General features: G+C 49.9%; 2 protein-coding genes across 3 annotated transcripts; one reads left to right on the top strand and one right to left on the bottom strand.

The window, feature by feature from the left end:
- Nucleotides 1–5,233: 5,233 nt before the first annotated feature.
- On the bottom strand, nt 5,234–11,897 carry MSRB1 (methionine sulfoxide reductase B1). Its single transcript, XM_084640840.1, has 4 exons — nt 11,823–11,897; nt 9,975–10,117; nt 9,712–9,826; nt 5,234–7,647 (listed from the first exon to the last, which is right to left on the bottom strand). Exons 1-4 carry the CDS (start codon nt 11,875–11,877, stop codon nt 7,619–7,621), a joined length of 342 nt encoding a protein of 113 aa, XP_084496966.1. The 5' UTR covers nt 11,878–11,897; the 3' UTR covers nt 5,234–7,618.
- A 17,117-nt stretch (nt 11,898–29,014) lies between these two features.
- Nucleotides 29,015–68,576, top strand: LOC311527622 (testis-expressed protein 2-like). 2 transcript variants are annotated; one of them, XM_084641793.1, is made up of 12 exons: nt 29,015–29,094; nt 45,329–46,716; nt 47,646–47,846; nt 48,246–48,573; nt 49,884–50,125; nt 52,039–52,185; nt 53,688–53,787; nt 56,348–56,480; nt 61,608–61,745; nt 62,418–62,630; nt 63,074–63,194; nt 64,354–68,576. In XM_084641793.1, exons 2-12 carry the CDS (start codon nt 45,355–45,357, stop codon nt 64,477–64,479), a joined length of 3,111 nt encoding a protein of 1,036 aa, XP_084497919.1. In that variant the 5' UTR covers nt 29,015–29,094; nt 45,329–45,354; the 3' UTR covers nt 64,480–68,576. The 2 variants fall into 2 exon arrangements, with proteins under 2 accessions (XP_084497919.1, XP_084497920.1); XM_084641794.1 differs by lacking the exon at nt 29,015–29,094 and adding an exon at nt 31,558–31,691.
- The last annotated feature ends 2,375 nt before the right edge of the window (nt 68,577–70,951 follow it).

The following is a 70,951-nucleotide window of genomic DNA, read 5'->3' as shown; positions in this document are numbered from 1 at the left end:
GTGTTCTCATTGAAACAGTCTTTAGTTAACATCAAAATCCTTAGCGCATTCCATATGTGACAAAGCCGGGAAAGGAGGCATAATCCAGACCTTTCACTCCAAATAAGTCATGAGTATTATAGGAGATTTTATTATATGCTACCCAAGCTGTTGGCTGATCCAAGCAGAGAGAGAGAGAAGCCTAGCAGGAGCCTTCAGAGAAGCTAGTGCTCACTGGGCAGCCTACACATTGCAAAACTGGAATAGCAGGACGCTGGGGAAACATAATTCTCAGCTGCAACACCTGGGCTGGATTCAGGCCAGAGTTACACTGAGTTCTGCTGGCATAAAGCAGGGCACAAAGCCCCGGCAATAGAAAGGGAATGGGGTCACCATTGTGCAAGGTGCCATCAACTCATAAAACTTAGATCCTCGCTGCCCTGTTATTTTTGCTCTCATTCCAATGCTGCCGTCCAAGCCAATGCCAGCCCTTGCAGCACCTTCCGTGGTTTCTGGATCAGGCCCAGATAGCAGATGGGCGTTTCAATAGCACTGCCTGGGGCATGCTCCCACACAGCACAAAGGACAGAGGGTAGCAACACCAAAGAAGGGGGGTGCAAACCTGATCCCGCACTAACGAGATCACTGCTTGCATCCTGGGAGCTAGGCTCTTTGTTAGAAGTTCATGCTGAAGTCCGACTGTTCAGCCATGCCCCATTCTCTGCCCCCTTCTCACTAGCCATTACTGAATGGGCCAGCAGGGGGCCTGGGACTCCCCCCTGCCCAGGGCAGAGGGCTCAGCCCAGCTGCACCCCCCTGGAGCATCTGCTCACAGTCGCACAGAATCACAACAACTGCACACCTGGTAGAAGTGCTCACAGGGTCAAGACCAGAGGGCAGGGATTGTCCTTCTGACCGGGTGCAAGGGCATCTCCCCACGCGAGGTGACACGGGGCTCACTCCAGATGGTCCCACCACATGCACAAGTGCTCAAGGGATGGACTCTAAATTGGCAGCTTCCGGAAAGAGATGGGGTAGGGGGCCCTCAGGAAGGGCCGGCTCCAGCCCCAGGGGTCATGGGGAGTCCAGGCCATGGATGTCCACGGGCATGCATGGATCCACCAGCCATCCCCGGTTCCAAGCCTGCACTTGTCCACGCTGCCCTGGGCAGATCCCCGCAGAGCACAACCCTGCATTACACCTCCCCCACACACACACCAGTTCTGCAGCTTCTCTCAGCTTTAGGCACTCAGAGTGTAACTCTCCCTGCGAAAGGCCTGACACTTCTGTCCTATTGAGGGAAGGGCAGGATTTGCCCCTTAAAAGCCTCTAATTGCATGAATCCTTGCTAGGCTGGTCTCCCCACACTCCTGGACCAGATCTGTAATCCTGCTTATGCACTAGAGCAGCAGTTCTCAAACTGTGGGTCAGGACCCTGTTTTAATGGGGTCACCAGGGTTGGCGTTAGACTTGCTGGCCGAAGCTGAAGCCCAAGCCCCACCACCCAGGGCAGAAGCCGAAGGGCTTCCGGCCTGGGTGGAGGGGCTTACGTTAAGCTCAGGTGAACTTAGGCTTTGATCCCCCCTCTTGGGGTCATGTAGTAATTTTTGTTGTGAGAAGGGGGTCGGGGTGCAGTGAAGTTTGAGAACCCCTGCACTAGAAGGTGTAAGCTCTCTGGGGAAGGAGCATATGTTACTCTGTGTTCTGTTCGCGCATCATGACCATTTACAGAGCTACAGTATCGTCCTCAGCGCTAAGCAATGTAAGGTCATTGCCAGGTGGGCTGCAAGACACCCCCTCCTTCCCTTCGAAATCACTGCTTCAAATGATTGGTTTCAGAGAAGCAGCCGTGTTAGTCTGTATTTGCAAAAAGAAAAGGAGTACTTGTGGCACCTTAGAGACTAACCAATTTATTTGACCACAAGCTTTCGTGAGTGAAGTGAGCTGTAGCTCACGAAAGCTTATGCTCAAATAAATTGGTTAGTCTCTAAGGTGCCACAAGTCCTCCTTTTCTTTTTGCTTCTAATGATTGAATCCACTCAATCCCACTACAGCCCTTGTTCCCAGCTAATGGTTCTTGTTTCCTCTGTTACTGCTCACAAGCAATGTCACTTTAAACGGATGCTCATGATAAGTCAACTCGTTCTGCAGAAAAACTTGAACATCTACATGCATCTTTGGGCAAAGGAGAAATCTGGAATAGCAAATGCACCCTCTAGTGTTGGTTTCGGGTAGTGCAAGTCAATATTAAACCCAGTTGAATACTATGGCCATTTCCAAAAGGAATCATCAATTATTATTATTTGTATGGTGAGAGCACAGGGAGCTCCAGTCATAGACCAGGACCCTATTGTGCTCCGTGCTGTACAAACATATATAAAAGAAGATGGTCCCTGTTCCAAAGAGCTGACAATCTCAGTAAAGTCTCTCTCTCTTGTGCAGCTATAGGAGGCTGGACGAATCAGATCTTTTCCTTACAAACAAACAAACTCCAGGGACAATGGGGCCTGCACCAGAATGAAGGGGAAAAGAATACTCAGCTTGGCTTGTGGGGGAAGGGGGGACATTACAAAGAAAACAGGAGCTTGAAGTTTGGGTGATAGAAAATCTGTGATACTAAGATCTGCCAGCACTATTCTATATTAAATCATCAATAAGACAAATCCAATTCCGCCCCCTTTCGATAGCCACCCACAGCTCTGCTGATACACCTCAATCCTCTCAAGCAGCAACCTCTGTTATTTCAGTTCTGAGCTCCCCCCATGGAGTTCACCCAATGCACTTTGATCCTGGCCTGTGTACTCAATCCAGGATCCCCTGCTGCTCCAGTCCTGGGTTCACCCATTCCCCTAGAACTCTGCCGACACACCCCTTATCTACCCTGTAGGCTATACCCTGACATCCCTGTTATTCCAGTCTTGGGGGACCCCCCACCACCAGCCTTCCTGATGGACTGTGGTCTTGGCCAGCGGCGTTCCCCCCGTATTTTACTTCTGCACAGACAGCGTCATGTTCAACCCTCCGAGTGGTGGTTCCATGACGAGCAGAAAAGAAGGACGTCCTTGCAATCTTTGCATTGCCATAAATGATTCTGCGTTCCCAAGAGCGTTCCCTCCCACCGAAGAGAGCTTGGAGAGAGAGCGAATCTTTGCTACAAGGTATCAAGCTGTTTCCACAAGAAAAGCAATGACTAGGTCACCTAAGAGGCTGTTCTCCCTCCCATGTACAAATGCTCGGTGGAGCTAGGCTCTCCTGAACCCACGTTCACCGCAGCCTGTCATTAAGACTGCTCTGGGCTGAAGGCTGACACACAAAAGCTTGGTTGGAAAGTGAATCACGTTTTGTTTTTAAAAAAAAACAAAACGATGGTGGAATAAGGCTTGGAAGGAAACTGGATTCAAGTGCTTGGGGGGGGAGGAGAGTGGATTCGCAGGGAAGCCTTCGTTTCAGCCTGCAGCTACAACAGTAAGAAACAACGAAAATGAGGCCACAAGATTTAAGCCGGCCCTTCCCAGAGAGGGCTGCCATGCACTGAGGTGAGTTGGTAGCTTTCGCTCCACTTCCCTAGCACACTCATGCTTCTCCTTGTCTCCAAAGCTTTCCATGGCTTTCCCGCCCCACCTCCCCATGTCTCCTCCTATGCCCTGGCCCTGCCCAGATTCCTTCCTCACTGTCCCCTTCTGTCTTCTCCATCTGAGCCTGAACATCTAGTTCAATGGGACAATGTGGGTCAGTAACATCACTCACACGTGTCTTTGCAGGCCCAGGCTCTAAACTCACATCCTGCCTGCCCTCCGGAGGCCCGGTAAGGTGCACAGCCATTCCGCACCACACAAAAATGACTGAAACCCAAAGGTGAGGCGTCAGCGTTGCTTCAGGAAGTGGGGAGGTGTCCCAACCATTTCCAAGCAGGCTCTTCAGGAGCAGGGCTAAATGCAAGAAGCAGACATGGCCCTGGACTTGCAGTGGGGCTAAGTCCTGGAGTTACAAGTAGGCCAGCAGCCGATGACCTGGCCTGATGCTTAGAGGTGACCGGATCATAGGAAGAGCTTGGCTCAAAGGTTTAATCAGCTGGGGAGCAGCTTGGAGCTAATACAGAAATCTGATTAGCAACCAGTGTAAGTGAGCCAGAACTGGTGTGCTTATCCATATATAGTCAGAGCACAAGCAACAATATTTGGTAGCAGCTGGGGTCAGAGCTGTGCATCAGACAAAACAAGAGAGGGCGTGCTTCCCCTGTCCAAAGGCAACTGCAGGAGGAAGGCTCGACTGGCTCCCTGTGGTCCCAGAAAGCAGATCTCACCCTAGCACAGGCATGAGGCCCAGATTAAGGAGAGAGCGGTGAAAGAGCCACCTAGACACAGTAATGGAGACGTGCGATGGCAAATGCTGTGCAGAAACTCACGCCTATGTCAGAGCCACTGTAAAACAATCAAGCTTGCATCACGGTCAGAACTTCATGTGACTGACACGCTGCTGCTGAAAGCACTTCTAGTTTTGGTTCCGTATTTTAATGCATTCGCTAGAGAGCGAGCACACACACACTCACAATCCTTTTCCAGCGAGTCAGCCAGATGGAAGTTCCATGACTTGTCAGAATACATAAACCCATTCAGGGGCAGAGTCCTCCCGATGAAGTGTGTGACTCTGGGGCTACACTCTTGCACCGGGATGGCAGAGAGTTCTTCCAAAAGGCCCTTTCACCATTACAGCGGCACAGCTCTGACCCTCCCTTCTTTCCAACCAGCCCCAGCCAACCAAACATACAAGAATGGCCCCGAAACAAACAACCCTAAACGAAGTAAACTAATACACACTTTAAAAAAAATCAGAACTAGAAACACTCTCCCAAGCGAACTTCCACCCCAAAAGGGAAGAAGCGCCAGAGTTTCCATGAAGTCCATTAGCGATTTCACTATCGCTTTTATGTGGAAGGGGCCTAGATACTATGGGGATGGGTGGCAATACAAAACTTGCTATTTGTACTCCAGTAGCTCCTAGGCAGCAGCAAGGTTCGTGTGAGGCACTGTACAAATGCAGAGGAAGACGGGGTCTCTGACCCAAAGACACGTGACTGTGACGTGTTTAGCACATCTTTGCGCACTCAGACAAAAATAATAATAAATCTGTTTTCTCCCTCCCAATCCTGCCATGCAATACAGCGACGATCCAGAAAACAGAAGAGGAAACCTGGGGCTTATTCCCCACAGGGGTCAGCATGAGGAATGCTTCGTAAAACAAGTTATTGCTCCGGGACAATGAATCAGTGGTTTATTATCAGGTCGACAATTACAGCGGCAGATACAAAAGCACCAGCAGAGGCCCAGTGCTAAGTGGGGATGTCACGTTCTTTGTACTGTGTCCCTGTCACCTCCCTTGGGCTACACAAAATGCAGGCAGAGAAAAGCTTGTAAAGTGCCCCTCAGTGCAGATGAACCGTAATACTGCCATCAGTGTGCCTTAGCCCTCTGCGCACTGCAGGTAGACCCAATTCCCCATTGCGCTGTAGTTCATCATAATACTGTGCACCTCCAACCTCTGAGCCATAAGAGGGCTACCATGGTTAAAGAGGGTCTTCCTACAGTCACGTACACAGGTTCAAGATGGCACCTGGAGCTGCACCAGTCCAGCTGGCGGCAGATTCTGATCTCACTTAGGGTCAGTGGTGATCCTACATCACCAAAGCCAGTGGAAGTTTTGCCACCCACTTCAGTGGCAGCAGGATCAGGACCTTAATGTGGCATAAATCCACCGCCACCTACGGAGTTACTCCAGGGTTACACTAAAGTAACAGAGCAGAATGGAGCCCCGCCAAGGAGTCAGCCAAAGAGACTCACGGAGGAGAAAGCAATCCCATCGTGCATTTGTACTGGTGTCCCTGTGGACTGATCAAAGTACAAACGAGGATCTAGGGATTGAAGGAAGATACGCACATTCCAGCCCAAGGGAACGGAGCTGTGGGCAGTGTGGTGAAGGGGAGGAGGAGGTGCTATTTCAAGGGGAAATCAGTATAATAGCCCTTTAGTATCTAGAGGTAATTCATTCACAATTTCCAAAGCCTGAGTTAGGCAAGTTGCTGCTGAAAGGGCCCGATTCTGAGCTCCCTTACTCTGATGTACATCGAGAATAACTCTGCTAAGGCCAGTGGAGTCATACAGTAATAAAACGAGCACACAGCGAGACCAGAATCAGGCCCAATGCAGAATAAAATAAAATCGACTTCTAAAATTATTTCTATTGTGTGCAAAAATGATAAAATACCCAGAGCATTATCTGGTAGGATCATCCAAACATCCTTACCCTAACCATCCTGGAAGGGTTTACCTAGGGCAATTCATACCATGATCCCAGACCAGAAAATAGCATGTGAGAATGGGGCCAGATCTGAATCTCAGTTAAATCCAGCGTCACTCCCTAATGATTTCAATGGAGTAACTCAGGATTTACATGGGCATAAGAGATCAGAATCTCCACCCATTCTGGAAATAAAGGGTGAAATGTTGGCTCCTTTGAAGACAATGGCAAAACTCCTATTGACATCAATAGGGCCAGGATTTCACCCATCATACACGCTACTTATAATGGACAGGAGAGAAGGAATTCAGTAGCTGGTACTGGCCAGAGGCTGGGATGTTTTGGGACATGGGAGAGCTGGGGGTCGGGTCTGATGGATGAGAAGGAGTTACAGCATTTGCTTCCTCTCCATTCACTATGTTTAAGGGACAAGTCACGGACCGTGAAATCTGGTCTCCCTCGTGAAATTTGGTGTTTTGTGTACTTTTACCCTGTATTATACAGATCTCACGGGGCAGACCAGCGTTTCTCAAACTGGGGATCCCGACCCAAAAGGGGGGTTGGGGGTCGCGGGGTTATTGTAGGGGGATCACGGTATTTGCCACCCTTACTTCTGCACTGCCAGACAGCAGCAGCTGCCGGCCAAATGCCCAGCTCTGCAGGCAGCAGGGCAGAAGTCAGGGTGGCGATCCCATACCACGTCGTCCTGACTTCTGCGCTGCTGCTGACAGCGGCGCTGCCTTCAGAGCCACCCTCCGGCCACCTAGCTCCGTAGGCAGTGCTATCACCAGCAGCAGGACAGAAGTAAGGGTGGCAATACCATGACCCTCCCCCTACAATAACCTTGTGACCCCCGTCAACCCTCTTTTGGGTCAGGACCCCTACAGTCACACCACCATGGCCTTTCAGATTTAAGTATCTGAAATCATGAAATTTACCATTTTTTAAACCCTATAACCGTGAAATTGACCAAAATGGACCGTGAATTTGGTAGGGTCCTAACTATGTACAAGTTTGCAACCGGATGGTTCAAAGCAGAAGTTGTCACATGTTCTGTGCAACATTCGCTATACAGAAGAGAGAACCCACCTGACAGAGCAAAGGCAACCAGACATTTGTGTCCCATTTCCCTTCTGCTCCCCCAACCTCATGTTCCCAGACAGCAAACCAGCACCCAGCACAGATCTCTGACGGGAGGCATTGTATTGCAGAAGCCTGGAGGATCTTTGCTTCATTAGATTCTCATTTAGAGCACACAGGCACTTGATCTCAAACCGTTATCACAGGAAATAATGGGTAGCTTGTAGGAGTCCACTATAAGCAGCGAGTGAGTCCAGCAGCCCGCTTACTTCTTCAGGTCCTGCTCTGCTTTGTCTGAGAGAGGGGGAAACAAAATCAATGCGTCAGAATTTCGACACCACTTCTCTGGAATCCCCTGCTAATTACACACCGGAAGTTTTGATGAACACGGTTAATATTTCACAAGTTCTGTGGTCTGGGGACTAGAGGGCCGGACCAGAGGCACCAAGTTTTTGGTTCTAATTCTGGAGCTGCTCTTGCACCCTCTGGGCCCTTGGGAAAGCCCCTCAGAACCTTGATCCTTGCTCTGCAGAACTCCCCTGGCAGCAGGATCAAGCCCTCTGGTTCTCAGTTTCTCCATCTGTAAAATGGGGGCCATCTTTACCTCTCTAACACGGCTTTTATAGAACTTACATCATTAACATCTCTAACACACTTTGGAAGGGGGCAGAGAGACAGGAGGAGTTACCTAGCTAAGAAGGCCCCGAGCTGAGTGAGTTTTGGGGCCTCCCGTGATGGGACACGGCAAAAGGAGAGGACAGGGCTTGTGAGATTTCCAGTCCACACTGGACTTCCAGGGTAGGTTTGAGGTCTCGCAAGATTTGGAGCCATGATAAGGCTACTTCCTGATTGCTGGTTTCCAGCAGCCAACCCACCCTGCCCCACTTATCTAGATCTTAGTGGGTTGTGCTGTCTCCACTTGGGGGTTGGGAAGGAATTTTTCCCCAGACCACCAGCTTGGCTGAGGCTGGTTCGGTTATTTCACCTTCCCTGTAACAAAACCTAGGGGCAACCAGCAGGCTGGGATTCTCTCCCCTCCCAGAGGACTCAGCTGGACCTATCTGAGGGTCATTTAGTTGTCGCAACTGTTGGCAGGTGCCCAGTGCAGGAACTTGCCGACGTAGGCTCCACATCCCGCAAGGTGGATGGAGGCAGTGTGTCTAGAGGCAGTGTGTCTAAACCCCTGGAAGAAAATGTGAAGCAGGGGATGGGGCACTACCGCGGGAGGACCACCTCTCCAATGCACCTGACGGTGACGCTGGTCAAGGTCCCCTCTTGCTCAACCCCCAAAACGGGAAGGGATGCTAGTGGGCAAGTGTGATGGTTGGCTCCCTCTGAGGTGGGGGACACCAAGAATTGGCAAAGGATCAGTGGGGTGCAAGTGACCACAATGGGCTGTCCCCCGACTGGAACTTTGGATTTAACTTGACTAATAAAGCTACAGCCTAGTTAAAACCCACATCACATGTCCTTGTCTTCTTCTGCCAACTTGCACTAGCTAACTCTCCCAGCCCCATTCACATGGACTCATGTTTCCCTGTCCTTCCTTTACAAATACTAATCTCAAACTGTTCGGCTGCTTCTCCAAACTGCTTTGGGATCTGCAGCACTGGACTGGAAAGCTCGCTGGAAGGGACCCTCTCCAACACTCCCTGCTTCTGGCCCAGGAAGTTCAGGGGAGCATTGATTTATTTGTTCATTTTAAAATCTAAAGGCCTGGAAGGTTTGTTTAGGATTCTGGGTAGCTTCTCAGTTTATCTGAGCCCATCACCAATGACCTAATAAAAAACAGCCACCCCTAACTGAACCCAAAGCACAATGAGGCTCATCAACAAAAATCTCACAGAGAGCGAGATCAGGGGGACCACACCCAGGAGAGTTTACCAACACGGCTCCAGCCTCATCACTTTATCAGCTTGGCGCCTGCTTCTGTTCCCATTAACCTAACCAGAGAGGGCCCCAGGGAAGAACATTCCCTAGTATTCTTTAATTGAGTCAGCCTGAGGCGCTTTCTGCCACAGCGGCCATGATCCTGGACCGTGGTTGTCTCACTAACAGAGGTGGAAGAAAGAGGGAAACAAAGGAAGGCACCTCACTCCCTGCCAGGAGGCAGGCCTGATCAAGAATGCTCCCAAGGGTACTCTCAATGCCCCAGCTGTGTTTGGGAATGCGGGGGGTGGAGGGGGGGGAAGGAGGCCTGCCTTAACACTGGTCCTTGGAGATGGAAACACCAAACGCGGATGCTAGACAAATCCATTCTTATTAAACATGCCCTTGCTCAAACCCTGGAAACCACTGGAGTCGCTGACCAAACCAGGCAGATCCCAGCCAGAGGGACTGTCCAGGTGCAGCCCTTACCTGCAGGGATGAACTTCAGCGAGCTACTGAATATTCAGAAGCGAGACTGCCCCCTCTTCAGCCCGTCGTTGAGGAACTCATGGCCCAGTCCATTGCCGCATTTGCCACAGGACACCTAGAAGATGCAAGGGAGGAACACGAATGAACCGGGGCCAACCCCCAGGCGCCCCCTTTGTGCTGCTATTCAGACAGCGAGCAGCAGGGACAAGTCAGGGAGAGCTGTCAAGCTTCTGCTTTACTCTCTACAAGGTTTTCATCAGCACCTTCAAGGCGCCTGGCCGCTCTTCGTACTTGGCCACACTGTCGGCATGCACGGTTTCAGTGAAGGCCGGCCAAGGAGACGAGTGCTGGTATTTTGCTCTGCTGGAGAACAGCTCATAACCGCATTTGGAACAGATGTAAATGCCTGGGGAGGGGGACAGGAGAAATGACGGGTTAACTCCAGGTGGCAGCTAACCCTGCAAATTCAGTCACATGTGTGCTGCACCTGTAACGCCTGGATCCTGCTGCCCAGACACCACTCAAGGTCAGAGAAGATCACCTCAAAGAATGGTTTACAATACAGCCCTGCTAAACATGAACTCAGGCCAGGATACACCAACAGGTCACCAAACCTTAGCCAAACCTGCCACCACCCGCTGTCACTTTCCAGTGGCCAAGATAGGACTAAGGATTTCATGGCAGTGGCAGGGATGAAATCTCAGAGCCCTCTACAGCAAAACTGCAAGCCTCTGTCACATGATCTAAAGAGAATCCCATTTAGCTACAAGCAGTACAGGGCCTATGACACCGTTCTGGATCCTCTCTGTCACAAGCACACACTGGCCTGTTCCTTATGCACCTTTGGCCCAAGCACGGCTCAGAAGAGAAGCCCTAGTCCACACCCACCTCCAGCTGACCCCAGCTCTGGCGCGGTTTCTCCCGCAAGACTGGGCCCCGCTCATTCTATTGCCCAGCTGGACTCTGGGCAGTCTGAGCTACCTGCCACGCCCATGCCCTGGCTGGCATGCCAGGGGGCTCTGCAAGCACCTGTGCGCCTCCTGGGGATTCAGAGCGGGTCTGGGGTTCTGTGCGGCCACTCGGGGATTGGGGGAGCTCAGACCCAGGCCCCACGGCTGAGCTGATCAGGGCTCCTGTGTTACCAGGAGGGGGCTGGCAAAGGGGTTCCTGCTGCCTCCAAGCCCCAGCAGCCCGGCCCCCCTGGCTGAAGGCCACCCTTATGGACAGGGAGAGCCCAACCTCCTCTATGAACTGCGGGAGCCCAGCCGCCCCTATGGAGAGAGGGAACCCGGCCCCTATGGGCAATGGCCACCCCTATGGACGGGGATCCCGGCCCCCCTATGGACAGGGGGAGCCCGGCCACCCCTATGGGCAATGGCCACCCCTATGGACAGGGGGATCCCGGCCACCCCTATGGGCAATGGCCACCCCTACGGACAGGGGGATCCCGGCCACCCCTATGGACAGGGGGATCCCGGCCACCCCTATGGACCGGGGGAGCCCAGCCCCTATGGGCAATGGCCACCCCTACGGACAGGGGGATCCCGGCCACCCCTATGGACTGGGGGATCCCGGCCACCCCTATGGGCAATGGCCACCCCTACGGACAGGGGGATCCCGGCCACCCCTATGGACAGGGGGAGCCCGGCCACCCCTATGGACAGGGGGAGCCCGGCCACCCCTATGGACAGGGGGAGCCCGGCCACCCCTATGGACAGGGGGAGCCCGGCCACCCCTATGGACAGGGGGAGCCCGGCCACCCCTATGGGCAATGGCCACCCCTACGGACAGGGGGATCCCGGCCACCCCTATGGACAGGGGGATCCCGGCCACCCCTATGGACCGGGGGAGCCCAGCCCCTATGGGCAATGGCCACCCCTACGGACAGGGGGATCCCGGCCACCCCTATGGACTGGGGGATCCCGGCCACCCCTATGGACAGGGGGAGCCCGGCCACCCCTATGGACCGGGGGAGCCCGGCTCCTATGGATCCCAGCCCCTATGGAGAGAGGGAACTCGGCCCCTATGGGCAACGGCCACCCCGATGGACTGGGGGAGCCCGGCCCCTATGGGCAATGCCCCCCCCGCGGGCCCCGCACCCGCACCCGCACCGGGCTCGAAGTGGCTCCGGAACGGCTCCCCGCCGAAGAAGGCGCAGAAGGACATGGCCGCCACGGGCGACTCGCGGCGCACTGCGCATGCTCCGCGCAGCGGCTGCAGGCCCTGCCCTGCCCGCGGCCCTCTGGGCCCTGGGGCTCTGCGGGCTGCTCTTGAGGGGGCGAATCGGAGCGGGGGGTGCAGCAGCTGGAGGCTGGGGCTACAGGGCAAAATCAGGGCTGGGGGGGGAGCAGCGTTAAGCCCGGGGCGAGGCGCTGGCAGAGGGTCACAGGGGGCAAAGCCTGGCACCGGGGGCAGCAGTTGCCCCAGGGGGACTGAGACCCCCCCGAGTTTGCCAAAATGGTGAGGGGGCAAAGGGGCTTTTTTCTTTACTTCCCCTCTCACAGACAGCACCTCTCAGCACGGACACCGGGGCCAGGCCCTGGCTCCTCGGGCCCGCCGGGGATTCAGTCCGTCCATTGCCGAAAGTGGTCGGGGTCCGAGTCCATGAGGAGCACAGGCTCCTGGGGGGGCGCCGGGCCAAATCCAGCCGAGGTGCAGATGGGGTGTGGAAACCCCCCGCCCAGGGGTGCTGTGATCACTTACACTGGGTGCCAGGGGCAGGGGCGTGTAACTTGCACCGATTTGACACCCGCGGGGGCTGCAGATCGAGAACAGAATAAGGACCTGGGCCTGCGTCTCCTCTCGCCTACCCCAGTGTAAAACTGGGCTGACCCCACCGCTTTAACCACTGCTAGACGCCAAGGGGCCTGCTTTAACTTCGTTCTTCTCTTGGCTTCTCTTCCTGCTCCCCCTCCTCACTTGGCCCTGATTTTCTCCCCTTCTTGCGGCCATGCAAATCAGGAGTAACTCCCAAGAACCCAGCTCAGTTCCTCTGGATTTACCCTGAGGTAGCTGACATTGGAATCTGGCACATAATGTTTATCTTGACATTCCCTGTTTGAACAGAAATTGCTCCATCTCTAGAAGTTCTCATAACCTTCCCCTGTAACCTTCAAATGAGCTGAATATTTCATTATACACAAGCCTGCGGGGGATCTGCCTAATGCACAAGACACTTCATGTCTCATCTGGACACTGAAGAAATCTGAATGGCACAGGGCTGATGGCAATCCAGGCCCTGCAGCAGCAAGCACCGCTGGAGAATAATGGCTTTTGCTGCAAAGAGTTTGTGAAGGACACTTCCAGACCTCACTCATCCGAAGTGGCATATTTTGAGCTGCTTGTTAGACTCATGGACATCGCTAACCTACACAAAGTAATAACCAACAGCAACCTCATATTCTCACTGGGCAGGTTCCTAGGGGGAACGGATTTGGAGTGGGAGGTGGAGCTCTTTGCCTCAAAGATAAATCCAGTCAAGTCAGTTTCCTTCTGACAGCTGATGGCCTTTGTCAAATGCACCCTCTCAGTACAGCAAAAACAAGGAGGAGTCCTCCTGGCACCTTAGAGACTAACAAATTTATTTGGGCATAAACTAACAAATGTATTTATATAAATGTGTTAGTCTTTAGGGTGCCAAAAGGACTCCTCGTTTTTGCTGATACAGACTAACACGGCTGCCCCTCTGAAACCTGTCTCAGTACAGTTCCCAGTGGACCGGTGTCACATTTCTGTTATTATTGATTACAGTGTATAAGGACCTTCAGACGGAGAAAGTACTGGGTCCTATAGGGCTCTTTAATCTAGTGGAGAAAGTCAAAACAAAAATCCATGCCTGGAACGCTGGAGTCAGGCAAACTGAAATTGGAAAGGCACAAATTGTTACCACTGGGGGGGATTAACCATTGGAACATGCTTCCAAGGAAAGTGGTGGATTCTCTCTCTTGCTGTCTTCAGATCCAGAGTGGAAGAGATGCTTTAGCCAAACACAAGCGACTGGGCTTAATACAGGGGTACCTGGGTGAAATTTATGAAGCTGGGATGCCCAGGAGGTCAGACTAGATGATCTAATGATCCTTTCTGGCCTTAAATGCTATGAATTTACATTGCAATAATGCCATAAGGCACTAATCAAGGACAGGACACCATTGCGCTAGGCTCTGTACAAACGCATAACAAGTGACAGGGCTTGACCCAAACAGTTTACAATCTAAGTAGATAATAAGATAGACAAAGGGTGGAAGAAAAGCAGCATTATTATCCCCATTTTACAGGTGTAGAACTGCGGCCCAGAGAGAATCATGACTTGTCCAAGGTCACACAGGGAGGCAGTGGCAGAGCCAGAAATTGAACCCAGGGCACCTGAGTCCCGATCAGTCATTTAACTGATGCTTTTGCTCTTCCTTGCATCTCAGAAATCATCAGCCTTGAGGGCAACATCAGCAGAGTATATTGATTTACTGGGTTATGGAGAATTAATTCTAGCAGAGGCTGCTTTAGGACCATGATAGAAGATAGCTGCTACCTATCTTGTACGTGTTCTGCTCCATACCTGTCACTCAACGTGTCAGGATGAAAGTTACTTAGTGATAACATAAACTATCTAATGCTATAAAGAGATCGCAGGCCCCATTCACAGCTGATGCAAGCAACTAGAGGATTTAAGGACAATAAGGAGTTTTCTACGTATATTAGGAACAAAAAGAATCCTGATACCGTTATTGGTCCATTACTAGATGGAAATGGTAGAATCATCAATAATAATGCAAAAAAGGCATAAGTGTTAATAAATATTGCTGTTCTGTATTAGAGAAAAAAACAGATGATGTAGTCTCATCAGATGATAACTCTTTCTTTCCACTGGTATCACAGAAGGATGTTAAACACCAGCTACTGAAATTAGAGATTTTTAAATCAACAGGTCCAGATAACTTCCACCCAAGAGTTTTAAAAGAGCTGTCTGAGATGCTTTGCTGGATGGTTAGTGTTGATTTTCAAGTCTTGGAACACTGGGAAGTTCCAAGAGACAGGAAGAAAGCTAATGTTATGCCAATACTTTAAAAGGGTAAAGGGGATGAGCCGGGTAATTGTAGGTCTGTCAGTCTGACATCTATATGAGGCAAGATAATGGGTGGTTGATATGGGGCTTGATTAATAAAGAATTGAAGGAGGGTAATTTAATTAATACCAATCAACATGAGTTTGTGGAAAATAAATCCTGTCAAGCTAACTTGATTTTTTTTCATGAGATTACATATTTGGTTGATAAAGGTAATAGTATTGATGTAATAAATTTAGACTTCTGGAAAGTGTTTGATGTGATGCCGCACAATATTTTGTTGAAAAAACAAAATTAACATGACAAACATTAAGTGGATTAAAAGCTGACTAAATGATATGTCTCAAAATGTAACTGTAGGTGGGGAATCATCATTGAGTGGATGTGTTTCTAGTGAGGTCTTGTAGGGATCTGTTCTTGGTCCTATGATATTTAATGATTTTATCAGTGACCTGGAAGAAAACACAAAATCTTCACTCATCAAGTTTGCAGAAGACACAAAAATTGGGAAAAGTGGTAAATAATGAAGAAGACAGGTTACTAATACAGAGCGATTTGGATTGCTCAGTAAGCTTGGGTGCAAGCAAATATGTGTTTTAATATGGCTAAATGTAAATGTACCTGTCATGAATAGGGGGAAGGGTAGCAACCTTTATGTATCCTTGGCAACTGTACTGGATTGCCTTACCTGTAAGGGGTTAAGTAGTTCAAATAACCTAGTTGGCACCTGACCAGAAGGACCAATGAGAAAAGAAGATACTTTCAAATCTGGAGGGGGAGGATTTGTTTGTTGTTCTCTTTTGTTGTTCCCCCTCCGGACAGTGGGAGAAGCCAAGCAGATACAACATCTCCTGAAAATATACCTGGAATAATCCATCTAAATCCACAGAAATTGTAAGTAGGGCAAGGAAATGCGTTAGGTTATCTTTTGTTTAGCATGTGAATTTTTCTATGCTACAAAGGTAGTTTTATTCCTGTTTTTGTAACTGTGAAGCTGAGCCCAGAGCGGAATCCTCTGTTCTTTTAAATCTTTTTATTACCCTGTAAAATTACCTTCCATCTTGATTTTGCAGGTGTGATTCTTTTATTTTTTTTTCTTTATAAATGAAGTTCTTCTTTTAAGAACCTCATTGATTTCAGTGTCCTGAAGACAAAGTGTCAGGACTGTGCTCACATTGCAATTGGTTGGTATATTATTCTCAAGCCTCTGCAGGAAAGGGGGTGAAGGGGTTTGGAGGGATATTTTGGGGGGACAGGGATTCCAAGTGACCCTTCCCTGAATTTTTGTGTAAATCACTTGGTGGTGGCAGCAATACCAGTCCAAGGACAAGGAAAGGATTTGTGCCTTGGGGAAGTTTTAACCTAAGCTGGTAGAATATAACCTTAGGGGATCTTTCATGGAGGTCCCCACATCTGTACCCCAGAGTTCAGAGTGGAGGGGAAAACCCTGACAGTACCCTTCTAGGAACAAAGAACGTAGGTCATACAGGATGGGGGAAGCAGTGACTAAAAGAATTTGGGAATACTGATGGATAATCAGCTGAACATGAACTCCCAGAGCGACACTGTAGCCAAATGGGCTAATGTAATCCTTGGATGCATAAATAGGAATCTCAAGTAGGAACAGAGCAGTTATTTTATCTCTGTGTTTGGTACTGGTGTGACTGTTGCTGGAATAGTGTGTCCAGTTCTGGTGCCCACAATTCAAGAAGGACATTGATAAATTGGAGAGAGTTCCAAGAAGAGCCTTGAGAATGTTTAAAGGATTAGAAAACTTTCCTTATAGTGGTAGGCTCAAGGAGCTCCATCTATTTAGTTTAACAAAGAGAAGCTTAAGGGATGACTTGATTACAGGCTATAACTACCTACATGGAGAACAAATGTTTAATAATGGGCTCTTCAGTCTAGCAGAGAAAGGTATAAGATGATCCAATGGCTGGAAGTTGTAGCTAGACAAATTCAGACTGGAAATCTGAGAGTAACTAACCACTGAAACAATTTACCAAGATTGCATGTTCTTCTAAAAGATCTGCTCTAGGAATTATTTTGGGGGCATTCTATGGCCTGTGTTATGCAGGAGGTCAGACTAGATAATCACAATGGTCCCTTCTGGTCTTGGAATCAATGAATCTACAGGTCCACTGATATCACAGGAAACATACTTGCTCACACCCAGGCTGGATTTTATCCCCAGGTCACATACATACATAAAGCCTTGGATAGTATCATGCTAAGGGCTAAATTTTGCTCTGGGATACAACAGTGTAAATCTGGAGTAGCTCCAGTGAAGTTAATGGAGTCACTCTGGATTCACAGATCAGTGTAGCCAGAAGCAGATGGGAGACTGATACTAGTGAATCAGAATCCATTCCAGTAGCCTTGTCTGACCCATCAACCCTTAATTAAATAAATATTAACTAAACAGGCCACAGCCTGATCCTTCACTGCAGTGGCAGATTAGCCACTGGGCCAATAGGTCCCTTGTCCAGGGGCCCCCGCCACCTGTGGGGCCCCCAGAAAAATCTGCCACCCAGCCGTGGAAGCCCAGAGCCCCTGCCGCCGGGTGGGCAGTGCTGAGAAAGCCCCTGCACCGGACCCCGATCCGCAACAGAAGTGACGGGTGGGGGAATCCACACCCCCCACCGCAGCCCCCAACCCTGTCCCCAGCAGAAGCCCCCGGGCAGAGGGCAGCAGGGGAAGCCTAGCCCCCATGCCCAATGCTGCTCTCCAGCAGAAGCACCTAGCAGAGTGGGAGAAGCCCCAGCGCCCTGACCTGGTCCCCCACAGAAGTGCAGGGGGTGTCGAGGGAGGACCCAGCATTTGGACCCCCACTGCAGCCCTGGGATTGGAGGTGCTCTCACTCCCTGCTGCGCCCCAGGGCTTTGGTGCAGGGACAGAGCAGGGGGTTGTAGTGGAGAGGCAGAACTGGAGGGAGTCAGGGACTCTGGGTGGAACAGGGGCAGGAAGGGGTAGGGCTGTGGGCAGGGCCATGGGCAGAACGGGGGCGAGCCATAGGCAGAAGGGGTGGGAAGAGGCCCTTCCACTTGCTCTGGCCCAGGGCCCCAGGAAACCTCAATCTGCCTCTGCTTCACTGATACTCTTTTCCTGGATGGCTTTTGGCCTCGGACTAATAAGCATTCATTTGTAAGGGCAGTTCAAAGAGGCTGCAACTCTTGAACAATAAAGAGATTTGACTTAAGCTCCCCCCCTGCCATGCTGCAGTAGTAAAAATCTCCCTGATATTATTCTAGAGACACTCTTCTCTGGCTTCAGAGTAGCAGCCGTGTTAGTCTGTATTCGCAAAAAGAAAAGGAGGACTTGTGGCACCTTAGAGACTAACCAATTTATCTGAGCATGAGCTTTCGTGAGCTACAGCTCACTTCATCGGAGGCATAAAGTAGAAAATACAGTGAGAACCTGACCCCACCCATGTCAGTTTGCAGCTACGCACTCCATGGCACAGACAGAGGTTGTTGAAACTGCAGCACTGCAGCCCCCAAGAGCCGTGAGCTCTGAGACACTCACGCAGTGCAGCAAGGAACCTGGTCAAAATGCCTGCAGCCTAGACAGACAGGTAGGACTAGGTTAGCTTGCCCTAGTGCCCAAGATACTGGCCTGATTCTGATCTCCCTTATACTGGTTTTACACTGATGAATTCAGTGCAGTTACCCCTGGGACCCAATTCTCTTCTCTCTCCCCTGGTTCCACACTAGTGTAACTCCACTGACTTCTGTGAAGCTGTTCTTGATTCACAGCAGTCTAGAAGAGATCAGAATCAGGCCCACTGTACAGGCCTCAAGTCACCACTCCCATCAGATTTACACTGGTGTAGCTCCATTAGCTTCAGAAGAGTCACTCCTGATTTAACCGGAGTATGGATTGGGGACGTTTATCTGTGCATGTGCGTAGCTAAAATAGCACATCTCTGCCCTCTGCCTTCCAAAGGCAGCACTCAGCAGAAACGTAGCAATCGCATCTCATGCATTTTCCTCTGTCCCCCTCCCTGGGGATTTACCGCTAGGACTGAAACACCCCATTATTTCCTTTGGGGTCATTTTCAATCCCTTTCAGAAGTAGGGTTGGCAACCCGCCAAGATTGCCCTTGAGTCTCTTGGAATTACATATAAATCTCCAGGAGACTGCTGAGAGCAATCCAAGAGATAATCATAGGGCATTCTGGAAACGAATATTGAACGCTGAATCCGATTTATACAGTAGTCCAGCCAGTGTTTAAAATGCCATGGTAATGTGCATCTGCCTGTCCAACGGTTTCATTGTGCTTGTATTTCTTTACCTTGTGCGACTTTTTACGTCATGACGTAAAGTCTGTGCACCATAACTGAAAATACACGTGCAGGCAGGCCTATTCGTGTTGTCTCTTTGGTCTACGCTCCCCTGCAACAGCCTCACGCTTTCAAAAAAAAGAAAACAGAAATGGACGATGGTGAGGGCTCGTCAAAACATAGCAGCTCCAAATGTACCATTAAAAAATAAGTATTGCAGTTGTTACAATGATGCCTAGTGTAAAGACCCCCCGACTATAAAACCTGCCTTCGCAAAGTTGATGAATTCACAGCAGAATGCGTTTTGTGTCCTCGAGCATTTCCCGTTACATAAGTCTAATCAGGGAGTTTTTGCTGTATCTGTCATTTTCTAAAGGCATGCTATATTGTTTTCTGTATTTTAAAATAACGGAATTAACTAACGCACTAACGTGTTTAAATGTTTGAACACGCAAACATTTAAACACGTATTAACAAGCTAAGTAACTCAAACCCACTCTCACAATTTAAAAAATAAGATTCACATTACGGTACAACTGGAGATTTTGCAATATTGTTTATTTATGCAACATGCTTAAAGTGTGAAAGTATGATTCATACGATCCTCCTTATTTCCACCGAAGGCAAAATGATGGCTCTATCATCAAAGAGTTTTGGACGAGAGTAGGTCAGTCACTAATGCCATTACGTCAGGGGATGAAACCTCGCAGAATAGGTCCAAACAGAATTGTCAACCCTATCAGAAGCAGAGTCCCTTCCCATGCACCAGCGATTCTCAATCTTCTTGAGGCCAAGGAACCAAATCTTACAGAACGCTGAGTCTGCAAAAGATGGCAATTGAGCTTATTGCATGCACATTTTACAGGGCCATTACAGGCACTTGGCAGATGTTCCCTACGCTAATCACTCTTCCTTGAGCCTACGATGAGAATCTCTGCCATTCAGGATGCCTTGGCAAGTGTCTTTTCATTCTGATTCACTCAGCCAGACTGAACTGCCAGCAGCTGAGTGATATCTCTTGTGAAGCTGCTGTCCTGATGCTGCGGAAGGGAGACTTGATAGTATGGGGTCCAAACAGAGGTTCACTGTCAAAGCAGCCAAAGGCAAACGTGGCTGCTGCTTGCATCGAACACCGCAATTTCTAAAAGACCTCTTGAGCAGAGTTTGGCAGTGTCTGTTTAACACCCTGGATCTGCAGTATGGGTTGCATTATTATGCCCGTTTAATGGTGCAAAGTGGGATCCTGCAGACTGTAGCAAATCCCCCAGATTAGGGACTCACCGGCAGAGACGCTTCTTCATGGCTGCAGAATTCTCTTCAGCTTGTATCTGGTCTGGCAACAGCCCTGTCGTGCTGCAGAGTTCTAGGGGCCTTTCTGTAATCTCAAACAGATAAGGAATGCATCGACTACTGGTCACATAGCCAGGTTAAACCTTTGTGTAACAGGGTGCACGCCGCGCCCTGTAGGATTCGACCCCCTGGCCCTGCTCCTTAAATATGCAGGGATGCTCCAAGCTGGTGCAACACCCTTGCTCTTTATTTTGTGTCCATTTCCCACCACCAGTTTCCCACTATTTACATGGCTTGGCCTCACACTGGCCTGACCAGCAACAGACTAGGGGCCACCTTCCCCTCCTGGTCTCCACTCCACCCCCTTCTTCCACTTCCTCCCAGCCTTTTAGCTCCTGCTAATGAGGCTGGCAGACGTGGGCAGTTCCCAGGCAAGCACTGGCTATTTACCCAGCCCCAGTCCATTCCCCCTGATTGGGGCTGGGGCGGCAGGAACAGATTAAGGGCTTTCCTAGCAGTGCCCTGCCACTCTTTGTCTAAGCGATTTTTTTTGTATCTTGGTCCCTGATGATCAAATTGTGGCACTCCTCAGCAATCTGAATTTGTCACCTACCATCTGCCTGGATAGCTGAGCCTGTAATTTACTCCACCTACTGCAAAGATCTGTCCCTGTTAGCACCAGACCCAAGGATTTTGCAGCTGGTGCTGATGCTGAAGGGTTTGTACTCTTCAATAATTGATGTGTCTTATCTCTGAGACCTTGTTAATTCATAGCACATTTGACCTTGCTGAAATATACCAGTGCAAACTCCCATCTGCTCTAGAGGAGCGTTCTGGTGTCTGGCCTCTTTATTAGCAGTAAAAATGTTTTCTCACACCCTGTTCGGCGCATCACTGGGCTGGCCCTTGACTCTGTTTCTTCAGCAGCTTAGATCAATGCTTTAGTGTAGGAGCTGTGAGGAGAGGAGGATGGGGGTGTGAACATTAGCACCTCCACTTCTGCTTTAAGAGAGATCAGATAGTTTTCTCCACACCCTGGGGAAAGCACGCAGAACAAGCCGAAGGGAGTCTGTCCCCCATCTAAATTCTAGCCAAAATTTTACACTGAGCTCATTGCATGCTGGGACAGGAGGCTGGGAGTTTAGTTTGTCCTGGGTGGTTACCCAGGCAGGGCAGGCATGATCAGCAAAGCTCCCAGGTATGTCCTCACTATTGAGTCTCAAGGCTTTGATTTAAGGAGCTAAGGATTTAAGGACACAACACCTTGTTCCTTCACAAGGGGCCGAGGAATTTCTCTTAAGAAACTAGATGTGAAAAGGATGTTTCCTCCTTGCCCTTCCCTATCCCTGCACAACCCAAAGCCCACTGACTCCCATTGACTTCTGTAGGCTTTGAATCAGGTGCCATGTGAGTGCTGGAGTCCTGCTGTATATTCCCATCAGATGCCCAGCATCGATATTTTGTAGGTGTTGACCCCTCCCCCCAATATCTTCTGCTGCTAGTTTCACGCAGTTTCTTGCCCCACGGTCACAGGAGAGATTCCTCTGCCTCCAGATGTAACGCAAAGCCTTTCTCTAGAAGCAAAGACACTAAACAGCTACCACTGTTACAAACCGCTTACCCCAGCTCTTGCTGCGTTGAGCACTTCACTCCCCCAGAGGACTGTGGTTGCAAACTTGCCAAAGGTTATTGATCAAGGAGGAAAGAAGATCCAGAGGGTAAGATCCAGTCTCCCACAGTATATTGGCCCTGGCAGCATTTTTAGTGGTAATTTAGCTTTCCCTTTCACTGCCACTGTCTCCATGAATGTTTGTCCCTCAACCTACCTGGCCTCTTTCTCCTCCTCAGTTCTTAAGTCCACCCCATGCTCCCCTTCCTGATCCTGCCCAGGAGGGGCAGCCATGCTACGTGAACGACGAACTCAAGTTGACACCCTCTGTTTGGTTTCTTTCTCAAGACACCTGTCTGTGCTACGTACCCGAAAAGTCTCGCGCCGCCTTGTGCTGAGTCAGGACGCCTGGGTCCTGTTCCCAACTCTGTCACTAACTTATTGTGTGACTTTGGACAAGTCGCTTAAATTCTAGGCTCCCAAGTCACTTACGGTCTTGCATCCTTGGGTCCAGCATCAATAAAGTATCGATAGTCACACTGGCTTACCTTGCCAAGTTGCAGTGAGTCTTAAAGGTTGCCAAGACGCTACGACTGCTCAGATGAAATCTGCCATAAGAGGGCAAAGTATAATATTAATAAATCATAATCATAATCCATGTATTATTCCAAATCAGCCTGTATGAATGAACAACTTCCCAGCCTAGCTGTCAGTCATTTCTCCATCATCATTGACCTGAGTTATGTCTACACCAGTCAATGTGCATTAGGTCCTGTTATCACTAAGAGAATTGATGTTCCAGAGCCCCTGAATCCCTCTCTCCATCTGTCCTCCCGCCCCAACTCATCTGGATTCAAGCAATAGGTTCCCACTAAAGCGGGAAGGGGAAGGCTGGCTGAGTCCCTTCTGAGGTCCCAGTGCCAAGCTGTTTAAAAGGCAGCAGCAAAGGGTGGCCCTGGAAGGAGGAGAGGAGGGAGGGTAAGAGCAGTATAGAGCAAGAGGGAAGAAAGATGAAGGGGTGCAAGGAAGGTTACAGAGGAAATGGGGGAGCTCCAGAGGGTTGGAGGGACAGGGAGGGGTATTGAGGTGTGAGATGGGGTGCAGCAGCACTGGGCGGGGCCACAAGCTCTTATTTAGCCTTTGCAGTCAACTACCCCGGGTGGTTTCCTGTCCCTGCTAAGGGTGTAGGAAGTAGCCAGGCCCCAGGTTGCTCCCTGTGCTGGTGCTGGAATAGAGGGAAGACAGGTAAGGCCTTCCCTCTGCCGGGACTACCCTTTACCTTATTTCAGTGGCCCCTATGGGGTTTTGCAGGGGTGCAAAATAGCCAGGTGCAGGTCTGCCCCAGCCACACCCCCAAGCTGCCTCAGCGCTTCCGCTCCACCCTCAGCCTGGCAACTCCCCTTGTGCTGGGGCATTCTGTGGAGGTCCCTTAGGCCTGGTTTCGTGCCCCACATGCTGGGTAATAACATGGGAGGACTCTATGTTTCTCAAACTGGCTCTTTAGTGAGAAAGCTATTGACAGAAGAGCTGTACCTGCAGCTGGCCTTCCAGCCATGTGCACACAGACTGACTTCCTCATGTTTCCTCCAAACACTTCCTTCCTGCGGCCTGTGCTCTTCCCTCCAAGTTCCATTCAGGTTGCTACAAGCCCGCCCTGTGACCCCTTGGATTCATAACTGAGGACCCCTACAGGGAAAACCCTACTGGCTGTTCATAAACAATCCCTGTAAAGCCAACACCAAGGCCAACTTGACTTCAGCAGCTGGGTCTGCCTCCACTGGCAAGGAAGAACCCTGGCTATTGTCAGTGGGACATAAGATCCGACATAGGAAGCGGGGATAGAAGACCCTGGATCTTGCTGATTGTTTAATTTTAATCCACTGGGGTAGGGAGTGAACACTGAATAATTTACTGCACCACAATCTTTCCCCATGCTAGTTGAGCTGCTGATTTTCTCTCTCTTTTTTTTTTCTCACTGCATATTTGATCCCACCAGGCTGGTGGTACATGGAGCAGCATCTTCTAATTATATAGAGAGACATTCAAGCTGGAGGAAATGAAACCAACAAATGACTCTGACACTCCAGGTGCCTGAGTCAAATCATCATATAGGCTTTAGAAGGCACTAAAGAAGCAGGGATGAATTCACCTGGGCTACACAGGACATTATCCCCCGGGGCAGCTGCGTTGTCATTACTGTGAATATAAAGCTGTCCTTTGTGTTACTTTATTGATGTTCGTTTTTTATACTCAGTGGATTTAGGTTCCAGACTGGGTGTTACACTAATAAAAATGATACCAACAGGATCTTGTAAGAGGGACAAGGCAAAATGCCACATTTATTGTAAATACAACAAAATATTCCTATATGCAATTTCTGTATAAATCCATTCACACACACAGACATTCACACAGGTTCTGCAAAAAGGCTGTTATAATTACCAGCCTAGACGTTGCTCGTGCCAAGTCACTGGCCAGGTGGCCTGGACACGAGAGTGGAGCCGAGTCCTTGTCAGATGCGCATCCGATGCTCCTGGAGGGTGGTCGTAGAACCAGACTCAAAGAACACAGTCCCTGGACCCAATTTTTATAGGTCTCTGATTCAATACAAGTCTATGGAAGTTGCTTCATCATGCTGAATTTACAGTTGAGATGACCATCAATCAGCAGGTGGTACATCCATGACGGCTCCATGATGGCTACGGTTATCTACTTGTTCTTCCTTGATGCGTTTTGAGTGGATACCGGTTCGCCCTCTAAGGGTCATCCAGTTATCTCCACTTTGCATATTCTTTGGCCCATCGATACCAAGGTTGAAATTCTTAGGATTAGGCTGGCACCATTTACTGGCTCCCTTGACCTAACCAGCCCGCCTCTAGAGGGAAGAAGGCACTTAGCTCGCAGTTAGAATGGGCCTGAACCACAGGGCTTAGAGCTAATCTGGAAGGGGAATGTTTCCAAGGTTTGGGGGGCTTGGGCTGTAGGGTTTTAGAGACAGAAGAGCCAGCCATAGGACTCAGGAATTATTCCAGAACCTAAAATTGGGGGTGGGGTTCAAATTGAGTGTGCTGGTTCTGGTGCATCTCTGTTCCCGGTGCCCCTTCCGTCTTTAACCCCTGCTGTGATACAGATGTTTGTGTCCACTGGGAACCAGAGTGAAACAAGCGGGTCACTTAACATGATGCCACTTCCAGCAGTTGCCAGCCCAGGTTGGATTTGAACTAGTATCCTAGAGGGGAATGGCCCTGCAATTACCATAATACCTACATCAATTAACAAGGCATTTTGCTGTTGCATTTAAAGTGTAACTAAAGCATTTGGGGCCAAATCTTGTCCTTCATTATGCATCAGCACCCTCTACTGGCTGCAAACAGCACTACAAATATGGGCCAAATTTGGTCTCGTTACTCTATAAGAGAATTGGGGCCAGATCCTGAGAGACACCAGGTACCCAGGATTCCCGTTAGAGCCTCAGGCTCCCAGCACCAGTCAGGACCAGGCCCTTAAAACAGATTCTCTTCCTCCCAGCTGTCTCATTAATAATGGTAGCTTGTACCTGTGGGGCCACTAGCGAATGCAACATTCACAGCTGTGGTTTGGTCTATGAATAATACATACGTTCACCTATTGTTATAACAAGATGTTAATTATGCCGCTGCCTCCAGGATACGTCTGCCAGCAAAGGGCTGTGTCTCAGATTATAGAACTGCTTAAAACATCCTCCGTAGTAAACACTTTGGTGTGAGGCGGAAGCTGGCTGGTTTATACCTGGCTTCTTAATCCCAAGCTATGACCTTTAGAATGGCCACAGAGCGGAAAATGGCACAGAGCTCAAATACCAGACATGGAACAAATGTAGGCCATACCCCTCTAGTTTTAAAAGCCATTTTAAGGAGATCAGACTGGTTTGGTTTGGCAGTGGGCTATGAAGAACCATACTTCTCGTCGTCTCTGGCTATGGTTGGAGGTTGTCACCATGTGATGGCTCCTTGGTGACTTATGTGAAATGAGATGGTGATCTTCGGTATCCACATAATAAAATCCACCCTCACGTGTGGCTATGTTGCCTCATGGTTAGAGCAGGTGTCTATATTTTTCTGTTTGAAAGAGATTTTCTGCCTAAAACTGGTCTCTTTTATAAAGAAAAAAATTGTCAAGAAGCTTTTGTATCTGTCTGAATTTTTCCACTTCTTCAACAACAAAGTTCTCAGTTTTCTAAAAGAAACAATACAAATACCTAAAATGCCCACTACTGAAAAATGTTTAATTTTTATAAACCAAAACCAAACATAAAACTGGAGCGGGCAGGCAGGGGGAGAAATTAGTTTTGTTTTGTCAGGGTTGTTGTTGGAGAAAAAAAAACATGAAATTTTTGGAATTAAAAAAAATCCATGAAATTTTTGGAATAAAAAAAATTCTTTATTTCAAAATGTTGATTGGACAATACTTACTGTTTTCTGACTAGCTGTACCTGGTTTCTCCTCCTGCCTTTCCCAGGGGTTCAGTGTGTATGATGATGGGTCCCTGATTTTGGCTGGGGCTTCTAGACACTACTATAATGTTATTGGTTGGGACAGGTTAAACCTCTTTGAAATTGTGTGGGACGGGGGGAAGGTAACCACTGCCCTGCATTTAAGATAGTTACAAGAAATCAGGTAACTAGGTAGTTGAAACAATAGCCGCCTCCACACCAAACACAGGCATATGTCACCACCCAGACCAGAAGGCACACATGGGCAGAGGGGATGCTATTGTTTTGTGAAGGTGTGTGTGTCTATGAGAGAAACAGTGGACAGAAGCTGAGAGAAAAGGCAACAAGGAAGCACCAGGTACTGTCATAACAGGCTGTGGGAGCGTGGCACTGCAAAAAGTCTCGAGAGAGAGCTTTTGGGGCTGAGTGCTGGCTAACAGGGGCCTGGAGCTGCGAGCAAAGAAACCGTCTTCTGCTGTTTGATTCTTGCTGGGTGCAGGGAAACAGGACTTCGTACCTTCTTTGTAAATACACAGGATTGCATCAAAGTAACACCTACCTTGTCACCAATTCCTCCTACTACCTGGAACAACAGCAAGATCCTGAATTTTTGGCTGGCTGCTCTGGTAACAAGGGTTACAATACATATTTAAACATAATATAAGAACAGAGGACAAGTCCTAAAGGAATTTATAGATTAAAACCTCTCACCTTAAGCTGTATCCAGAAAGGAGTCAGATGCCAGTGCAGGCTCTGCCGCAAAGGGGTTCAGCATATATCCCCAAGTACACCGGCAGCTGCCTTCTTCGCCAGCTGAAGCTTTCAAGCCGTCTTCAGCTGAAGCCCCAAGTCGAGGGCACTGCAGTCATCCAGTCTGGAATCTCAGCTCTCCTGTTGCAATATTAGGCTTTCCCTCGAGGGCCTGATCCTGGCATTTCACTACTGATGTTAATGGGAGCAGGGACTGAGGTCTCTACTGCAGCACGTATCCTGTGAGCCCGCAGCACCCATCATCTCGGCCTGAGTATACGGCATGGAAAACACACCAACATGGCAATAAAAAAAAGAAGGGAGAGCCTTGCCCACAGCTGAACTGGCCTGTTAATTTGAAGTGATCCTGGAAGGTTAAGAAGCACTGAGACATGGAGAGAGTCACCCTTGAAATCACACAACCAGCCCTGGGTCCCAGTGTGTTTGTTTGCTCCTGTTTAGCACCGACAATGTGCTCAAAACCGTATAGTACCCAAAAGTACAGGCAGCCCCTGTCCCAAAGAGCCTACGCTGGGTAAGACAGAACATAGCAAATGGGATGCACTGACAAATACAGCAGTGGTGGGGATCCCAGAGTAGTCCCTTGTTTTATTCATTATAAACTCACTTCTTGGGTTTGAATGAGGGCAGGATGGATGGTAATTTAACAACACGAATTTCCTTCCCAGTGTTACTAACACCTTATTCAAAGGGAAAGGACTTTAACCCATGTAGAGCCAGCCCCTCCAGCTGCAAACCAACACAACTCCACTGCAGACAAGGGAGAGTGGCCCATTTGCACCAGCTCAGGACGTGGTCCCCAAATTTCCCTTTTGCAGGCTCTGTTTGTTTACTTTTTGCATTTCCTTCAGCCTGGGCCCTACAAACACACTGGGTGGCTTCTCTTCCCCCGCCAGGTTCTGGTTAATTTCTCTCCAGCGGGGCCCTGCAATGCTGGGCTTGCAAACACCAGGGTGGGAAGGTTTCATTTGTTTCGGGAGGACATGAACCTGTTTCCACCGGATTTTGTCCCCTCCTTTCCCCATCTGAGCTGCCACTGTTCCTGAAAACAGATGCCCTGAAAGGACCCTCCTCCCCTCGCAGGGGCCGCGTCTGGACCGACCCCGCTTGCAGAGGCTGCTTGGAGGAGCCGCAAACCACTCACTGCCCCTTCCCCGTGTGAGCGGCATGCAGCGGGAGACCTGCCAGCTGCGGTCGCGGTAGCATAGTGCCGGGGGGAGGATGGGGTATTTATAGGATCTCGGCCACTGGGGCACAGCGGAGGGGCTTATTCTTTCCCTCTATAAGGAGCAGCGAGCCCTTCTGCCACCCCTGCAGGTAGGGGGGACCCTTATTCCCAACCCCCCCCCCCCAGCTAAGGAAGGCTGGCGCTGACAGTGTGGCAAGGTGACAAGGGGGGATCTCCAAGGCTCTAGCCGCTCAAAGCGCCAGCCCTGCCAACGCCGCAGCAGCCGGGGCTGACAATGAGCCGCTGCCCGCGCCGCCGGGCTGCTCTCCCGCCAGCCAGCCGGGGCTCGCCGCGCCCCCTCCCCGGGGCTCGCCGCGCTCCTTCCCCGGGAGCCGGCGGGGCGGGGCGGGGAGACCCGCGCTGAGCTCCGCCACGCAGCGAGCCCGCCCAGCCTGGGCCCGGCTCCCGCCGCTGCAGAGGGGCCGGGAGCAGGAGCCGGGACCCTGGGAGCCGAGTCCAGCCCACGGGGATCGGAGCCGCTTGCAGCAGCAGCGCCGCCCGGGCGCAGGGGCTTGCGGCGCGGGCAGCCGCCCGTGGGCGGATGGCAGCCGCCCGGCCATGCCCCCGGGCTAGCTCTCCGGCCGCCCGCGTCTCCAGCTGAAGCGGCCCGGGGGCGGGGGGCCGGCCAGCCCCGCCCGCCGCTACCGCCTCGCTCCCCCGGCTCCCGGGCAGGTGAGTCCCCCGCGCGTCCGCCTGGGCTCGCCCCGCTGCCCGGGGAACAGCGGGAGCCTGGCCCCAGCCTGCGAGCCCGGCCGCGCAGCGAAACGGCGGGGAGTGGCGCCTGGAAGTTTGTTCTTTGGCAGCCTGGACTTGCCGGGGTTGCAGCCGGGCTGCGTGGCCGCTGCGCAAAGCCCCGCTCCCGCAGGGGCTGCCCGGGGCTCAGACCTCAGGCTGCAAATCCTTAGGGGGGGCGGGACAGCTCAGTGGTTTGAGCATCGGCCTGCTAAAGCTAGGGTTGCGAGTTCAATCCTTGAGGGGGCCATTTAGGGACCTGGGGCAAACATTGGGGATTGGTCCGGGGGTTGGCCTTAGTGATCTCCAGAGGTCCCTTCTATGAAATCCCAGAGGCAGCCTGGGTCTCAGCCTGGTGTTTGCCCTCCTGTTAGGGGCGAGCCAGGAAGAGCACAGGGCTGGAACGATTTCGGGGCTGTCTGTGGGCTGCACACACCCCAGAGTTTTAACAGGGCCTTAGACTCCTGCTCCCACTTAGCGACTGGAGCAAGACCGTGGGTGGATGCAACAGAGGGACAGATAGGCCGTTGTGTCTCCCCTCCCAGTGCAGTCAGGATCCCCCCAGCCAAGCAGAAGTCTCCTCAGCTGCTTTGGCGTGGGTTTTACCTGTCTGTCTAGTGAATACAGTGCTGGGGAAGGGTGCAGGATTTACGGACCTGGTGCCACGGCATCGCTCTTCCCAGAGCAGTGGTCATTGTTCTTTATTTCTATTGCCTGCAGATGTGTGCATGGTGCTGTCCAGGGGGTTACAACAGACAGCCCCTCCCCCAAGGACCTTGCAGGCTGAATGCCCTGTGCCTTGGATCATGAGAATGGATCAGTCTAGGGGTGTGTGGAGAGGGGGGAGCTCTTCAGTATGCACCTCCAATGGCTCCCTGTGGGGGGCTCCCTGTGGATCTAGATCCACAGACTGAGAGAGAGCAAGGAAAGGAGAGCTGGGAACTTGAGGGTAGCAGCTGGGCTCCACAGGTTTCTTCCAATCCCCCAAACCCATAGGGCAAACAGGAGCAAGGCAATACACTGAATCTTCAGTCCAGGGATCACCACCTTGTGTGGGCTCAAGGGGCTGCTGCTGTCAAGGAACCCTAACAGCACAGCTGTCCTGTCCAGGGACAGAAGTAGGCCCCCAGGTGGCTGGGAGACAGACTGGAAGCAAAGGGTCTCCATGCAGTTGCCCCAGGAGATTTCCTTGAGATCCCCACAGGATCAGGGAGCTGCTCGCATGTATAAGGGCTGCAGGATGCAATGCCAGCAGCCAGTAATATTTAGGCTCCAATCCTGCAGTCCAGCCCCTGCTACCCACCCACAGCCCTTTGCAAGATCCTGCCCATAGCTTTTATCAGGTGGATGTACTGAAGTGGGTGTCAGCTGCTGATGATGCAAGAGAACCAAGTAGCTCTGAAAGTGATCTGCAAAAGAAAAGATCTGGATTCAATCCCCTTTGTTTTGCTTCTTTATGGGGCCTGAAAGGTGCATGTGTGAGCATGTTGGCATGCAGGGTTCTTTTTTCCCTTATAAATATCCGGTATCTCAAATCTTTTCTTCCCTGTTTTTGTCAGATGACTCCTTGGGTAACTCAGGGATGTGGATCAGAAGCTTTCTGAGCCTTTAGCTGAAGGCGCTGGTTCCTTAGTAAAGAGAGCTCTTTCCCCAGATTCTAAAAGGACCATTAGATAAAACTGAATAAAAATCACAAGCAATCCCCTCTCATCCTCAAAACCTTTGATGTTATAAGCCCAGTAGTTCTCCAGTGGGCCATGGAGACAGGGGAGACGAGGCCTGAATTTTTAATCTAAAAAATAGAGACACATTTTGAAAATAAAAGGAAACATGCTTGCTCCAGCCTTCGTTCTCCAATATGAAGAAGCAAAAAAGGACACCGCCCCCATAGCTTTGTCCTTTTCCAATCACCTCCAAGCAACAAGCCTGTGTAGCAATATGCTCTGAACATCAGCACCTCTGTCCTTCTAGACCAGTGTTTCTAAACCCATTTATCACCGTGGGCTGCCACTGCAGCTCTCTCTGTGTTATGGGGGCCACATCCACACAATATATATACTACCTGTATGGCCCTGAGGATGTCACATGGGACACAGCTGGGTGCTGATTGGGCCACAAGCAGCCTGCAGGTTGAGAGCCACTGCTCTAGACCCAGAGCAGAGTGACGATCCCGGTGTACATGGAGGGCTCTGGGTTCTTTGGTTACAAACAGCTGGTCCGGGCGCAGCTCCGAATCGAACAGTGCCCAGGGCTTTGAAATCTCTGTGCTCAGGCAGGCGGTGGCAGCCACTCTGCCTTCTGGATGCTGCCATTTCAAATTAGGTCAGTCATTCATCTCAGATAGATTTCTGCAAAGCTCCCTCCCAGAGGACAAAGCGGAATTTGTTATCGGTGGCAGGTGCCATGGGACCATTAAGCGAGGACCTCTCGCTGGAGCGTGCGTCCTGTGGATCAGAGAGCAGCAAGTCACTGGAGGTGGCAGCGGGGCCCATGGGGAACGGGGAGCTGAGGACACGACTTACCTGCCTTGCTTTGTGGTGTGTAGAACAAGCGATGTGTTATTTTTAATACCGGGTATTTACGACTCAGAGGGATCAAACAGGCAGGAAAAGGCTCATAAGAGACAATGGGCCAAATGCCTCCTTGGGGCCAGTCTTCAGCTGGTGTAAATCAGCACTGCTCTACTAAGTTCAATAGTGCTCCGCCAGCTGGGATCTGGCTCTCGGGACATACGCCGTGGAGCTGCCAGAGTATGAACCTGAAGGATGAATTGGGCTTATAATATTTTTACAATAACCTATGGTTTAGGTACCATTGTCATGGCGATACTCTCTCAAGAGTAGACCATGCTTGTAAGGGATTTTTGTCCTGAAAAATTCTCCTCTAATCAGATATAGTCTGATTAAACAAAGGGGCTTCTTATCGAGATTCGAGCCATGCCTGTTAGACCCTCCACCCCTTAACACCAACAGGGAACGCACATGCTTATCCGGGACTGCATGTGGCTCAGTGCATTTAATGTGCGGCCAGCCTGATCTCTGCGATGCCCAGCACAGCGTTAGTGGCAGCGGATGGGGATGGCGTCAGCTGGGGCAAGTGAACAGACAGCACAAGTCCTGAATCGCCGCAGGGGTCAGGGCCTGTTACGATGGAGGTCAATGAGAGCTGTGGTGCTCATCTGCCTTGAGCCCATGCGGACCCCATGTCTGAATCCCGCTGCCTGCACGGCAGCATTTCTGCTGCTTGTCAGCGCTGGAATGGGGCTCTCTCCTCGATGCCCGGGCTCTTGGATGTGAGCTATATGCTTAGGGTCAGTGAAAACAGCAGTGCAGAGACGAGACTGTGGAGGAGAGAGTGCCCACTGCATTCACTGAACAGAAGTTATTATAATGCTTTGTATCATGGCAGCACCTGGGATCAGGGTTCTTTGTGCGAGGTGCTTTATAGTCACACAGTAAGAGAGAGTCCCTGCCCCGAAGAGCTCACAGGCTAAACAGAGACCACAAAGGAGGGGAAGCAACTACCCAAAGGTCACAACTGGGACTAGGACCTAGGTCATCCGACTCCCAACCCCGCAGCCTGAGCTCTAGACCACATTGAGACAGAAAGAGTCCCTTGGTCGTTGTTTGGGACAGAAAGAGAACCAGAGGCTCATGGGGACTCCTTAAAAGATTTAAGAACTCCCCCTCCTTTTAGCCAGTGGTCAGGTTGGTATTAAGTTTGCATCCCCTGCGGAAGACAGAAATTTCTCCCCAAGCTGCATTAGTAAAGGGAACCGGGAACTGCTGACTTCCCTGGGTGCTCAGGTATAACTTTGTCACTGGGGCTACCCCCCCACCACAGAGATCAGAATTCAGCCCATCCAGGAGAAGAGGGCACCCATAAAACACCCACCCACACAACCACCCCCCCAGCTCTCCAGGCCATTTTAAAGCGACACTCTCAGCACCTCGTGACCAGCCCAGCACTTACCCCGCGACCCAGAGGCGCGAGGCGGGGGAGTGTGGTTACACGTTCCGCAGCTGCCGGTTTTATTTTTATCTGGGCCGAGCTGTGACCGTCCATGCTCAGAAAGGTGAAACCCTGGGATGGTGCCAGCTAGGCAGGGCAGAGGAGGTTGGGACTGAGCTTCCCGGCCCAGGCCTGCCAATGGCCCTCCGCCCAGACACACAGTATTCCCCGCGCCCACTCGGCCCCTCACTTCTAGCCTGCACCCACCCTACCGTTCCAGCAGTTGGTCTGACCCAGCTCTGCCAATGCACCTTGGAGCTGTCCTGCAGCCTCCTCCCCTGCCCCGCATCTTATTCCCCGCGCCCACTCGGCCCCTCACTTCTAGCCTGCACCCACCCTACCGTTCCAGCAGTTGGTCTGACCCAGCTCTGCCAATGCACCTTGGAGCTGTCCTGCAGCCTCCTCCCCTGCCCCGCATCCCAGCCCTGGACTCCCCACCCGCACAGCTCTGCCACTGCCCCTCAGTCCTCACCTGCAAGCCCCTGCAGTGGCAGTCCTGAGCCCGACACCATTCTGCTAACCCCTCAGTGCTAACCTGTAGCATCTCCTGCTGGCCCAGTCCTAGGCTCCTACACACAGCTGTACCAATGCCTTGCAGTCCTGACCTGTAACAGCTGTTTACAAGGGCCACAAATCTAATCCACTGGATGAGAAGGAGTCTGACGCAGCAACTGGTCATGGGCAGTGAGGCAGTGAAGCCAACAGGTGTAGGAGCCTTTGGGCTGTATCAGGTCCTATTATTTGTATTACGATAGCACCTAGGAGCCCCAGTTATGGACCAGGGTGCCATTGTGCTAGGTGCTGTACAAAGAGAACAAAGGTGGCCCCTGCCCTAAAGAGCTTGTCTCGCTCCCCCTTCCACTGTTTGTGCACAGAGTGACCTTGGCCTTTTGTGAGAGAGGGACTTCCAGCATCTCCCCGGTTTCACCCCATTATTGCCACTGCCTGCACCCATTCTCTGATCCAGGAGGGCTGGAGACAGCTCCACCCAGGACTGTCAGCAACACTGTTCTGAGCATCATGTGGACCGAGTCAGTGAAGAGCAAGGCAAAGCAATTCCACTCCCAGGGGTGACGTTTCCAAAAAGCTCAGGACCTGAATTCTATGGTGCTGCCATGATACCCTCAGGGCGAAACTGATCGCAAAGTTCTTTCCGAAGCTAGCACCTCCAGACAAAACTGCACACACTTGCCCAGGGCCTATTTTAGTTCAGGATTTACTCTTTCCTGACCCATCTGAATCAGAACCAGCTGTCATAATATATAGCCATAACTCAATAATGCTGCTTTTCTTCAAGCTAGGCTTGTTTTGTAGATCCCATTGCAACTTTAAAAAAAAAATCAAGCCAAGCTTGAAGATTGTACCTGAGGCTGTATAAGAAATTCCAATGTGTATTGACTCTAGGATTCAGTGATCAGTCAAATATTTTAAAGCAGAAGCTCAAGAGGACAGAGTTAAAGCTGAGCTTCAGCCTTTTCTGTCTATATCCTGCCTTGTGGGTGCTTGATTTCTCAGCGTTTGGCCAAGCTTTTTGCCTGGAATATGTCAATCTGTTTTATAAAAAGGTCAGTTTGCAGATAATTTATATCTTTTGATTGCAGTTTGGTTTCCTTAAAATTGCATCACTTCCTCATCAAAGAGCAACTGGAAGAGCTCTCCAGTCACCAGACTAATAACCACAGCAGTTTGTTTTCTGTGTCTGTATATTTCAGTGATAATTAGATGAGGGATTTCTCACCCTTTTGGTTGGCTCATAAATCAGTCTCTTTGAAGTGAAGCAAAACTCTGGTGCAGTCTCCAGCAGCCTGCTCCCTTCTCAAGCAGCCACTGACAGGTTTAATAGGCTGGAGAGAACTCTTTGGAAATTTATTTTTTCAATTAACTCTGGCTAATTTTGCAACAAATGAACACTAATTTGGCAATGGCTCATCTGGGAATAAGATGCTGGGAGCTTTAATTGGATAGATTCAAGATTGGGTGAACCTTTATATTACAAGATGATCAGGTAGCATTTGTAAACAGCACACGGTAGCCGTTACAGCTTTGTGCAATTAACATGTTATCAGACTAGAGACATGGGTGTGCTTTTTGAGAAAGATCAGACCAAACTGTCCCAACTGAACAATCCTAAACACTGGATCATTTCAGGGTGCAGCTCTCCTTCATCGCTCTATTGGAGCAAATCAGACCCCTGGATCCAAACTCCCACAAGCTCTGAGGAAGTTTGGGTCCAGCTGAGACCCCATTCCTAGTATTTTTGGCCAAAATTTTCAAAAGTGACGAGTGATTTGGAGTGCCTCAGTGTTTGAGTGACTAATCGGAGATGCCTTCAAGGGACTCTTTGCTGGGGGAGAGGAGGTGCTCAGCACTTTCTGAAAATCAGCCCCCTTTAGGAGGTCTCACACATCCAAACTCTCTAGTCACTTTTGATGAGCTTGTCTGTGTAGATGTTTGTAGCACCTTGCAAGGTGTACAGAAGTGGGTAATATGCCTCAAAAAATAACGATTGTGAGCTTTCAAGTGACCCCCCCACCCCCTGCCTTCTATGTTTCAGAGTTACTAGCACTCTGCCAGTGCACTGGTGTATTCATGGAACTAGGCCTGGCAAATCACGGTTATGTGGACCCGTGCCATAGGGTTGTGCCATAGGGTTCCTTCATATTCTGTACATTGTGTAAAGAGCAAAAGACACAACAGTGGGGGAATAGTAAGCTTAGTTATCCACACCGAGCAAGATACCATTCAAAGGAAGGGAGGGAGTTTGAAGCAGTAGGCAAAAAAAGAATCACATTTCACCTCTGTGCCTCAGTTTCCCCTTGAGGCTAATACTCCCCTACTTTCCAGGGAGGCTTAATTCATGAGTGTTTGTAAAGCGCTTTGAGACCCTCAGATGAAAGTTGCCACTGGCATGCTGAGTTTTATTCGTTATAATTCTATCGTATGCTCTTTTATGAACTGTAGGTCAAAATGGGTCTGATCTTGGGTTTAGATCAGCTCCAGCGCTTCTCAGACCTCTTGGATCTACAAAGCAGGCCGAAATTCTTGTGCAAAGAGCCTTTTTAATGGTTGAATTGAGGAACTGAATTAATTAACACAACGTGGGCAGCGAGGAAAGATGGCAGCCAGAGAATTCCCCTGGTTAAATATTTCCCATTTTGAACCCGGAGCTAACCCACGAGGTTATCATCCAAGGCTCACCTGTAAAAATCACAGGGGACAGCTTCGAGTTCTAAGCACCAGGTTTAACCTACCTACTGTATCTGAAAGTCCACACTGACATCCCAGCAGACTCTCCAGCTCTTTAAACCTTCCAAGACAGATGCACACTGCATGGAACGGGAATGGGTGTAAGTCTTTCTGACAAGACCTGTAGCCAAGGTGCAGCCTGCTTTGCGTGGCAATTAATGGCCCCTGTCTGATCCCCAGCTTAAGTATAAGGATTTGTCCTGGCATCCTTGGCCAGCCTTCCTCCTCCCCCTGAGGCAGTGCAGTGCACTGCTGCCATTGTTCCCCAGAGGTGGCTGCATTTCAGTGGTTTATATATAGCATGTACCATGCTTTGAGTTCTTTCTGGATGAAAGCTACTATATAAAAACAAGCTGTTATTACCGAACAGGCTGTGGATGTATTAATGGCCTCTTAGGATATCGGACTTTTTAGCTTTTAAAAACCAAGCAAAATATGACTGGGATAATTGAAGAAAGGCCAAGTTCTGAGAGGTGCTGAGCCCTCAAGCACTTGCTGCTGACACAGCAAAAGGTCCGGGCCTCTCAGGATCTGGCTCTGAATGCAAAAGCTGCTCCGAGCCAGTATCTGCCTATTCCATACCTGGAGCTAGTTCTGGTACCCAGGGGGCAGCGGGCTCAGTGTACAGAGATGACACCATGACTCAGGACAATCTGGTCTCGTTTGCGAGCAAGCAGCATTAGGGAATCTGCACAACGGCCGTGTGACTCGAGCGTTCACAGCCCTTTTCACAGCCTGGGCCACCCCCTCCTCCGTGGGCAGGTTTTCTGCGAGAGGCAGTAGGCGCAGCAGTCTGAGCCTGCACGGGGAGCCAGGTCTGCTCCCAGGCCCAGTTCTGCCTCTCGGACAAGTTGCTTCACTTCTCTGGGCCTCAGTTTCCCCATCTGTAAAATAGGGATCAAGATACTCACCCTTCTTTGTACACTGCTTTCTTATCCGTGGGAGGGATGGAAATTGCTCAGACCAGCTCCATTCCCACTGGCAATTGTGTAACATTCCCGGGGCAACTGCAGCTGTTATTTACAAGGACAAAGGAACCTTAGGAAACTATTTGTATGTTTTTAGCTTCTTTCACTGGTATTTGGTAGCTGAAGATAAGGTTGGGGTGGCAGCATTATGGGACCAGCCAGCTCTCCGCACCCACCTGCAAGGTCTCTGCAGGCCACCACATAGCTAAACTGAAACATGCCAAGTAGATCGGGACAGCGGCAGGGCCTTTCTCTTCCCAGGTGTTTGTGCAATGAGCTGATGGGGGGGGGTCTCTGGGTGCAGCCACAACACAGATAATAAAGAACGGTGCTGAATGTGGTTTGGCAGAGTAGAAGGATCGTGGAAGAATTGCTCATGCTCCGTCTTGCACCTCTATCCTTGTACTAGCTGCTCCTCACATGGGGCCCTGTCTACACGAAAGACATTTGCAGGCGGGTAACTAGCTCACATACACCAGTGCACACCCCTCATTTGGGCATGCTGCCCTGATACAGAGCGAAGCTTAAGGCAGTGCAGCTTCATTTGGTCTGACACCAGAGTAAGCGTGCAGTGGTCTGAGCTTTTAACATCATGGATTTTAAGGCCAGAAGAGACCATTGCAGTCATCTAGTCTGACTTCCTGCACAACACAACCCTGAATAATTCCTGCTGCAAGTCCAGTAGCTGTGCTTTAACTAGAGCAGATCTTCTAGAAAACATCCACTCCTGATTTTAAAATTGCCAGTGATGGAGAATCCCTTGGTAAGATGTTAATTACCCTCATTGCTAAAAATCTGCACCTTATTTCTAGTCTGAAGTAGTCTAGCTTCGATCTCATTGGATCTGGTTGTACCTTTGTCTGCTAGACTGAAGAGCCCTCTATTACCAAATTTCTGATCTCTATATAGGTACTTATGGACTGTGCTCAATGACATTCTCTTTGATAAGAAAAACAAATAAACAGGGCTCCTGAAGTCTTTTTGCTGTTGGCTGTGTTTTCCCATCTTTTAATCATTTTCGTGGCTTTTCGGTGCAGTGCATTGGCATTAAGGGTCTGCACCTGTAAATTCCTTAATGACAGCAGGACCTGGGCCTTGCAGCTAATAAGGTCTCTGCTAAGTCAGGGTTTAGTTCTGTTCTGTGAAGTGGTTGCCGAGAAGCAATGTATCCAAGGCCCATCTACACCATCCTAAGGAGGGCACTGGTCGAATCTTTCATCACAATCGCTCTCAGAACAGGGTGTTAAACAACCCCAGTCACTTAACATAATCAGTTAAACCACACCTTTAAAAAGAGCTTCATTTAACATGACTGATCGCTACCAGACAAGCCTAACCACAGTAACAACAAATATACCCTGAATCCTGCATGGCAAGCGGTTAACATGTATTGATACACTGGTCTCCAGTCTTCCAACACTGCAACATTTAGGAGCAAAGACCAATCCAGAGGCAGTTAGTGAAGAGTTTTAAGGGTGGGAGGGGCTTTATTTTGAGAGCAGCGTAGTAGCACATGCTTACCAGAGAACCCCCTTGTAGCACTGGGCAGGACAGCAGGTCCTCAGATTCAGTTTCCCTGTCGATCTTCCTCTGCTCCATCCAGCCTCCAGCATGCTCCAGCTAGGCACCTTCCAGAGGACTCTCATGCTTCCCTTTCCTCTGGGATACCTGATCAGCAACAGCTCAGCCTTCTCTCCCACAGTGAGAACTCAGCATCTGCTTTCTCTCTCCCTTTTAGCTCCTCCCTGGAAGCCTGACTCCTGCCCCAGGTGTCCCAGGGCAAGCTGATTGGGCCACCAGTAGCCCATTAACCCCTTCCGGGACTTGCATACCCCATCGTACAGAGGAGGAAGGGAAGGCTTTGTTTTCTGGTGCACAGAGCAGGGAAATGGGAGTCCAGAATCCTGGGTTACTTTGAGTGTAAACCCTTTGGGGTAGGGACACGGCTGTACAAGGCTTAGCACAATGGGGCCTAACTGGGGTCTCTAGGCACACCTGTAATAGCCATCACTGGATTCTCTCCCCAGCTCTGCCCACCACTCTCGTGCTTGATCTTAACTTCACTTTGCTTTTGTTAAGCAAGCTGTACAATGGGGATGAGAACAGCTGTTCTGCCCCCCAGGTGGGCTGGGACATGCCAGGCATGTTCAGAAAATGCCAGCCTCATTTAGCTTCAAGAAAACGGGTGACAGCAGTGCAGGGTATCGTGAACCCTGAAGCTCGAACATCAGCATGCCGCGAAAGCTGCAAGATCAACCTCAGCCTTCTGTTGTGATCTCACTGGAAGGAGGTAAATCTCCATCCACTGCACGGCGTGGAACGATATGAGACGGCTGCTGCGGAGAGGCTGGTTAAGCGCAGTCGAACAGGCGTCTTTGTTCTTCACCTCTAGACGCCTCCTGAGAGCGGCAGAAGTGTAAATGCAAATCAGTCACCATTGCTAACAAACGTGCCGCATCCACGCAGCTGACTGCAAAAGGAAGCGTTTGCAAAGGCCTTGTAGCTGGACAGGGAGCTCTCCAGCAAAATACAGTGGCTAGGTCCAGTGCGATGGGTGCTCGCGGGAGCCCCAAGGAGATGCTCCCTCTCGGCAATGATTCCTGGATGGACTGGGGCATCCGTCCGGTTTATTCTGGGAACAATTTGCTCATGTAAATCAGGAGGAGGGAGGGAATATGAAGCCCATGAAGCGTGAGATTATACAAACTGAGCCAGAGGCAGGTGCTGCAGAGCCTAGACTTAATTTGTGTCTGTCAAGTTCTTTGAAGACCAGGGCCCAGTGCAGGCCTGGTGTAAGCAGGCCAGGCTAGATGCACCCGCTGACGGCAGGGCTCCATTTGGCCCCCAAAGCTCTATAAGTGCTAAGTATTATTTTTCTCCACTGTAAATCTGAGCAGCACTGGACACCCCAGCCTGGCTATTTGGAACAGGAACACAGAAACGTGGAGTCTGCTTTGGAATTCATTCCTAACGACTCATTTTGAGTGCACTGCTTGGCACAGTAACGAACTGGCTGGGGTCTAAATTATAAGAGGGGTGAACTAGAGTGCCTCGTGTTAAAGGAGGATATTGATGTAATAGGCACCACAGAAACCTGGTGGAGTGAGGACAATCTATGGGACACAATCATTCCGGGGTACAAAATATATTGGAAAGACAGAACAGGTCGTGCAGGGTGGGAGAGGGGAGTGGCACTATATGTGAAAGAAAATGGAGAATCAAATGAAATAAAAATCTTCAGTGAATCCACATGTTCCATAGAATCTCTCTGGATAGTAATTCCACGCTCTAATAAGAATACAACAGTAGGGATCTATTGTCGACCACCTGACCAGGACAGTGATAGTGACGATGAAATGCTAAGGGAGATTAGAGAGGCTGTCAAACTAAAGAACTCAATAATAGTGGGGAATTTCAATTATCCCCCTATTGACTGGATACATGTCACCTCAGGACGAAATGCAGAGACAAAATTTCTCAATACTTTAAATGTCTGCTTCTTGGAGCAGCTGGTACGAGAATCCACAAGGGGAGAGGCAACTCTCGATCTAGTCCTGAGTGGAGCGCAGGATCTGGTCCAAGAGGTAACTATAATAGGACCGCTTGGAAATAGTGACCATAATATAACAACATTTAACATTCCTGTGGTGGGAAGAACACCTCAACAGCCCAACACGGTGGCATTTAATTTCAGAAAGGGGAACATTGCAAAAACGAGGAGGTTAGTTAAACAGAAATTAAAAGGTACAGTGACTAGGGTGAAATCCCTGCAAGCTGCATGGACACTTTTCAAAGACACCATAATAGAGGCTCAACTTAAGTGTATACCCCAAATTAAAAAACACAGTAAAAGAACTAAAAAAGAGCCACTGTGGCTTAACAACCATGTAAAAGAAGCAGTGAGAGATAAAAAGGCATATTTTAAAAAGTGGAAGTCAGATCCTAGTGAGGTAAATAGAAAGGAGCATAAACACTGCCAAATTAAGTGTAAAAATGTAATAAGAAAAGCCAAAAAGGAGTTTGAAGAACAGCTAGCCAAAAACTCAAGAGGTAATAACAAAATGTTTTTTAAGCACATCAGAAGCAGGAAGACTGCTAAACAACCAGTGGGGTCCCTGGATGATTGAGATACAAAAGGAGCACTTAAAGACGATAAAGTCATCGCGGAGAAACTAAATGAATTCTTTGCTTCAGTCTTCATGGCTGAGGATGTTAGGGAGATTCCCAAACCTGAGCCATCTTTTGTAGGTGACAAATCTGAGGAATTGTCACAGATTGAAGTGTCACTAGAGGAGGTTTTGGAATTAATTGAGAAACTTAACAGGAACAAGTCACCAGGACCAGATGGCATTCACCCAAGAGTTCTGAAAGAACTCCAATGTGAAATTGCGGAACTATTAACTATGGTTTGTAACCTGTCCTTTAAATCAGCTACTGTACCCAATGACTGGAAGATGGCTAATATAACGCCAATATTTAAGAAGGGTTCTAGAGGTGATCCTGGCAATTACAGACCGGTAAGTCTAACGTCAGTAACGGGAAAATTAGTTGAAACAATAGTAAAGAATAAACTTGTCAGACACATAGAAGAACATAAATTGTTGCACAAAAGTCAACATGGTTTCTGTAAAGGGAGATCATGTCTTACTGATCTCTTAGAGTTCTTTGAAGGGGCAACAAACATGTGGACAAGGGGGATCCAGTGGACATAGTGTACTTAGATTTCCAGAAAGCCTTTGACAAGGTCCCTCACCAAAGGCTCGTACATAAATTAAGTTGTCATGAGATAGAAGGGAAGATCCTTTCATGGATTGAGAACCGGTTAAAAGACAGGGAACAAAGGGTAGGAATAAATGGTAAATTTTCAGAATGGAGAGGGGTGACTAGTGGTGTTCCCCAAGGGTCAGTCCTGGACCAATCCTATTCAACTTATTCATAAATGATCTGGAGAAAGGGGTAAACAGTGAGGTGGCAAAGTTTGCAGATGATACTAAACTGCTCAAGATAGAATCATAGAATCATAGTAGATAGTTAGGACCAAAGCAGGTTGTGAAGAACTTCAAAAAGATCTCACAAAACTAAGTGATTGGGCAACAAAATGGCAAATGAAATTTAATGTGGATAAATGTAAAGTAATGCACATTGGAAAAAATAACCTCAACTATCCATACAATATGATGGGGGCTAATTTAGCTACAACTAATCAGGAGAAAGATCTTGGAGTCATCATGGATAGTTCTCTGAAGACGTCCACGCAGTGTGCAGTGGCAGTCAAAATATCAAACGGGATGTTAGGAATCATTAAAAAAGGGATAGAGACTAAGATGGAGAATATCTTCTTGCCCTTATATAAATCCATGGTACGCCCATATCTTGAATACTGTGTACAGATGTGGTCCCCTCATCTCAAAAAAGATATACTGGCGTTAAAAAAGGTTCAGAAAAGAGCAACTAAAACGATTAGGGGTTTGGAACGGGTCCCATATGAGGAGAGATTAAAGAGGCTAGGACTTTTCAGCTTGGAAAAAAAGGAGATAAGGGGGGATATGATAGCGGTATATAAAATCACGAGTGATGTGGAGAAAGTGAACAAGAAAAAGTTATTTACTTGTTCCCATAATATAAGAACTAGGGGCCACCAAATGAAATTAATGGGCAGCAGGTTTAAAACAAATAAAAGGAAGTTCTTCTTCACTCAGTGTGCAGTCAACCTGTGGAACTCCTTGCCGGAGGAGGTTGTGAAGGCTAGGACTATAAAAGGGTTTAAAACAGAACTGGACAAATTCATGGAGACTAAGTCCATTAATGGCTATTAGCCAGGCTGGGAAAGGAATGGTGTCCCTAGCCTCTGTCAGAGGGTGGAGACGGATGGCAGGAGAGAGATCACTGAGCATTACCTGTTAGGTTCACTACCTCTGGGGCACTTGGCATTGGCCACTGTTGGCAGACAGGATACTGGGCTGGATGGACCTTTGGTCTGACCCAGTATGACCATTCTTATGTTCTTATGTTTATCTCTTCTACCCCCTACTGGATGGAATAAGAACTGCTCAACAGTGTGTCATGGGCCCTATACTGCGAATAAAGATTCTCCTGTAGCGTAAATGATCTGTACTTTTGGAGCCAGGGGGAGCAGAGTTCTAGCCTAGCTATCACTATGACTTTCCAAGTGGCCCTGCGGCGTGTCGTTAGCAGGAGTTTTCTGTCCAGAATGGTAAATGTTTTCACCCGACTCCTGCCCCCTCCCAAGCAGAATAGCAAATACTGTCATTTATTATTTGTAGTGTGGTGACACCTAGCAGCCCCCACAGAGTCAGAGCCCCACTGTGCTTGGGGCTGTACATACTCATAGTGAGAGACAGTCCCTGTCCCAAAGAGCCCACAGTCCAAACAGGCAAGGTCAGTAAAGGGAGACTGTGAAAGGAAGCATTATGATCTTCATTTTACAGTGGGGAAAATGAGACCACAGAGACTAAGGCACAGATCCTGAAAGGTACTTTGGTGCTTAACTCCCATATATAACTCTAAGGAACTGGGCCTAAGTCACTTGCCTAGAGTCACAGAGGAAGTCAGCACAGAGTCCAGAGTTGAACCTAGATCTCCCGAGTCCCAGCCCAATGCCTTGGACATTGGAACAGCCTTCCTCTCCAAATAATGCATACCCACAAATGCAAATAATGATTAATAATGTTTCCTGCTGGATTTTTTGACCAATTGTTTGGCGGAGCTTGGGAGGGTTGTGTTTGTCTGATATTTTTGGATGGAGCGATTTGGCAATATTTTGTGATGACTTAGAAAATTCTCTGGTAAAACAAAGTAGTTTTGGGGGAAGTTAAACTTTTTGTAAATCTAGTAAAAATTCAGATTATGGAATTTTTTTCCCTCTTGCAACACAAGCTTTTGTTTAATTGAATTGGGGCCATAGATACAGTTTTAAAACCATTTGCCAATGGAAAGTTAATGGAACACATGGGTAGCTCTGGCTTAAACTCAAATATCTATTAAGCAAGCAACACAATTAGAAAAGTAAGATAATGCTGTTTAGTACTTGGCGGTTTGTTCTTCCATTAGCCATAAGAGACTAAGAAGATCAGTCACCACCAATAAATCATAGTGCTGTAAGGTAAACTGCCCCCAAAACACAAATAGAATTATTAGATTTCTGGCATCATTTCTAACGTACAACGGATTTAAAAAAAAGCGATAGATGAAATTCCACGTTGCATTTTTTTTAAAAGTAGGTGGAATAAGGTAACGCACCCAGGCTAGTGTGTGTCAGTGTTATTTGTGTGTGTGTCAGGAGTTGGGCCTCGTTGTTTGTTCGTGTGCATGTGACAGCAAATTACAAACCCCGCTAAGACTTACGCATGTGAATAAGTTAACTCATATGTGTAGTTCCATGAAATTCAGCAAGACTTCTCATGTGAGTAAAGTCACTTGCGGGTATACGTCTTCACAAGATTGGAGCCATAAAACTATGCACATCCCCCAAGACTAAAAAATCGCCTATCGGCTGTGTACCTTGTTTTTCTGGTGCTCCTTTGAGCCCCTCTTCTCTCTTGTTTGGAAACACACCTTTCCAAAGTTGGTGCGCCATGAAGGCACTTCCTACCCGTGCCAGGGTAGAACACTTCTGTGTCTTGACTTTTGCAGTTTGTCTATCTGCCTAGAACAACTGCTGTTATACTGCTCCAAGATATTGTGGAATATGTAGCATACATGAGCAAGAATCAGCATAATACAATTTGCCAGGATTACCCATCACTTATATTTGGTATAATACATTCCATATTAACACCGTGCACATAGTACCTATTCAGGTGGGGGCCGGGGGGGTGTCCCCTATATGTTTTTTTCCCGTTCCATCTAGTTCTCCTAGACAGTGATGTCAATTGGGCCCTAGGAGCTGGGCTCGGACCCACTTGGATTCATTTGTGCCTTCCTTACAGAACCAACACTAGCAGAGATGTAAACAATGGCTGGTCACGCCAAAGCTTCCCTGGAGCCAGAGGGCTTTTCTCCCCCGGGCTCGCCTCAGCAAAGAGACCCGATGGTCAGTTCCCAAGAGATAACCAGCCAGTTCGCCAGCGCCAGCAGCAAAGAGGACTGGGAAAACCTGGATGGGAGTGAGTTGATTTTCACCTTGGATAAGGACGAAGAGGAAGGAGCTGCCAATTTGCCTGAAAATGCAGTTCTGTATGTGGACACCGGGCAGTGCAAACGCCAACCTGGATCTTCATTCCACAGGCCATTCCCTCCAGCTCTTCCTCCGGAGCTGGGCTTCCTGACCGACATCCCCTTCTATCACCTGACTGGCTTCTCTCCACAGAGCTCCATTGCCCCCCCGAATCTGCAGGGCTCCCCGGGCCCCAAGCCCCTCATTAACTTAGTGAAGTCCCTGTCGACCGAGATACAAGCCAAGGAGAGCTGCCCTCTCAAGCCCCAGCCCTTGCTGAACTTGGTCAAGTCCATTTCGACGGAGATCTCCCACCTGGAGCCCGAGGTGACGCAGTCCAAATCCGACTCGAAGCTCAACGTGCAACTGTGGAGGCAGATCACCCAGCCCAAGAGCAGACATGGGGACTCCAGGACAGCACCCTCCTCCCCCAATATCTCCCCTTCGGAGAGCAAAGGCAGCTTCTTCAGGGCGCAGGAGGCCAAGTTTGAAGACACAAAGAGGAGGTTCTCCGAGGCCATGCAGGAACCCCTCAGCAGGCTCAGCAAAATCATCGGGGATGAGAACAGCATCTCGGCCAAGTATAAACTGCCCCACTCCAGCGCTTACGTCCATGACTCCCCGTCCAGCCACAGTGGGGACTGCACTAGCGTGGACGCCAAGGCTGCTGGGCCCAGCCCCGGGAAAGCCGAGAGCGACCGGCTGGGAGAGCACGCGAGCAAAGCGATCCAGAGGACCCAGGCGAAGGACGGCTTCCCCTTGGAGCACAAGTGGGGTCCCGCCTCGAACTGCCGGTACGAGATCTGCTCCTGTGGAGACGTAATCCAAGTGGTGGAAGTGGAGCAGAGCGAGAACGGCCCGGAGGAGGCGCAGCTGTGGCAGCCCCTGGACGAGCTCCTCCCAGCCCAGCCTGGCAGCCCAGTGCCATGCAACACCCTCGCCTGCATTGCCATCTTGGCTTACAATTACTTCATCCTGCCTTTGCCCCCTTACCTCTCGGGCCTCTGCCTGGGACTGGCCTGTGGGTTTGTGCTGGGCTTTCTGGTCATCCTGCTGTTTGTGCCAAAGCCTTCCCTGGCTCCCCGGCGGGGACAGTCCCCGCAGGACAAGCGGCGCTCGGAGCTGCTAACGAGGAAGCCACGAGAACGAGACATCCTCAAGGTATGAGATACATTCGGGGGCGGGGGGGAGGGGGTGATGCCTGCTCAGGGGTCGGACTGTGCCAGTCTGCTCTAGGGGGACAGCAGTTATCCAGACTGCGGCTCTGTAACGTGCGACTCCAGGGCCGGGTAGCCGTGCTCCGAGTGCTGATCATCCCCACGGTGTCTGGGTGCAGGCAGACAGCGCCCACCACAGGGCAGCACCCCAGCTGCGACAGGAACCCCTGTGGGCCCCAGACATTCGGGACCAGGTTGGCTGCTGGAGCGTGTATCTAATCCACTGGCTCTGTGCGTGTGACGACCATGCCCACTGCAAATCCCCAGCCAGCGTCCTCCTTTAGCTCAGCTGGTGTCTGTCTATTTCAGTCCCGCTAGAGCTCCGACTACCATGATCCCCCAGCACCACACAATGAATTTATCCCCACATACCCCTGTGAGGTAGGGCAGTGAAGCCCCTCTCGTCTCCAGGGGAGCAGGGCTGGGGGCCGTGGGTTAATTTGCTGTGTCGCTGTTGTAAAGCTGCACTTTATTTGTCCTCGTGGCCCCACGCCAGTGAAAGATAATGTGCTCACTCCCACACCTCCATGAACACACGCACCCCTTCCACCTCGCCACTCAGCACACACATCTCCCCGCACACGTGTGTGACTCGTGCACCCCAGGCCATCCCACACGCGTGCATGCACACACATTCCAACTCACGCCCGCACCACACCACACCTTACCTGCACGCTCATCCCCTCCTACTTTATAGCACATTTCTCATGGGCGTGTCACAGCAATCCCTTCCCAAGTGCAAGCGACCGGCTCACACAACAATCCCCGTCACACTGTAGGCAGCAAGGAGCACATACCACAGCTGGTCCCACAGTAAATTCACTAGCTGGACATGGCTGCGAGATGTAATCTCATGCAGACTTTCCCTTCCAGAGCTGGATGAATGAGATGTATTTCTACGACCCGGAGATCTACCACCCGTCGCTCACTCACTCAGTGTTTGTGACGCTGGAAGGCACCGCCATGAAGCTCTCCTACCCCAAGAACAATGTCCCACGCCGAGCCGCCTTCGAAGAAGAAACCCTCGACGTGGCCTTTGTCAGCCATCGGTACTACAACATGAGCAATGCCCAGGTAGGGCGCCGCCAGAGGAGATAAAACAGTCCCCACAGAATAGCTGAAAGCATCTAGTTTAAAGTGAGCCAAGACAGGCGGCTGTAGCCTTGAATCTGAACTCGTCCTATTGGGGCTGGGTGGTACAGGCCTAATGCTGGACTTCATCCTGCCACATCATGGATGAGCTTTGGCCTTCAGTGAGAACATTTGGTAAGTCCTTCTCACCCCAGCTGGACCATTTTGGCCCTTGGGACTCTTCATAGCCAAGCCATTGCTCTTCCTTCACTGTGCCTCCATTAAAGAGAGTCCCCGTGGCTGGATGCACCATGTGATTATCTCCCCTGTCCCACCAGGCTACACGGCTTGGTGTCCCCGTGGCATAGTCTCCCTGCCTGACAGCATTTGTTGGTATTGCAGGTTTTTCTCTTCCCACCGGGCCTGGCCCGAAAAAGGATGTGGAACAAGAAATATCCCATCTGCATTCTGTTTCCAGACCAAGAGGACCAGAATTTCAGAAGCTCAAATGAGCATGACACGGACCTCCCAAGAGATGAAAGCCTGAAAATGACTCGGACACCAGGCCAGGACGTCCCCCTGAAGCCTCCAGGGGACCTCCGGGAAAGGACCCTCTACCTCTTTGGAAGAACAGGAAGGGACAAAGAAGAGTGGTTCCAACATCTTATGACAGCCTCCCAACGGGACTGTCACGAGGTGCAGAGTGCCAGCTGGGGCGAAGGCAAATTCGGTAAAACATTCAACCCATGGTGGCCTCTTTTGCATTTAGGCAAATACAGATAATCCAATGGAGGAGGTCGCTTCTATAGCCATGGGCTTTATATCTGCTTGCTGTGGGCTAAATCCACCATGGGGGTAAACAGGTATAATCCCACTAAAGTCAAAGGAGTTGAGTCCAATTGTGCGAGCACTAAATCCGGAGAAAGACAGAGGGGGCTATCTGGTGGTAGATGGACCGATCAGCTTCAACCATGCCCCAGCCTAAAAGCATTTTCAGCAACTCTTTAGCAACAGATTTGCTGGCATTCTCCATGGCAGGTTTATTGGAAGGTACCAGGCTTTTAAAATCTCAATATTCATGGCAACCAGTAAAACTCTGAGTAAGAGTCCTTACATTGAGATAAATAACAACTAGCTTCAGACGCTGATTCAGCTCGGTGGGCTGCAATCCGGATTCGTTGTCCATGATGGCAAAGCTCGCTCAGCTCCAGAAACAACTATCCCCAACTGAGATGCAGCAAAGGGTGCTGAAAACAGCTGGATGTGCCAGCCAAGGCCTCACTCACCTGCAGAGATATGCAGAGTGCCCACAGTGTATTGCATCGGTGATTGGGACGGGGGCATGGTCTGGTGGCCTGAGCAACAGACTAGGAACCAGGAACTTCTGAATTCTAAACCTGGCTCCAACTCCTGTTGTGGCTTTGGGCGAGTCGCTGCACCAATCTGTGCCTCGGTTTCTCTGTCTGTGCAATGAAACTAATTATACCCCTTGCCCTTACAGGGGGGTTATGAGGATTAACTGGCTGAAGTGTGGCAAATGCTTTGAAGTTGAATAGAAAAATCTGATTATCACTGCTCAGGCATTCTGCATCTTCCTCCTGGGCAGGGAAAGACGCCTTCCTTTCCTAGATGCACAATTGTATCTCAGAGTGTGTCTAAGCTTTGGGGGTGGGGCGATTCCCAGCTTGAGGAGACATCTCTGCACTAGCTCTGATCAAGCTGGTGTGCTATACAGAGAGCGTAGCCATGGCGGTGAGAGGGGGCTAGCTGCCCTGAGTATGTACCCATCTGAGACGCTGACCCCTCCCGCTGCTCGCCCCGCCAAGCTTCACTCAGCTTACAGCACACGAGCGGGAGTCCGTCTCCTCCAGCCGGGAAAACCTCCCCCAGCTTGAAGTGTAGACCTACCCTCAGTGTTGATGGGTCTGTCCGTCCATCCGTCTGGCTTTGCGGTATGCCATTTGCTTGCCACGCTCCTTTCTCCACTCATCTCAGCTGAACGCAGCCAGAGCACTAGCTCCATTTGTTTCTGTTTCCCAGGTTTCGGTCCGAACCAGCTCTCCAGCCCTTCAGGAAAGGGCATCTGCAGCAGTGGCATCAGCTGGGGAAGCACAGAAGACGTCCCTTCGTTGTTCAGACCCAAGGATCTAGCTGGGACCCTCCGGGAGAAGATTCTTCTAGATTACAGCACTTACATGTCCCAGTTAGTCCAGCCAGAAACGGGCACCAGCCACCTCCAGAGCCCTTGTCACAGCGCCATGGGCAGCCCAACCCCCCAAGAGGTGAGTGGAGCTAACGGCATAGTCTGGCAAGAAATCCAGATGCTTAGAGAAACAGACACATGAATTCTCACAAAAGATTTTTCCATGCCCCTCAGATCACTTGATCCTTTCTAGGCCCTCTAGCCTGGAACTAGAATCTCCCAAGCTATCTGTGTCAATATGACATCCAACATATGGCCAAATTCCACAACCACTCGAGGACCTCTCCGCATTTGCACGTCCTGACAATGCTTTAAACAAAGGCAACGTTTCTAAAGAACTAACAGGGGGTTAATAGAAATGGCTCTTACCCCGTAAATTCTTGGGGGATGTGTTCTCAAGAGCTGGGTAGATCAGTACCAGTGTTTCAGTTAATACCTGCTTTATAACTGGGACCACAGCATCATCTCAAAGACTCATAAAGTACCTGAAAAAGAATGAGTCATGTTATGGCAACTTAGTCACCAGAGACATTAATTTCTGCTAATTGTGAATCAATTATCATTCCAGACACTTCAGAATGTCCCTGTCTTATACATGTTACCCATTCCTCCATCACAGGCTGCATTCTTGGAAGGATATTTTTGACCCACTGAAAAATAAGGCAGAGCCTTCGGGTTCATTGACTTCAGGACAGTCTCTGTTGATCTATCACTCTCTTTTCCCATTAACTTCAAGCCTTGAGAGCAGTGCGGTCCTTTGATGGGACACATGGATTCTGTTAGCTTTTCCTTATTGGCTCAAGGGTTTCTTGGAATCCCATTTCATTGTCTCATGGTATTTTCTTCTCTGAGACTTTCAGCTATTAATAGGAAAGAAAGAATGAATGCAGATCCTGTCTCAGGTGTAAGCAGAAGGACGTGAGCAACAGCACATTCCCTGTCAGGGAAAACCATGTCTTTCATGTCTCTACAGAAACTGAAGAGCTGACCTATGTGAATATCTTGGACTCCTAGACGCTATGAGAATACAACTAATAAACAATGGCAATAATAGGTTGCAGAGTAGCAGCCGTGTTAGTCTGTATCCGCAAAAAGAACAGGAGGACTTGTGGCACCTTAGAGACTAACCAATTTATTTGAGCATAAGCTTTTGTGAGCTACAGCTCACTTCTGATGAATGCATCTGATGAAGTGAGCTGCAGCTCACGAAAGCTTAAGCTCAGATAAATTTGTTAGTCTCTAAGGTGCCACAAGTCCTCCTTTTCTAATAGCAATAATGAATCAGAGTCTGGGACCTGTCCCTTGACAGGCAAACCCCATAAGATTTGGCAGGGCTGTTCAGAGAAGCACCTGAAAGTCTCGATGCTTCTGTGAGCCTCTTTGGGTTGGAAGTGTAGTGAGATCACACCTTTCGGCCAGATTTCCAGTTTGGGTATTTGCCAGAAGCACCTGGGCCTTCAGTCTCAGAGTTTATTCAGCCCATGATCTCATTATTGTAAATGGGAAGCACCTGCAAGTTATCATCATCCTCACCATCCTTTTCCCTTATACTGTGATTTAGAAAAGTGCGTGAATCTCATCTCCCTCCTCACTGTTTTATAGATGGGGAAACTGAGATACAGAGAGGCCAAGATGGGACTTGATTCCAAGCCTCTTCTCTGCCCACTCCCCTACTGTAACCACTAGACCACACTACATGCCTGAGCCTATAGTTATGTCCCTCTCACATGTACAGTATATTTAGTTACTACAGCTGGTTTCCTCATTGCTCTGTACCTTCCATGCTGCGGCCCTGGGGATCAGGTCTTTTGGGGATACGTTTTTATATATATATATATAGTCTTTTCTAAATATAGTATGTGAGTGTCAAGGATATTACTGTACACTAATTTGATCTGATACTTACATTACCCTTTGGCGTTTGTGGGTCTCATTCATTCTGTAGCATATACGTGGCCATTCTTATTTCTCGCTCGCTCGCTCTTTTTTAAGTTCCTCAGGGACATGAATGGTAGCAGTGAACTGTCCATGGCTTGGATGAATGCACTGGTTGGGCGAATCTTCTGGGACTTCCTGAGGGAGAAATATTGGATGGACCAAGTGTCAAACAAGATCCAGAAGAAGTTAAGCAAAATCAAGGTGAGACGCTATGGATCCTTGCTTTCCCTTGAAGAAGGACCTCATGGTGTTCCACCTGTCTCATTGGCTGGGGAATGGGACTTGAAGGGAAAGTCCAGGCTCTGGTATTTTTCAGAGCGTTGTGATGCATCCATCAAGTTGCCTTTAGGACCATATGGACCAAGTCCTTCACGGAAGTCAGTGGAGTTCTGCCACTGACTTTGATGGGAACAGGATTTGGCAGTCAAGTTATACATGCAGTCAAGCCTGACATATGGACCAAAGACTTAACTGATGCTCTGTGAACTGGTGATTCATGTGCCCAGCTTTCTCAAATCTTTCACTGGTGGGAAAACTTACAACCCAGGTTCATCATTAAAGTTAAAGGGTTTATTAGGGAAGGAGGAACTCATTTTTGGACTCTTTTAAAATCAAGATTGGATGCTTTTCTCAAAGACACACGCTAGCTCACATCAATTCAGGGCAGTGCTACGCAGAAGGTCAGACAAGATGATCCCAGTGGCCCCTTCTGGCTTTATAGTCTATGAATTAACAGCGCAGTTGGGAAGCACTTATTCAAACTCAGCCTGGGACAGCAGTGACGGAGAGCCCTTTGCTGCTGGCTCTGGTTGCCTTTGGGCACAAGCTGATCAGTTCTTAGTGGGACAGGCATCCATACCACAAAAGCCTTTATTAGCACAATGGGCTGCTTTGCTGGCCTCCTTGCTGAGAGAGCCAAGGATAAATTGGGCTATAGAGAAGGTAATCTCCTCTCCCCCCCATCCCCCAGAGGGCCTCCCTCCACGGCAGAGACAAAGCATGATGGGAAATGTGCCCATCTGAAACCAGTTAGAAAGGGTTTCAAGTAGATTGGTTTTGGGAGGGGCCTCATACTGGACCTTCCATGAGCACTCCAGTGCTTGGAGATGCTTATGCTCCACCCATTAAGCCAGCAAGGATGGAGCAGGGAGCCCTTAGTAGACAAGCAGCATGTATTAGCTGGGGTACAAGTTCAGACATTCTGGGGAGCCCTTCTCTTAAAGGCTTCTCTACTCTGCCCTCCCCCAGGTCTGTTCTTCACTGGATTATGAGTTGTCCAGTTTTAATGACATTTTTAATTAAAAATTTAACCCCAGGGATCCAGCAAGTCTATTCCTGTGAGACAGAGGTGGCTTTAAAATAATAATTTAAAAAAAAAGCTAGATTGGAGCACAGTTTGTGTGGAGAATTGTTTGGGACGCAGAAAAATGTAACAGTTACAACACCTACAGAAACCAACTGTTATCAAAAACAATCCTGCATTGGGCTTTGGGGGATGGACCCAGTAGATCTTACCCAGCTCTCATTTTTACAGCTGGAATAATGCTCATCCTACTTTGACGGCTTTGTCGAGGCCAGAGCCTCTTTAAACAGCCCAGTAGCCTCGTTTCTGATTTCTGATTAATGATAAGCAGCTTCCCTTCTGCATCTGCTTGGAAGGAGATTGGGTTTAATCGGTCTCGTTTGTTCTCACTCCAACCTAGCTCCCGTACTTTATGAATGAGCTCACACTCACCGAGCTGGACATGGGGACATCCATCCCCCTCGTTCTCAGTGCCTCCAGTCCGATCATCGATAACCGAGGTAAGGGTCCCAACAGCATCCCCCACACCCACCCATTCAGTGCATTCGCACCAGGCCTTAGCCCCATCACGTTGCATTAACGTAGAAACTGGGTTCAAGACTTTTTTTTTTTTAAAAACATGTTTTGGGAAGATTAAAGCACCCCCGTGAAAACTGACCAGGCTTTGTGCCCATCGGCCACGGACAAAGATCATTTTAGAGCAACAAGTCTGTAGAAGTCACTTGGTGGCAACTCTTTGAGACGAGCTTGGTTTCACCACAGTGATGGCCCTGCCTGCCTCATCCAAAGACCATTCAATCAATGGGAGCTTTACCTTGACTTCCGTGAGCTTTGGATCTGGCCCTATGGCATTGCTAATGCACCCACAACCAGATTATCCTACAGTTCAGTATTCCACGGAGACTGACCTCTGCTGTCACTCCTAGGAGGGATCCCTCCGGGTCAGGGCGGTGACACGTTGATGGGGCTGTAAGGGAAAAGCTTGCACTGTTGCTGCCCAGGGCTTCCCTGTGCTCTGGCCTCTGATCTCCAGCACTGTCGATCCAGAACCTTCCTCCATCATTAATTGACTGACAAAAGAAAACCCAAAGTGGGCATTCGAACCAAACTGAGACAGCTACAAATGGGGGCCACTCTGAACTGGAGGGGTATAACTGGGGGTGCTATACACTAGGAACCCGCCCCCCCCGGACAGTGAGAGCCCCTCGCCATGATGGAAAACGGGGCAAGTAAAACACACCCAAAACCAACCCCCTGCATTTGGCCCCTTCCCTGCGGGGGCCATTGCAGTGGGAGGATGGGGAAGGGCAGTTGTCAACGCTGCTAGGTGTCATCCCAGGGCAGCCCTGGGGGAATGGCAAGTTGGCAGCCTCCTAGGGGAAAGGAAGAAGCATGTCAAGTGGCAGAAGAGTCCAGGACTCTAGAGTCCAGGACTCTAGGGACAGGGAAAGAGAAGGCTTGGAGTAGAGGAGGGAGCATGGGGAGGGGCCGGGTGTGAAGAAAGACAGGCAGGGCGCGGGAATTAAACCAGATTAACCCTTCGGGCACCACAGCCAGTGCTTCCACGCCCACACCCACTTTGATCCATTTGGAGAGTCACGTGGCACCCAGCCTGAGGGTAGCAGAGGGGTTAGCCACTCGCAGTGAAGCACCGCTTGGAACAAGGTCGTATGGGAAGGTCACAAACCCTTCCCCCAAATGGGGAGCATTTGGGGCAGATGCCGCTGGATCCCCTAGACAGTGGCGCCTGTCTTTCTCTGTCCCAGGCATCCCACAACCCAGCTGTGGCAGCATGTTAACCCTCCCATGTCTCCAGTCATCCCCCTCTCAGAAAGGTCATCCCCCCTAGGAGCTCATTCAATGGGAGATGCTGGATTAATATTTCATCCCCACACACAGTTTGCCAGGGACTCCTCCTCGTGGAGCAATCAAGCGAGTGTTTATCCCCCTCTCCCTCACGCACGTCCCCTCGCATCCCTCCAGATCTCCCACCAGCGCCTCAGTCTCCATTCCAGCTGTGCAGCCTCCGATAAAGCAGGGGAGAGCACGCAGGGGCTCAAAACATTCACGGCCCAGCTCTCTCTCAGCCCGCTTGGGAATGCGCGATCCGCCACCCACACTCCCAGTGTAAAGGGGACAGAGGAGGGGGAAATAAAGGGGCCATGCTGAGCCTTCAAACAAAGCCATCTTCCTGTTGCCAGCGGCCGACCCGGCACAGTAATAATTGCTCTGTGCAGCCAGAAGCCAGTGCAGTGCAGTGGAGTCCTTGCTCCGGGCGACACAAGAACCTGCTGCGTTTCCCAATGTGTGGAACAGGGATCCTGCATTATTAATGCCGGGATAAAGGCCTCAACCGGGATTGGGTTCCCACAAAGCTAGAGGTTATATGTGCTCATGCACACACAGAAACACGCACGCACTCATGCAGAAGGTGGGAGAAAGCAATTGTTTTCACCCCCATTTCACAGGTGGGGCCCAGAGAGATTCAGTGACTCACCCCAGGAGACAGTGGCTAAGCTAGGAATTGAACCCAGCACCTCCTGCCTCTCAGCCTAGGGCTTTGCCGCCAGAGCAGCCTTCCTCTATGATGGAAGAAGCAAGGAAGCTGCTACCAGGCCAGGGTGGTTGATTGAACGGGGTAAATTCCACAGATTCCAGTGGTTCGAGACTGTGTCACCCGTTCACATCCAGAGTCGTGACTAAAGGCTGTTATCCTCCGGTGGCTCTTCAGGGGCCTGCGTGAGAGAGGTCAGTGACCGGAGCCCAGTTCCCACAGGGGAACTCAGCAGAGCAGTCAAGGGACATAATGAGTCACGAACCAGGAGGCAGGCACGACGGGGCTGAGGGAGGGAAGGCTGGATAGATAGATGCTGAGCTTCCCTCTCCTCCCAAAAGGTGGTCCAGCCCGGTCAGAAATAAGGAGTGAGTCAGTGTTGGGACACCGGTACTGCCTATGCGATACCAGCTCTCAAATCAGGCTTTGTAGCAGGCACCTAGCATCCTCCCAGACACCACAGATTCATGGGACCATGCGTCACCTGCATCCTGTCCTCTCTGCAGGGCTTTGGGTGGACGTCGAAGTCATCTACAACGGCTCCCTACAGATGACACTGGAGACGAAGATGAACTTGTGCAAGCTGGGGAAAGAGGCATCGGCGGAGGAGAGTGGGCAGACGGCTGCTGGTGGGGAAGGGTAAGGTCACTAAAGCATTACTGGGCCCTTCACTCCTGCGACATCAGGGTGGGAGAAACCCTGGTCCAACCATTCCTCCAGGAGAAGGTAGTCGGTTCTGTAGCCGTGCTCGGTAGGAGCATTGAGTCTGGACGTGAGTATGAAGCCTTTGTGTATTAATTCAAGGCATCCAGGACGCTGCATTGTTCTGTCTCTACACTGAACAGAAAGGGCTTTATAATTCAGTGAGGTCTGCAAAATCATGGGTCTGAAGGGCACCTCACAGGGCTCTGCGGGCGGCATAGCTGCACATCAACAGCCCGCTTCCCTGCCGGGTGACACAGGCCAAATGGATTTAACTCTGTGCTTTAATCAGAAGGAACCTGGTCAGTCTTGATCTGAAGCAGCATCTTAGAAGAGCTTGACTGTTGCAGAGCAATGGGACAAGGTGTCTGATAGTGGAGGCCGTCCAGAGTCACATATCATCCAGCTGGGGCAGAAGGAATAAGTCGAATGAAAATAAATCAACTCCATTTGGAGGGTTTTATCAGGCCATCTGTGCTGAATATTGCCATTTGTCTGAGCAGGATGGAGACAGCTGGGAAGTTAGTTCTAGGAAAGAGTCATTAATAAAATAAAAAGATAAGAAGCACTTGCTTGTGGCTTGTTTGTCATGACCAGCTTGTGCTTCGAGTTAGCTGACAGCCACATTCCGGACTTGTACTAATCTCTAATCATTTTATTGGTGATCAAAACAAAAATCTTCCCCCTCCCCACGTGCCACTTTGGGTTTTTTTTTAAATCAGGACAAAACGTTCTGTCTGGAGCTGTGAATGTTCTCATGGCCTGGTATTATTCCCACCCTGCCCCTGGGCACAGAGCCCCTGGCCTCATTCTCCATTTACCTGGGCCCTGTTGAAAGCACAGATGGGCTGGAAAGTTAAACCTTTCTTAACATGACCAGCTTTAGGCGAGGAGAGGGGACAGCCCAGAAGTGGATGAATTCTAAGTTACTCCAGATAACGTAAAGAGCAGGGGAAAGACAAGCATAGGAGGAACGAGGCTGTTGCTCCATTCTGCGTCCTGCTCTTCAAAAAGAAGTCTGCTTCACTGGGTCAGGGGGACAAATGTCATAGAATCATAGGACTGGAAGGGACCTCAAGAGGTCATCTAGTCCAGTCCCCTGCACTCATGGCAGGACTAAGTATTATCTAAACCATCCCTGACAGGTGTTTGTCCAACCTGCTCTTAAAAATCCCCAATGATGGAGATTCCACAACCTCCCTGGGCAATTTATTCCAGTGCCTAACCACCCTGACAGTTACTAAGTTTCTCCTAATGTCCAACCTAAACCTCCCTTGGTGCAATTTAAGCCCATTGCTTCTTGTCCTAGCCTCAGAGATTAAGAAGAACATTTTTTCCTCTCTCTTCCTTGTGACAACCTTTTATGTACTTGATAACTGTTATCATGTCCCCCCTCAGTCTTCTCTTCTCTGGCCTCTCCCTCTTGGGTTCAAATGCAACTCAAGGTTGCTAGTGCTCTTCTTAACATCTGGAAGTATATGAAATAAGATGGTGGTTCTTGGTCTAGCTCCTGGTGGACTTGTGTTCACAATGAAGCCAGCTGAGAAGCCAAGGGCTGGTTAAGCTCAGGAACTGGATCTGCTGTAGCCCACTTACATGGTCTTGTCTCTGAGACAATGGAATGGAGGAAACTTGCACTAGCCTGGCCTTTTGCTGTACTTTACCAGCCGTGAACAAGGCTGTCAACTGCTTGTAATGATAGTGCAATGAATCCTACTAATCACATGCACATGGCCCATCCTTCTCCGAGCGTGTTGCAAACCTTCACCTATTCATCAGAGAGTGATCTGCTGGGATGTAGTTAGCACTATTGGAAGAGTCTGTTGTTGAAATACTTGTACAAATTGCTGGCCCCTCATTGGCTTATTTACAAGTTACGGGACTGGGTTTTCTCCTGCCTTTTGGAGAAACTGCCTGTGTTGTTACTTAGCACATGTCTAGCTGACTCAGGAATGACCGGGGCTCATGCCACTTACTGTCAATTAGCAGCTGATGTCTGATGAGGCCAGATTGTCACCCCTGATCCTGGAGCACTCCGCTTTGTTCGGCCGTACATTTGCTGACAGATCATTAGTTGCTCTGATTTTTTAATGGAGCCATTCCGGGCCAGAATGTGAGCTGGGGCTCGGGGCTCGGCCTGCCACTCGAGCACCTGCTTCTGCTATGGAGACACTGTGGTGTGCATGGCTCGCCTAGAGAATTATCCACCTGACTCCCCACTCCCTCTGCCTGCTAGGGAGAACTGCAGCGAGAGGTGCATTGATCAGGACAAACATCCTCTCATTCGGCCCCAGGATGCAAGATAGCGACTCCCTGAGCAAGTTAAAGGGAGGCCTGGCCTTACTAAGTGTGGCTGCTATGCTGCGAGCCCTCCACACCACTGAGTCCATAACCAGTGAGGTTATGGACTCCAGTGGTACCCAGTACCCAGTGGTCCAGGTTATGGACTCCAGTGGTACCCAGTACCCAGGATCCAGTACCCAGCATCCTTCAGCAGCAGGCCCTGTGCTTGCCCTTGCTTTTACATTTCCTAGGAGGAAAGGAACCAGTGAATTCTTGCTCATCTTGTAAATAATAGATGTAAATGTCATAGACCAGGACCCCCTTGTGCTAAGGCCCGGCAGCTGATTGGCTTTGCACAGGCAGGAGGTGGCCAGGGGCTGCGTTTTAAGGATCCAGGGGTAGCATTTGACTTTAAGGCCGGTCACTCCTGCTTTGTTGCAGCTTTTGCAGGTGGGGATACTGGAAAGCGGTACATCCCAGCAGGGCGTGCACATCCCCATAGTGCTTTATGGAGATAAATCGCAAATAGCACAAGGAGAGAGATTCAGAGGTTCTGTCTCTCGCGAGATACAGCAAAGGTGAGAAGACCAGGCCAAATTCAGCCCTGGCTCAGCTCCCACAGTGAAATTCCTGGATGTGCACCCGCTTACACTGGGGCTCAGCTAGGCCTCATACGTTTTCACCTGTGATTTGAAAGGGGATGGAGAGTGATGAGGAGCCAGAGGGATCCAGGGAGGCTGTTCCAGTTGGCAGGTGCTGCAGAGGAGAAGGCTCTTGCACCAGCCGCAGGGAGGGGAGTGACAGAAGAGAGACCGAGGCTGGATGAATGGAGAAAACACATTAGGGGAATGGAGAGAAAGCAGCTCGATGAAAGCTTTAACGTCATGCTCAGCGGTGCATTAAATCTTTCTGCAACTGGAGCCAAAGCTCTTTGCTTCACTGAATTTCTGATACCTCAGAACCAAGATGACTCTACGTGGCTTGGATTACAACACGTGCATTCCCCCTACCACTCCAAATCCCTCACCTTGCAGAACCGCTCTGCCCTGGCAAGGAGATGGGATCGATCTGACACAGGAAAGGTAGCGACAAGCCTCCTTAATTAGCCGCATTTTAACAATGTGCTCCGGAAGGGAGTGGCCTTCCCTTTGCCTCCCCCAGTACTGCTCTAGGGGGGACACTAGGCTGGCAGGCTGCATTCCCCCTGCAAACTCCTCCCCAGCCTGACACTGCATGTAGGTCAGTGTCACCAGGCATTTCTTCTTAAAGAGGAGTTAAAGCCGAGATCCCTTGGTAAAGGACTTAAATAGAGAACAATGCTGCCTGCAGGGAAAGGGGTGAGTGTTGCATTGAACTTCACAGCTCGGGGGCAGCAGGGTGGGTATTGATCATGCCCCAGCTATCAGCACAAGCCGTGCAATAAGAGAGATCAAGGCACGATGCCAGGATGATCCGTTTGGCCTCAGCTGGGGTCACCATCTACTGGCAAACCCAGCGAGCACCATGAAGAACTCCTGTGAGATCAACCCAGCTGGGGCAGCCTGCATGGGAGATGGCTCTGGAGTCCCCAAGCCAGCCAGCTGCCCAGACTCTCCTGCATTTAGAAAGCACAGGGAAGAGTTTCAGACCCCCTTTAATGGGACCTGGCTGGGCATCCATCTCCAAACTCTCACCCCTAATAGCAGCTTGGAAAGTCCCACCTTCTGCTTCAAGCTCCAGGGACCTGTCAAGTCCCACTAACCCCCCTCACCTTAGAAACTGACTCAGAAGAGCCCATTGTAGCAGGTTCTTACCTCTCCTCTGTCAGACATGGCCATTGCCTCAGTTTCCCCTCTCCCTCTTGCTCTTAGTTTAATATAATCCTACAGCTAAATTAAACTCCTCCCATGCTGGGGTAAGGAGAGTCCAAATGAAGTCTCCCCCAGTCTGCCCTGGGTCACCAGACCACCCTGTTCCAGTCACTCCCTGCTCTGTCTCGCAGGAATCTGCAGGAAAACCAACAGACAAATCAGATCCAAAGAAAGAACACACACACTCCCCACCCAATCTCCCCTGCAGGCCAGTGTCCAAATCCCAAGTTGCTCCCCCACTTTCTCCAGGATTCCTGCCAGTCTACAGGGAACGATAAGACCTCTCTCTCTGTTTCCCTTTGCAGAGAAGCCTGCAAGCCCTCCAAGATATTTCTTTCTACAGAGAAATCCACGCACGCACACACCCCACCCCCCACATACCTGCAAACCTTGCTATGTCCTGCTCTCTTCTCTGTCCTAGGGGGGAAGAGTCAGACATCTGCTTATATCCTGTTTCCTCCTCCCAGCATGCTTGGCTAGAATGACCTACAATTCCCCATGGTCCTGGGAACTGTAGGTCCCACCACGCCTTGGGTCTGGGTTCAAAATGATAACAGGCTGTCCCGGGCCTGTAGCCTTTAAAGGGCCAGGCCACCCTGCTGCATCCATGTTCATCCTAGTATAACAAACAGACGTGACCCTGCTGTGTGTCCCTGCCACCAGCACCTCTTCCCAAGCACCTGGCCCATGCTGCAGAGCTAGAGGGAAGACGCCCGGGCCATGAGGCTGCACTAGCTTCCGTGCCATTAGCCCCAAAAGCCTTTGCTGCTGGCATCTGTCCGTCTGACACCAGAGAGAGCGCCGGCATGTTGGGGGCTAACACAAAGAGCCGTGGGTAAAGGCTTGGCTGGCGGTCAGGGCCCGTGCAGCCTGCGGGTACCACAGCACAAGGACCCCCACTGGGACTCGCATCCTCCCTCTCTGCTTGCAGGGCGAAGCCTCGGGTGATCCTGCTGGCAGACAGCGATGCAGAGTCCTCCAGCGCCGGCTCCTCCGACGAGGAAGACGTCCTTGCAGCAGAGCCTTCTGGAGCCCTGGGAGAGAGGATCGTCCCCCCTCCTGCTGAAGGGTAAATAATTACTAATAAAATAATAATAATCCCTAATCCAGCTATAGCACTTTCCCTCAGTAGATCTCAAGGCACTTTAAAAAGGAGGTCACGTTCATCGTTCCCATTTCACAGATGGGGAAACTGAGGCACAGAGTGGGTAAGTGACTTGCCCAAGACCCCCCAATGAAGCCATGGCAGAGTCAGGACCCCGGTTTCCCGCATCCCAGTCAAACAACCCCCTCTCAGAAGAGGGGCTCCTCAGCTAGCCCTGCCTGTGGGGAGCCATTCGGGATCACAGCCCCTAGACACCCCACGATGAGCACGGGACTGCTGGCTGGCTAGATCATTGAGTCCGACACCCTGCAAAAGCACGTTATTGTCTCTTAAGATTTCCCTAATAGCTTCATCAGGAAGGAGAAGAGTCGTAGGAGCGTGTGAGGCTCACACCTCCAGCACCTCCTGCTGGATGGATTTCCATGGCCTGGGAGCCAAGGAGAAGGGTGGCCTGTTCCTGCTGGAGGAATGTCGCGGAGTCACAGACTGCGGGGATGGGGGGGTTGACAGGGAGCGAGAGGTGCCCCCAGGATGAATGGGGTGGGGACCAAGTGAGGTGAGGCCCCAGCTTAGCTCCTGCCTTGGAGCAGCCCCCTTTTGCAGGCTGACGCTGACTCCCCTCTTCCCCCTGCTTAGCCATGGGGGCGGCAACAGCACTAGCCGCAAGATCCTGCGCTTCGTGGATAAGATCGCCAAGTCCAAGTACTTCCAGAAGGCCGCTGAAAACGAGTTCATCAAGAAGAAGATCGAGGAGGTGTCCAACACGCCGCTGCTGCTGACTGTGGAGGTCCAGGAGCTGGCCGGGACCCTGGCTGTGAACATTCCTCCACCCCCGACAGACCGAATCTGGTAGGAGCGTCCTTGTGTCCCACCACGCGGTGATTTGCCGCGTAGCCCGGCTTCTACTTCCCAGAGCTTAGTGGAACATGGTCAGGGAGTTTCGGCCTGAAATTTAGGATTAGGGAACTCAACATGGGCAGAAATATTCTCCCAAAACAAGGACTAGATTGCTCGGGGGATTGGGCCAGCCATGTCACACTTTTCCCATCTAGGTCATGGATCCAAATCCAGCACCAGGTAGTGCTAGTGACCAAAATCTCTTGCAGTCTGATGGTTGTTCAGTGGGTCTCAGCCCACATCCTAATGGACAAGTGTCTCAAACTGGCCTTTTCACTGGCAATGTCAGCAGATGCCAACAGCTGTATAGGCCACAGAGACTGTGCTCCCCAGGCCACGTGTGCAGGGGCACAAGGAGTTTGTGATGGTCTCTGCTTCCTTCCTTCCCCCTCCAGGTACAGCTTCCGAATCCCTCCCCAGCTGGAGCTGAAAGTCCACCCGAAGTTGGGCGAGCGGGAAGTCACCTTCATCCATGTCACGGAATGGATTGAGAGAAAGCTGCAGCATGAATTCCAGGTACCTGCTCCCAGAGCACTGGGAGAGAAATGATGAGTGCACTGGGGATGGATCAGAACCAAGGATGGGACAACTGGGACCTAAACAATGTAAAGATGGGCCTGCAAACTCTGGGGCCAGATGTTGCAAACCTCAAGTTTTGGGCAGTGTTTAGATCCAGGGTTTTGATTCATTTAAAGAAGGAGATAGAGTTTGGGCATCTCCAAATTCAGTGGTGTTCGGGCCCAAGTTTTGGTTCAGGCCAATCTGGAGAGAACCAAAACCGAACTGGACTCGGGCCTCTTTGGAAAGTTGAGAAACATGATTTAAACTTTTTAGAGGTTTGATTCAAACCAATGAAGTGCTCCAGGAGCAGCTGCTCTCATAGGATTCCCCACCCAGCTAAAACCAGAAGGCACTGGTGAGACAGCCTTGGCTCCTGAGCCGACCAGCTGATTCTCATCCCAAAGAGATTCAGCCAAGTTCAGCTCCTAGAGGCATCTCCAAGAGTTTGAAGGTGCTACATGCTTCAAGTTATTCTCTCTTTTGTGTCCCTTGTTAGACCTGTTATCTATCTACCTTTTATTCTTAGGCTTCTGGTCAGAGACCATTGGCAAGTCCTAGGTGGAAAGATCTGCTGCAAGTTCCCAAAGCCCCCTGCACCAGCGTGATCTGCTAGGATTTTAGTGTCTTCTTAACCAGCTAGGAAGGGCAGAGGGTTTAAGAACTCCTTGTGGCCAGTTTCCTGAGCAGTACGCAACCCTGACTCTAAGAATGGCCAACCACAGCAAGGAAAAGCCACGTCTTCTTGTCTTGCCAGATCTATGGTCATGTACATCTGCTGCCATGGGAAACAGGACCTACTGATCCGAAAACAGGCTTCTGCCCAGTGAGCTGAAGGAGATGCTCCATTGGGTTACAGCTCTTATTGATCTTTAGCCACTAGGCAGGGGGAAAAAGCCCTTCTAAACCGGGGAGGGCTGCGTCCAGCAAGTAGAACTGCACATATGCATTAACCACTCCATTCCACCTCTGCTGATCATAAGCTGGATCCCAGGTTCTAAGCCGCAGTGGGACAGTAGCAACAGGTACCAATCAGCCTTTTAGAGATCCCAGCTTTGTCCCTCTGAAGGTTTTTTTAATGCCATGGTTTTAATTTTGTCCAATTTCCCTTTTTCAGAAAATTTTAGTGATGCCAAACATGGATGATCTCATCATTCCCATCATGCACTCCGGCTTGGAACCCCAGCCCTCCATGGAGGGGCCGTTCAAGGACCTTCCAGCGGATAGCCAGAAGCGGCTCTGAAGAGTGACCCACTGGCTGGGTCAAGACACTTGGCAGAACTCTGGAGGATTTGCTGAGATGCCCAGCTAACCTGGGCCAGGCCACTGGTCGCCACACAGGAGCCAAGATGCTGATCTGAAGTCTCCGAGTTCATCTCTCCATCTTGTCTTCAGCATCCCCCAGCTCAGCAAAGGAGCCTTTTCTTCAAATATGATGCAGAACATTAAGGACAGAAACATACACCCCCAGGGGAGGAGCAAGTTGGAGTCACCCAAGCATACAAAACTCCAGGTGGCTCATCCATCACCACCAGGTTCCTCTGGATTAATACAACTCCCTTGTGGCCAGATGGGCATTTTCTGTGCCAGCCGGGGCAGGAACTTGCTCAGCACTGTCTGCTTTACAAAGGGGGGTGCAAGAAACCCGGGGTGGGAGGGGGTTGCCTGAAGTCCAAGGAGTGTTAATCAGACGTTGCGATCAGAAATGGCCCAAGCTTATTGCATCAGCACTGGACACCCTTTAAATGGGCAGCCGGGTCTGCCAGGAAAACTGCAGGCAGGAAATGAACTGAAACACAGACGAAACACCCATAACCCTCATTGCCCCTACAAGTGTTTTATTGTACTCTGAGTCTCACCACCACCCAGAAGGCTGAATGGAATTGTGGGTATCCCTACGGCATCCACACAGATTGGACACATAACAGTGAGGTTACTTGGCTCTGGGGAAGGGAGGACCATGTGCCCATCAGCCTGGGGTAGAGCACATAGGAGGTACAGGCAGGGATGCAGAACCCTGCTCCTGGCCAGCCAATGGCTGTCGCAGGGGTTTAGTTGAAGGGGGAGACTGGGGAAAGCAGCCATTGATGGTAACCAGGCAGTACTGGTGCAGGGAGGGGCTGAAATAGTCACATGTCAAAATCCACTGAGTTTTTCAGCAGGCGAAGTTGGGGCAGAGGGTAGGGATGCAGGGGTGAACCTCCCAATACCTAAGGGGGGGGGAGCGCTCAGTACGTGAGGGAAGGGAGTGGAGGGGAAGTCCTATGAGCCCCAGAGAGAGAGAGAGCGGTTTGTAGACAAAAAGGGAGGCAGCATTGTCAGCTGCCCGGGTCCAGCCCTTCCTCAGCTAATGCCCTTCACCCAGGCAGTGCACCCTGTGCCGGGGAATGCAGGAGGCCGTGGGAATGCCTGGGCACAAGGCCCTGTGCAGGTCAGGGCTCGTGGCAGCACCTCTAATGGGTCAAAAGCAGGGGAGGAGACAGCAACAGCCCTCTTCTCCCACCCCTGGCCTGGGGGAGCCCCAAAATGGAGGGCTGGAGCGAGCCAGCCGGCAGAGGAGGCGGGGATCGGGAAGCCGGTGGAGCAGATGTCAGAGGGGGATTGAGTGGTGTCTGTCAAGCTTTGCAGGGCACCAGCCATGTGACACCACTGCCGGGCATTAAGGGATTAACTCTCCAGCTGGCACAGCTTCCCTGGCCTGCCCTTGTCCTCACTGACGCTCACAGACGTTGCGCCCCGATTCCCTTCTGCCCCAGGAGTGACCCCTGATGGGGCCATTAGCAGGAGAAACCTGGGCTCCCTTGGTATTGAGCCCCTCTGCACGAGGCCTGTGCCCCACTGAAGCTGGCCCCCTCTGCCTTGCAGTGAACAAGACAGAGAGAAGTAGTCTCCTACCGGCATTTTAGTTTGCTCTGGGCTTCCTCGCTGTGGCGCGTTTCAGGAGAGACGCGTCTCAGCCGCCAGCAATGCCACAAGCATCTGAAAACACCAAGAGGACCAGCCCTGTACGGGACAAGGATGAAAGGCGCCCATCTGGACTACAGCATGAGGTACGAAGTGGGACCATTTGATCCTCCATGCAATAAAAGTAATAGATTCTGTCAAGTAACATCATGGCACCCTGTTAAAACAAGGGGCTTTGCAGACTGGGTGGATGTGTAAGAGAAGAGCCCAACTTAAGCAATAAAGTTTGCATTCATCCACCAGGGATTCAGCCTGGGATGTGTTTGTTGTTGTTTTCCAGTTATATTTATTGTGCTTCACCTCTATATTGCCATTTCAGTGTGGTTTTTCTTTGCAACCACTCACTAAAGACCAGGATGTAGAACCATGGTCCATCTAGCCCAGTAGCTCATCTTCCAACAGTGGCCATTGCCAGATGCTTCAGAGGGAGTGAATAGAACAGGGCAATTTATTGAGTTATCCATCCCCTGTTGTCCAGTCCCAGCTTCTGGTAGGTGGAGGTTTAGGGACACCCAGAGCATGGGGTTGTGTCTCTGACCATCTTGGCGAATAGCCACTGATGGACCTGTCCTCCAAGAACTTATTTTTGAACCCAATTATACTTTTGACTTTCACAGCATTCCCTGGCAATAAGTTCTATAGGTTGATTCTGCATTGTGTGAAGTACTCCCTTGTGTTTGTTTTAAACCTGCTGCCTATTAATTTCATTGGGTGACTCCTGGTTCTTGTGTTATGCGAAGGGGCTATACCTCCTTAGTTGTCTCTTTTCTAAGATTTCCCTTTACAAAAGCCATGTTGACTCTTCCCCAACACACTGTGTATGTCATGTTCATCTATGTGAATGATAAATTCTGTTCTTTATTTGCTTGGTACTGAAGTTAGGCTTACTGGCCTGTAAATGTCAGGATTGCCTTTGGGGCCCTTTTTAAAAATCAATGTTACAGAGGCTAATTTAAACAATAGGTTCCGTAGCAGTTAGTAGTTTTGCAATTTCACAAAAGAGTTCCTTCAGAACTCCTAGGTGAATCCCATCTGGTCCTGGTGAATCACTATTGAATTGATCAATTTATTCCAAAACCGCCTCCATTGACACCTCAGTCAGGGACAGGTTTTCAGATTTCTCACCTAAAAAGACTGGATTAGGTGTGGGAATCTTCCTCACATCCTTTGCAGTGAAGACGGATGCAAATAATTCATTTTTGTTTCTCTGCAATGACCTTTTTTTCCCTGAGAGCTCCGTTAGCACCTCGATCATCCTGTGGAACCACTGATTGTTTGGCAGCCTTCCTACTTCTGATGTACTTAAATTGCTGTTAGTTTTCCAGTCTTTGGCTAATTGCTCATCAAATTCTTTTTTGGCCTGCCTAATTATACTTTTACACTGGACTTGTCAGAATTTATGTTCCTTGCTATTTTCCTCAGTAGGGTTTGACTTCCACTTTTGAAACCCTGTCTTCTTGCCTCTAACCGCCTCTTTTACTGTGTTGCTTAGCCACGGTGGCCCTTTTTTGGTGGTCTTACTATTTTTTAACTTGAAGACCTATTGTTTGAACCTCTATTACGGTGGTTTTCCAAAAGTTTCCATGCAGCTTGCAGGCATTTCACTCATGTTCTTTTTCATTTTCATGTAACTCGCCTCCTAGTTTTTGTGTAGTTGCTCTTTTTGAAGTAAAATGCTACTGTGGTGGGTTTCTTTGGTATTACTCCCCCTGCCCATGAAGTTAAATTTAATTACATTAGGGTCACTATTACCAGTCGGTTCAGTTATATTCACCTCTTAGACCAGATCCTGTGCACCACTTAGGACTAAATCAAGAATTGCCTCTCCCCTTGTGGGGTCCAGAGCTAGCTGCTCCAAGAAGCAGTCATTAATGCTGTCTAGAAATTTTACCTCCGCATCCCGTTGTGAGGTGACATGTTCCCAGTCAATAGGGGCATAGTTGAAATCCCCCATTATTATTGGATTTTCTGTTTTTGTAGCTTCTGTAATCTTCCCAGGTATTTCAGTCAGCATCACCATCTTAGTCATGTGGTCAGTAGTAAATTCCTACCGCTATGCTCTTACTGTTCACGCATAGACTTTCTATCCATAGAGATGCTGTGGTATTGTCTGATTTATTTAGGATTTTACTGTGTTTGACTCTATGCTTTGTTTCATATAGTGCCACTCCCCCCCAGCACAACCTGCTCAGTCATTCCTCTATATTTTGTAACCTGGTTTTACTGTGTCCCATTGATTATTATTGTTCCACCAAGTTTCTGTTATGCTTATTGTATCAATATCCTCCTTTAATGCCAGGCACTCAAATTCACCCATTATATTATTTAGATTTCTTGCATTGGTATACAAGCACTTATAAAATGTGTCAATATTTAGTTGTCTGCCTTCATGTGATGTAATTGAATGGGATTCTTTTTTATTTGACTGTTTCTCTTCCATTCCTACCTGTACTTTACCAACTTCTATCCTCTCCTCCTTACTAAGATATAGAGTATCCCCTTTAATAAATCTCAATACCCCCCACCACTACCAAGGGATGTGTCTGTCTGAGGTCCCCACATGGTCCTCCAAACCTGTCGGCTTTCCCCCCAGCCCTTAGTTTACAAACTCTTCCCAGCTTTGGCTATTTCCCAACTCTCCAATCTATATACCTGGGTTTGCTCATCTGTAAAAATAATATTTTTTCCTACCTTTTATGGAGTGGTCACGAAATATTACTGACGACTTTGTGAAGTGGGCTGAAGTCCTCTGAACAGATCCAGGGCTATCTTCTCTCTTCCCATGCTAGTATCACAGAGTTCAAATGGTGGCCTAACCTCACACCATTCAGACTGGAAATAAAGTGTAAATTTGTAATGGTGAGAGTAATTAACCATGAGAACAATTTACCCAGGATTGTGGGGGATTCTCCATCACTGACAATTTTTAAATCAAGATCAGATGTTTTTCTAGAAGATCTGCTCTAGGAATTATTTGGGGGAAGTCTCTGGTCTGTGTTCTACAGAAGGTCAGACTAGATGATCATAATGATCCCTTCTGGCCTTGGAATCTATAAATTTATGATCATGGCTCTGAGGGGCCACGCTAGGGTGGACACCTGTCATTCAAACACAAGGGAGAGATTTTTGATTGCTCAGCGTCCTTTTCGGAGAATAACGAGCCAGTCTCCTCTCCTGTTCTCTGCTCATTTTGTTCTGTTCTAACTGGGTGCCAGCCCGACTTGGGGCTCTGTAACGATTTGTGACAGGTGATGACGCCGTCCCAGCCACGTTCACTTCTCATCTCCCCCAGCAAAGGCCTGTGACAAGCAGCAACGCAGATGGACAAAGCTGCATCCTCATGAGCCCCTGCAGCAGCAAAGTTCCTGCCTGTCTTCCCTTGTAATCAGCTGGGTAAAATGTCAGCTAGCGACAGTGCAGGAGGGAGCCAGAGCCCTCCCCCCACCTCCCTCCTGAGGCATGTGAGCACAAATCTCTTTAGACTAGTCCTGCATGAAAGGACATCTCTCTTACCCTCCCAATCAGTACCAATGGGAGCCTCCCCCTCCTTCTGCAACTGGCACAATCCTGAGCCCCTTCTAACTCCCCCATCTCCCGATTTGTACAATGGATACTTCCCCCACCACCACCTTGAGATCCAGGGATGAGTAGCTCATAGACCCATGGGGTTAGAAGGGACCATCTAGCCTAACCCCCTGCCAAGATGCAGGATTTGTTGGGTCTAAACATCCCAGACAGATGCTGTCCAGCCTCCTTTTGAAAACCTCCAGTGAAGGAGCTTCCACGACCACCCGAGGCGTCTGCTCCATTGGCCGACTGTTCTTACAGTTAGGGAGTTTTTCCTGAGATTTAATCTAACTTGGCTGTGCTGTAGTTTGAACCCTTTGCCTCTTGTCCTGCCCGCTGTGGCAAGAGAGAACAACTTTTCTCCATCCTTTTTATGGCAGCCTTTCAAGTATCTGAAGACCGCTTTCATATCCCCCCTTAATCTCCTCTTTTTAAACTAAACACACCCTCTTCCTTTAGCCTTTGCTCATATGGCTGCATTCCACCCCTTTGATCATCTTGGTCGCTTGCCTCTGGCTCCTTTCCAGTTTCTCCACCTCCTTTCTATACCTTGGTGACCCAAACTGGACAGTCTTCCAGCTGAGGCCTAACCAGCACCGAGTAGCACTGGGCAAGTGTGTCTGGAGCTGGGGACAAGGCTTCCTGGGGAACTTCTTACTCTCCACTGCTGCTGTCCAGGAAAAGCAGGTTCTTCAAGGAATTCATCTAGTTTCAACTTCCAAAAAAAAGTATCCCCTCCTTGTTGGACCCTTTTTTCTGGAAGTTGAAGCAAGACAAATCCAGACTGGAAATAAGGTGTAAAGTTTTACCAGTGAGGGTAATTAAATCATTGAATACCTTACCAACGGTAGTGGGGGAGTCTCCATCACTGGCAATTTTTCAATCAAGATTAGATGTTCTTCTAAAAGATCTGCTCTAGGAATGATTGTGGGGCAGTTCTCTGGCCTGGGTTACCCAGGAGGTCAGACTAGATGGTCACAATGGTCCCTTCAGGCCTTGGAATGCGTGAATATGCATTCCACTGAAGTTATAGGAAGTGTACTCACTTCCACCCAGTCTGCATTTTGTCCTTGGTCACATACATAAGCCATGATGCATATGATCATGCTGAGCCAAGTTCTGCTCTTGGATACAGCAGTGTAAATCTGGAGTAGCTCCAGTGAGGTCAGTGGAGTCACTCTGGA

The sequence above is a fragment of the Lepidochelys olivacea genome (genome assembly GCF_965140295.1).
Source record: "Lepidochelys olivacea isolate rLepOli2 genome assembly, chromosome: 10".
In the NCBI taxonomy this organism is placed as follows: domain Eukaryota; kingdom Metazoa; phylum Chordata; order Testudines; family Cheloniidae; genus Lepidochelys; species Lepidochelys olivacea.
Note: the sequence above shows the minus strand (reverse complement) of the source record. Positions and strands in the feature narration are given on the sequence as shown.

Coding starts and splice junctions, on each gene's coding strand:
- LOC311527622 (XM_084641793.1), top strand. CDS start 45,355: ATGGCTGGTCACGCCAAAGCTTCCCTGGAGCCAGAGGGCTTTTCTCCC. Junction 61,746..62,417: donor GTCCCCCCTCCTGCTGAAGG/GTAAATAATTAC, acceptor CCCCCTGCTTAG/CCATGGGGGCGGCAACAGCA. Junction 62,631..63,073: donor CCCCCGACAGACCGAATCTG/GTAGGAGCGTCC, acceptor TTCCCCCTCCAG/GTACAGCTTCCGAATCCCTC.